Source organism: Ranitomeya imitator, chromosome 2 (genome assembly GCF_032444005.1).
Source record: "Ranitomeya imitator isolate aRanImi1 chromosome 2, aRanImi1.pri, whole genome shotgun sequence".
Lineage (NCBI taxonomy): Eukaryota > Metazoa > Chordata > Amphibia > Anura > Dendrobatidae > Ranitomeya > Ranitomeya imitator.
The window spans coordinates 442,030,796-442,102,884 of NC_091283.1; positions in this window are offsets into that span (position 1 = coordinate 442,030,796).

Below are 72,089 nucleotides of genomic sequence, written 5' to 3' on the forward strand. Positions count from 1 at the left end.
GGGGTGATACGCGAGAGAAATCTTGTATACGATTGTGGGAAGAGGAGATAAGAGGGGAGTAGAGTAGGAGATCTTGTGAGGATCGGAGGTTGCGGGTAGGTAAGTACCGGGAGACGAGGTCACAGATGTATGGAGGAGACAGGTTGTGGATGGCTTTGTACGTCATGGTTAGGGTTTTGTAGTGGAGTCTCTGGGCAATGGGGAGCCAGTGAAGGGATTGACAGAGGGGAGAGGCCGGGGAATAGCGGGGGGACAGGTGGATTAGTCGGGCAGCAGAGTTTAGAATAGATTGGAGAGGTGCGAGAGTGTTAGAGGGGAGGCCACAGAGCAGGAGGTTGCAGTAGTCAAGGCGAGAGATGATGAGGGCATGGACTAGGGTTTTTGCAGATTCATGGTTGAGGAATGAACGGATTCGTGAAATATTTTTGAGTTGAAGTCGGCAGGAAGTGGAAAGGGCTTGGATATGTGGTTTGAAGGAGAGATCAGCGTCAAGGATTACCCCGAGGCAGCGAGCTTGTGGGACTGGGGAGAGTGGGCAGCCATTTACTGAAATGGATAGGTTCGTTGGGGCGGTCGCGTGAGATGGGGGAAAGATGATGAATTCTGTTTTGTCCATGTTAAGTTTCAGAAATCTAGTGGAGAAGAAGGATGAAATAGTGGACAGACATTGAGGGATTCTGGTTAGAAGGGAGGCAATATCTGGTCCAGAGATGTAGATCTGTGTGTCGTCAGCATAGAGGTGATACTGAAAGCCATGAGATTCTATGAGCTGTCCCAGGCCAAAGGTGTAAATGGAGAAGAGCAAGGGCCCAAGGACTGAACCTTGTGGGACTCCGACAGATAGGGGGCGAGGTGAGGAGGTGGTGTGTGAGTGGGAGACGCTGAATGTCCGGTCTGTTAGGTATGATGAGATCCAGGATAGGGCCAAGTCTGCGATGCCAAGGGATGAGAGGGTTTGTAATAATAGGGAATGGTCCACTGTGTCAAAGGCAGCCGACAGGTCGAGGAGGACAGAGTAGTGTCGCTTGCTCTTGGCGGTTAAGAGGTCATTGGTGACTTTAGTTAGGGCAGTTTCGGTGGAATGGTGTGACCGGAAGCCAGATTGTAGGCGGTCAAAGAGGGAGCAAGAAGAGAGATGGGAGGACAGTTCAAGGTAGACGTGTTGTTCCAGTAGTTTTGAGGCATAGGGGAGAAGTGATATAGGGCGATAGCTAGATACAGAGGATGGGTCAAGAGAGGGCTTTTTGAGGATAGGTGTGATGGAGGCATGTTTAAAGCTTGAGGGGAAAACACCAGTTGTTAGTGATAGGTTGAAGAGATGGGTTAGGGTTGGGATGAAGATTGTGGTGAGGTTTGGGATGAGGTGGGATGGGAGTGGGTCAAGTGCACAGGTGGTGAGATGTGATCTTGAGAGTAGAGTGGAGAGTTGATCTTCTGTAATGGTGGAGAAGTTGGTTTTGGAGGTGGAGGGCTGGGAAATCGGGAGGAAGGGCTCTGGGGGTTGTTGACCAAAACTGTCTCTAATGCTATCAATCTTCTGCTTGAAAAATGAGGCAAAGTCTTCAGCAGAGATAAGTGGGGAGGGAGGAGGTGCTGGGGGACGGAGGAGAGAATTGAAGGTGTTGAATAACTGTTTAGGGTTGTGAGACAGGGAGGATATGAGAGATGAGAAGTAGGTTTGTTTAGCTGTGGCGAGTGTGGTCTTGAAAGTAGTGAGGGACTGTTTGAATGCGATGAAGTGCTCGTTAGAGTGGGATCTTTTCCATCTGCGCTCAGCAGCCCTGGAAGCTCGCCTCAGTTCTTTGGTCAGGCTGGTGTGCCAGGGCTGTCTGTTGATTTTGCGAGCTTTGGTATGTGTAAGTGGGGCAGCAGATTCCAAAGCTACAGCTATTGTGGTGTTATATAGAGCAGCAGCGTCATCCGCATTGTGTATGGAACTTATGCTTGTGAGGGGGAGGAGGGATTCAGAGAATGAATGTAGGTCAAGATGTTTAATATTTCTGCGAGGGTGTGAAAGTTTGTGGGGTTTGGATTGTAGACATGGAGTGGAGAAAGATGAGAATGTGAGAAAGTTGTGGTCAGAGAGTGGAAGAGGTGAGTTAGAGAGGTTAGATAGAGAGCAGAGGCGGGTGAAGATGAGGTCCAGTGTGTGACCGTCTTTGTGAGTGGCTGCAGAAGACCATTGAGTGAGGCCGAAGGAGGAAGTGAGAGTTAGATGTTTAGTGGCAGCTGAGAGGGAAGTGTCAATGGGTATGTTGAAGTCGCCCATGATGATAGTGGGGATGTCCGCAGAAAGGAAGTGAAGTAGCCAGGTGGTGAAGTGGTCAAAGAAGATGGTGGCTGGCCCTGGGGGGCGGTAAATGACAGCCAGTTGGAGGTTGGTGGGGGAATAGATGCGCACAGAGTGCACCTCAAAGGAAGGGAGGGTAACAGAGGGTGGCAGTGGGATTGGGGTGAAGGAGCAGTTATCTGACAGGAGAAAACCAACTCCTCCGCCATGTTTGCTGCTGGGGCGGGGTGTGTGGGAAAGGTGGAAGCCACCGTAAGAGAGTGCAGCAGGGGAGACTGAGTCAGAAGGGGTGAGCCAGGTTTCGGTGATGGCAAGGAAGGAAAGTTTGGTAGTAACAAAGAGATCATGGATGTAGGAGAGCTTGTTGCAGACAGAGCGGGCGTTCCACAGAGCTCCTGTTAGTGGGACTGGGGAGGCGGGGGCTGGGCAAATGGGTATAAGGTTAGAGAGGTTACGGAAGTTTGTGCTAGAGCGTGGATGGGAGGTAGAAATGATTGTGGGAATATGGTGAGGAGGACCAGGATTTGGAGAGATATCACCAGCAGTAAGAAGGAGCAGAGAAAGTGTTAGCAGGTGGGAGCAGGAGAGGGCATGAGGGGGCTGTCTGTGCTTGGAGACAGAGGATTGTATGTTAAGGAACAGTTTGGAGGAGGAGGTGAGGTGGATGGGGAGGATTGAAGAGGAGATGAATAGTTCCTTACTTGGTGTAGGGATCAGGGGAGTTAGCAGAAAGTGAAGGATTATAGGGGTGAGAGTGAAAACAAACAGAAACATTGTTTACAAAGACTGTGGCCAGTTACCTTCAGTTCCCTTCAGGTTCAATTCAGGTTTTAATTCTACTGTAATCCACACTTTTAAGGACACACTTCTAAGGGATCACACTGCAGACTGAAGTCCATGCAGACTTATACTATGCAATATATGGCAAACTAAGTGCGTTCAGGTGTGAAGCAGAGGGGAGTGATCTCTGCTCATCTTGGTCAGAGAATTAAGAGTGGACCAGATGCATACAATCAGGCCTGCGTAAACAAGCTCATAAATAACACAGGGTAAGCTGGGGTTAGCTGAAAAGCATACCATGAGAATGCTAGGAGCAGAGGAAAGTCTGTGTGGAAAGCTGGGTGATGTAATTATGTGCACTTCATAGACAGCAGCAGAGCTGGCTGGATAAACATACCATGAGAATGCTAGGAGCAGAGGAAAGTCTGTGTGGAAAGCTGGGTGATGTAATTATGTGCACTTCATAGACAGCAGCAGAGCTGGCTGGATAAACATACCTGTTGGAAGAATAGATATACTCCGTGGACTGTGCTATATACTATGTGGCTGTGTTAAATGCTACATGGCTGTGTTATATGCTACGTGGCTGTATTATATACTACATAGTAACATAGTAACATAGTTAGTAAGGCCGAAAAAAGACATTTGTCCATCCAGTTCAGCCTATATTCCATCATAATAAATCCCCAGATCTACGTCCTTCTACAGAACCTAATAATTGTATGATACAATATTGTTCTGCTCCAGGAAGACATCCAGGCCTCTCTTGAACCCCTCGACTGAGTTCGCCATCACCACCTCCTCAGGCAAGCAATTCCAGATTCTCACTGCCCTAACAGTAAAGAATCCTCTTCTATGTTGGTGGAAAAACCTTCTCTCCTCCAGACGCAAAGAATGCCCCCTTGTGCCCGTCACCTTCCTTGGTATAAACAGATCCTCAGCGAGATATTTGTATTGTCCCCTTATATACTTATACATGGTTATTAGATCGCCCCTCAGTCGTCTTTTTTCTAGACTAAATAATCCTAATTTCGCTAATCTATCTGGGTATTGTAGTTCTCCCATCCCCTTTATTAATTTTGTTGCCCTCCTTTGTACTCTCTCTAGTTCCATTATATCCTTCCTGAGCACCGGTGCCCAAAACTGGACACAGTACTCCATGTGCGGTCTAACTAGGGATTTGTACAGAGGCAGTATAATGCTCTCATCATGTGTATCCAGACCTCTTTTAATGCACCCCATGATCCTGTTTGCCTTGGCAGCTGCTGCCTGGCACTGGCTGCTCCAGGTAAGTTTATCATTAACTAGGATCCCCAAGTCCTTCTCCCTGTCAGATTTACCCAGTGGTTTCCCGTTCAGTGTGTAATGGTGATATTGATTCCCTCTTCCCATGTGTATAACCTTACATTTATCATTGTTAAACCTCATCTGCCACCTTTCAGCCCAAGTTTCCAACTTATCCAGATCCATCTGTAGCAGAATACTATCTTCTCTTGTATTAACTGCTTTACATAGTTTTGTATCATCTGCAAATATCGATATTTTACTGTGTAAACCTTCTACCAGATCATTAATGAATATGTTGAAGAGAACAGGTCCCAATACTGACCCCTGCGGTACTCCACTGGTCACAGCGACCCAGTTAGAGACTATACCATTTATAACCACCCTCTGCTTTCTATCACTAAGCCAGTTACTAACCCATTTACACACATTTTCCCCCAGACCAAGCATTCTCATTTTGTGTACCAACCTCTTGTGCGGCACGGTATCAAACGCTTTGGAAAAATCGAGATATACCACGTCCAATGACTCACCGTCGTCCAGCCTATAGCTTACCTCTTCATAAAAACTGATTAGATTGGTTTGACAGGAGCGATTTCTCATAAACCCATGCTGATATGGAGTTAAACAGTTATTCTCATTGAGATAATCCAGAATAACATCCCTCAGAAACCCTTCAAATATTTTACCAACAATAGAGGTTAGACTTACTGGCCTATAATTTCCAGGTTCACTTTTAGAGCCCTTTTTGAATATTGGCACCACATTTGCTATGCGCCAATCCTGCGGAACAGACCCCGTCGCTATAGAGTCCCTAAAAATAAGAAATAATGGTTTATCTATTACATTTTCTTAGTTCTCTTAGTACTCGTGGGTGTATGCCATCCGGACCCGGAGATTTATCTATTTTGATCTTATTTAGCCGGTTTCGCACCTCTTCTTGGGTTAGATTGGTGACTCTTAATATAGGGTTTTCATTGTTTCTTGGGATTTCACCTAGCATTTCATTTTCCACCGTGAATACCGTGGAGAAGAAGGTGTTTAATATGTTAGCTTTTTCCTCGTCATCTACAACCATTCTTTCCTCACTATTTTTTAAGGGGCCTACATTTTCAGTTTTTATTCTTTTACTATTGATATAGTTGAAGAACAGTTTGGGATTAGTTTTACTCTCCTTAGCAATGTGCTTCTCTGTTTCCTTTTTGGCAGCTTTAATTAGTTTTTTAGATAAAGTATTTTTCTCCCTATAGTTTTTTAGAGCTTCAATGGTGCCATCCTGCTTTAGTAGTGCAAATGCTTTCTTTTTACTGTTAATTGCCTGTCTTACTTCTTTGTTTAGCCACATTGGGTTTTTCCTATTTCTAGTCCTTTTATTCCCACAAGGTATAAACCGCTTACACTGCCTATTTAGGATGTTCTTAAACATTTCCCATTTATTATCTGTATTCTCATTTCTGAGGATATTGTCCCAGTCTACCAGATTAAGGGCATCTCTAAGCTGTTCAAACTTTGCCTTCCTAAAGTTCAATGTTTTTGTGACTCCCTGACAAGTCCCCCTAGTGAAAGACAGGTGAAACTGCACAATATTGTGGTCGCTATTTCCTAAATGCCCAACCACCTGCAGATTTGTTATTCTGTCAGGTCTATTAGATAGTATTAGGTCTAAAAGTGCTGCTCCTCTGGTTGGATTCTGCACCAATTGTGAAAGATAATTTTTCTTGGTTATTAGCAGAAACCTGTTGCCTTTATGGGTTTCACAGGTTTCTGTTTCCCAGTTAATATCCGGGTAGTTAAAGTCCCCCATAACCAGGACCTCATTATGGGTTGCAGCTTCATCTATCTGCTTTAGAAGTAGACTTTCCATGCTTTCTGTTATATTTGGGGGTTTGTAACAGACCCCAATGAGAATTTTGTTACCATTTTTCCCTCCATGAATTTCAACCCATATGGACTCGACATCCTCATTCCCTTCTCTAATATCCTCCCTTAAAGTGGACTTTAGACAAGACTTTACATAGAGACAAACCCCTCCTCCTCTCCGATTTTTACGATCCTTTCTAAACAGACTGTAACCCTGTAAGTTAACTGCCCAGTCATAGCTTTCATCTAACCATGTCTCGGTTATTCCCACTATGTCAAAGTTACCTGTAGATATTTCTGCTTCTAGTTCTTCCATCTTGTTTGTCAGGCTTCTGGCGTTTGCGAGCATGCAGTTTAGAGGATTTTGTTTTGTTCCAATCTCCTCACTGTGGATTGTTTTAGAAATGTTCTTACCTCCCTTCTGAGTATGTTTTCCTGGGTCGTCTTTGTTCGAGTCTAATGTTTTTCTTCCCGTCCCCTCTTCTTCTAGTTTAACGCCCTCCTGATGAGTGTAGCGAGTCTTCTGGCGAATGTGTGTTTCCCAGGTTTGTTGAGGTGTAGTCCGTCTCTGGCGAGGAGTCCATCATACCAGTAATTCACACCGTGGTCCAGGAATCCAAATCCTTGTTGTCTGCACCATCGTCTTAGCCAGTTGTTTGCATCAAGGATCCTGTTCCATCTCCTGGTGCCATGCCCATCTACTGGAAGGATAGAAGAAAAAACTACCTGTGCATCCAGTTCCTTTACTTTCTTCCCCAACTCTTCAAAGTCCTTGCAGATTGTCGGTAGGTCCTTCCTTGCCGTGTCATTGGTGCCAACATGTATCAGAAGAAATGGGTGGACGTCCTTGGAGCTGAAGAGCTTTGGTATCCTATCGGTCACATCCTTGATCATCGCACCTGGAAGGCAGCATACTTCTCTTGCAGTTATGTGGCTGTGTTATATACTATGTGGGCTGTGTTATATGCTACGTGGCTGTGCTATATACTAGGTGGGCTGTGTTATATGCTACGTGGGCTGTGCAATATACTATGTGGGCTGTGTTATATACTATGTGGGCTGTTATGTGCTACATGTCTGGGCTATATGCTACATGGGCTGTGTTATATACTACGTGGGCTGTGTTATATGCTACGTGGCTGTGCTATATTTCTCTGCTGTATCTGTGCATCATGAATCGTGGTATGTGTTAAAGGGAGGGGACCCACTGAGACTTTTTCTCCCGGGGCCCTCAAAAACCTGGAGACGGCCCTTGATAGATCGATCGATAGATAGATAGATAGATAGATAGATAGATAGATAGATATGAGATAGAGAGATAGATAGTTCTCCCTCAGTGGAAGTCTTCAAGCAGAGGCAGGACAGACACCTGTCTGGGATGATTTAGTGAATCCTGCTTTGAGCAGGGGGTTGGACCAGATGACCCAGGAGGTCACTTCCAACTCCAACATCCTATGGTTCTAGATATGTGATAGATTAATATGAGATAGATAGACAGATATGAGATAGATAGATCTATAGATAGATAGATATGAAATAGATAGATAGATAGATAGATCTATAGATAGATAGATAGATAGATAGATAGATAGATATAAGACAGATAGATAGATATGAGCTAGATAGATGTTAGATAGATAGATATGTGATAGATACTGTAGAGAGATAGATAGATAGATAGATAGATATGAGATAGGTATGAGATAGATAGATAGATAGATATGAGATAGATAGATATTAGATAGATAGATAGATATGAGATAGATACATTCCCAGTAGAGTTACCAGAGTGATAATATTATAATTGTCTCCATACATTTACATGTGAGTCGCTCCTGTCAGCTCAGTAATAGCAGAACACAGGTGACATCACTGAGCATGCAGCCTATCCATACACTAGAGATCAGCAGTGACATCACTGAGCATGCAGCCTATCCATACGCTAAAGATCAGGAGTGACTTAACTGAGCATGCAGCCTATCCATACGCTAAAGATCAGCAGTGACATCACTGAGCATGCAGCCTGTCCATACGCTAAAGATCAGCAGTGACATCACTGAGCATGCAGCCTATCCATACCTAAAGATCAGCAGTGACATCACTGAGCATGCAGCCTATCCATACGCTAGAGATCAGCAGAGACATCATTGAGCATGCAGCCTATCCATACGCTAGAGATCAGCAGACATCACTGAGCATGCAGCCTATCCATATGCTAGAGATCAGCAGTGACATCACTGAGCATGCAGCCTATCCATACACTAGACATCAGCAGTGACATCACTGAGCATGCAGCCTATCCATACACTACAGATCAGCAGTGACATCACTGAGCATGCAGCCTTTCCATACACTTCAGATCAGCAGTGACATCACTGAGCATGCAGCCTATCCATACGCTAGAGATCAGCAGTGACATCACTGAGCATGCAGCCGATCCATATGCTAGAGATCAGCTGAGACATCACTGAGCATGCAGCCTATCCATACGCTAAAGATCAGGAGTGACTTCACTGAGCATGCAGCCTATCCATACGCTAAAGATCAGGAGTGACTTCACTGAGCATGCAGCCTATCCATACGCTAAAGATCAGCAGTGACATCACTGAGCATGCAGCCTGTCCATACGCTAAAGATCAGCAGTGACATCACTGAGCATGCAGCCTATCTATACCTAAAGATCAGCAGTGACATCACTGAGCATGCAGCCTATCCATACACTAGAGATCAGCAGTGACATCACTGAGCATGCAGCCTATCCATACGCTAAAGATCAGGAGTGACTTCACTGAGCATGCAGCCTATCCATATGCTAAAGATCAGCAGTGACATCACTGAGCATGCAGCCTGTCCATACGCTAAAGATCAGCAGTGACATCACTGAGCATGCAGCCTATCCATACCTAAAGATCAGCAGTGACATCACTGAGCATGCAGCCTATCCATACGCTAGAGATCAGCAGAGACATCATTGAGCATGCAGCCTATCCATACGCTAGAGATCAGCAGACATCACTGAGCATGCAGCCTATCCATATGCTAGAGATCAGCAGTGACATCACTGAGCATGCAGCCTATCCATACACTACAGATCAGCAGTGACATCACTGAGCATGCAGCCTTTCCATACACTACAGATCAGCAGTGACCTCACTGAGCATGCAGCCTATCCATACGCTAGAGATCAGCAGTGACATCACTGAGCATGCAGCCTATCCATACACTACAGATCAGCAGTGACCTCACTGAGCATGCAGCCTATCCATACACTACAGATCAGCAGTGACATCACTGAGCATGCAGCCTTTCCATACACTACAGATCAGCAGTGACATCACTGAGCATGCAGCCTATCCATACGCTAGAGATCAGCAGTGACATCACTGAGCATGCAGCCGATCCATATGCTAGAGATCAGCTGAGACATCACTGAGCATGCAGCCTATCCATACGCTAAAGATCAGGAGTGACTTCACTGAGAATGCAGCCTATCCATACGCTAAAGATCAGCAGTGACATCACTGAGCATGCAGCCTGTCCATACGCTAAAGATCAGCAGTGACATCACTGAGCATGCAGCCTATCCATACCTAAAGATCAGCAGTGACATCACTGAGCATGCACCCTATCCATACGCTAGAGATCAGCAGAGACATCATTGAGCATGCAGCCTATCCATACGCTAGAGATCAGCAGACATCACTGAGCATGCAGCCTATCCATATGCTAGAGATCAGCAGTGACATCACTGAGCATGCAGCCTATCCATACACTAGACATCAGCAGTGACATCACTGAGCATGCAGCCTATCCATACACTACAGATCAGCAGTGACATCACTGAGCATGCAGCCTATCCATACGCTAGAGATCAGCAGTGACATCACTGAGCATGCAGCCGATCCATATGCTAGAGATCAGCTGAGACATCACTGAGCATGCAGCCTATCCATACACTAGAGATCAGCAGTGACATCACTGAGCATGCAGCCTATCCATACACTACAAATTAGACAGCGCATTTCCTGCGGGACTTCAAATGTTATATATTATGCCACCTGCCCGTGCCCGAGGATTTATGTGGGCCTTACCACACGTGAACTTAGGGTCCGTGTGCGAGAACATGTGCGGGACATTGGCGCGGCCAGGACAGTGTCCACAGTGTCAGATTTGAAAACAATCCCTCGACATTTTAGATCATATCATAATTGCAACCCTAAATTGCTCTCGGTTAGGGGGATTGATGTACTACACTTGGGTGTGAGAGGTGGTGATCATAAAAAACGGTTAGCTCAGATTGAGACGAAATGGATCGTCTTGTTGGATTGTATGACTCCTAGAGGCCTCAACGAATCCTTGAGCTTTGCTCCCTATCTCTAATTAATCATCTTGTTTACTTGAATGCCCATACGTATCCCTGCCGGATTTATTCTTTTGTTTTTAAATTGTTTTTAACTCGTGTTTTTTGCTTTTTTATTTATCAGTAATCGTTCTCATCTACGGGTTTTCTATGGACCGCTGTTTCCCTTCCCTTCTTCCCTGGTCATGTGGACTACACCTCAACATCTCTTAAGATCTACTATGAACTATGGACAGGAACGACTTTTTTCCTACACGTATACTATCAAAGGATTTATCCTACTGTTATATTTTTCAATTATCTCGCTTTGCGTCGGCCTGTGGTGGCACACATATATAATAATGTGATTTATTTGTATATTATTATTTCTGTTTATTTATATACTTTATTATTATTCTTTATTATTTGTATGTTCCACCGTATGTGTTAGCAGGTAAAGCTTTATCCGACATATGGCACAGCACATTGGTTAACTTCAGCTCCACCCTTTCTGCTTTATTGGCAGAATTTCTGAGGTTTTGTGGATATTTGTTATCTTCTCTTTATGTCCTCCTTTGTCCTCCCAATCCCCTTTTAGTGTCCCGCAGGCTCCTGGCTTTGATCTTTCTCTGTGCCAGGCAGAGCTATTGAGGTCTTAGTTTTGGACTTCATGTCTGTGCCACTAACCATTCCTGCCTGCCCCCCTCCCCTTTTCCTCCTATGGCCGCGCGCATCGCCCGGTGGATGGGCGGCTCCTCCATGTGGGCGGGCGTCTATGTGTTCTGTGCGATCGCCCCTGGTTAATCCCCGGGGCGCTCGCGCTGGGCCTGACGCCGCGCCCCCATGGAGGACCTTCCCATCGCCGGGCGCATGCGCCGCTATCGCCATTGGGATTGGCCGGTTAGGGTCATGTGACTGGGGTCGGGAGGGTTATCTGCAGGTCCTATCTGCTCCTTCCCATATCCCCTTGAGGAAGCGGCGTGGCAAGAGCCGCGAAACGCGCGTCGGGGTCTTTTTTCCGGCGGGATACCCTCTCCCCCCTCCTCGGTCCCCCCCTTGAGCTGGTAAGCTAGTTTATTACTTCCTATTTATGCTTATACATTGGGCTCAGTGTGATTAGTTCACACTGCGCCATTTACCGCTGATTAGCTTGCTATTCTACTTTGGGCACATGATACTATGTGCTCTTTGGGTTTGTACATTATAATTGCCTAGTGTGGGGTACCGTTAGGAGTGGGCTTTTACCGCTATCTTTGTTATCTGGTGGAACGTATATACCCTATTTATTATTGATATTACTGATACATCTTTTAATGTTTATATTAATAAAGAGTTGTTTATCCATATGCTCCGGTTTCTCCTATCTTCTTATAGATCAGCAGTGACATCACTGAGCATGCAGCCTATCCATACGCTAGAGATCAGCAGTGACATCACTGAGCATGCAGCCGATCCATATGCTAGAGATCAGCTGAGACATCACTGAGCATGCAGCCTATCCATACACTAGAGATCAGCAGTGACATCACTGAGCATGCAGCCTATCCATACACTACAGATCAGCAGTGACATCACTGAGCATGCAGCCTATCCATACGCTAGAGATCAGCAGTGACTAGTGTTGAACGATACCGTCCGATACTTGAAAGTATCGGTATCGCATAGTATCGGCCGATACCCGAAAAGTATCGGATATCGCCGATACCGATATCCGATACCAATAGAAGTCAATGGGACACCAAGTATCGGAAGGTATCCTGATGGTTCCCAGGGTCTGAAGGAGAGGAAACTCTCCTTCAGGCCCTGGGATCCATATTAATGTGTAAAATAAAGAATTAAAATAAAAAATATTGATATATTCACCTCTCCGGCGGCCCCTGGACATCACCGCGGGTAACCGGCAGGCTTCTTTGTTTAAAATGAGCGCGTTTAGGACCTGAGAATGACGTTGCGGCTTCTGATTGGTCACGTGCCGCTCATGTGACCGCCACGCGACCAATCAGAAGCTGCGACGTCATTCGCAGGTCCTAAATTCCTAGAATGAGGAGTTTAATGCCTGAGAATGACGTCGCGGCTTGTGATTGGTCACGTGGCGGTCACATGAGCGGCACGCGACCAATCAGAAGCCACGACGTCATTCTCAGGTCCTAAACGCACTCATTTTAAACAAAGAAGGCTGACGGTTACCAGCGGTGATGTCCAGGGGCCGCCGGAGAGGTGAATATATCAATATTTTTTATTTTAATTCTTTATTTTACACATCACTATGGATCCGATACCGATTCCCGATACCACAAAAGTATCGGAACTCGGTATCGGAATTCCGATACCGCAAGTATCGGCCGATACCCGATACTTGCGGTATCGGAATGCTCAACACTAGCAGTGACATCACGGAGCATGCAGCCGATCCATATGCTAGAGATCAGCAGTGACATCACTGAGGATGCAGCCTACAGTCATGGCCAAAAGTATTGACACCCCTGCAATTCTGTCAGATAATACTCAGTTTCTTCCTGAAAATGATTGCAAACACAAATTCTTTGGTATTATTATCTTCATTTAATTTGTCTTAAATGAAAAAAACACAAAAGAGAATGAAACAAAAAGCAAAACATTGATCATTTCACACAAAACTCCAAAAATGAGCCAGACAAAAGTATTGGCACCCTCAGCCTAATACTTGTTTGCTACCAACCGCTTCCAGTAACCATCAATGAGTTTCTTACAATGCTCTGCTGGAATTTTAGACCATTCTTCTTTGGCAAACTGCTCCATGTCCCTGATATTTGAAGGGTGCCTTCTCCAAACTGCCATTTTTAGATCTCTCCACAGGTGTTCTATGGGATTCAGGTCTGGACTCAGTGATGGCCACCTTAGAAGTCTCCAGTGCTTTCTCTCAAACCATTTTCTAGTGCTTTTTGAAGTGTGTTTTGGGTCATTGTCCTGCTGGAAGACCCATGACCTCTGAGGGAGACTCAGCTTTCCCACACTGGGTCCTACATTATGCTGCAAAATTTGTTGGTAGTCTTCAGACTTCACCATGCCATGCACATGGTCAAGCAGTCCAGTGCCAGAGGCAGCAAAGCAACCCAAAAACATCAGGGAACCTCCGCCATGTTTGACTGTAGGGACCATGTTCTTTTCTTTGAATGCCTTTTTTTTCTCCTGTAAACTCTATGTTGATGCCTTTGCCCAAAAAGCTCTACTTTTATCTCATCTGACCAGAGAACATTCTTCCAAAACGTTTTAGGCTTTTTCAGGTAAGTTTTAGCAAACTCCAGCCTGGCTTTTTTATGTCACGGGGTAAGAAGTGGGGTCTTCCTGAGTCTCCTACCATACAGTCCCTTTTCATTCAGACGCCGACGGATAGTACGGGTTGACACTGTTGTGCCCTCAGACTGCAGAGCAGCTTGAACTTGTTTAGATCTTTGTCGAGGTTCTTTATCCAACATCCGCACAATCTTTGCGTTGAAATCTCTTGTCAATTTTTCTTTTCCTTTCACATCTAGGGAGGTTAGCCACAGTGCCATGTGCTTTAAACTTCTTGATGACAGTGCGCACAATAGACACAGGAACATTCGGGTCTTTGGAGATGGACTTGTAGCCTTGAGATTGCTCATGCTTCCTCACAATTTGGTTTCTCAAGTCCTCAGACAGTTCTTTGGTCTTCTTTCTTTTCTCCATGCTCAACGTGGTACACACAAGGACACAGGACAGAGGTTGAGTCAACTTTAATCCATGTCAAGTGGCTGCAAGTGTGATTTAGTTATTGCCAACACCTGTTAGGTGCCACAGGTAAGTTACAGGTGCTGTTAATTACACAAATTAGAGAGGCATCACATGATTTTTCGAACAGTGTCAATACTTTTGTCCACCCCCTTTTTTATGTTTGGTGTGGCATTATATCCAATTTGGCTTTAGGACAATTCTTTTTGTGTTTTTTTATTTAAGACAAATTAAATGAAGATAATAATAATACCAAACAATTTATGTTTGCAATCATTTTCAGGAAGAAAATGAGTATTATCTGACAGAATTGCAGGGGTGTCAATACTTTTGGCCATGACTGTATCCATACATTAGAGATCAGCAGTGACATCACTGAGCATGCAGCGTAGCCATACACTAGAGATCAGCAGTGACATCACTGAGCATGCAGCCTATCTATACACTAGAGATCAGCAGTGACATCACTGAGCATGCAGCCTATCCATACACTAGAAATCAGCGGTGACATCACTGAATTCATCACCTTCTCGAAATGTTAAACATTGCTAAATTTTGTATCGCCTTGTCTTCACATATTATGGGAAATATAACCTCAGAGAACAACAAACAACTACAATTCCCATCATCTCATGTTACAACTCTGCAGATCTGATGGCCAGGTCAAAGGTCAAGTTATATTTTGAGAACTCAGGAGTTCACATTCTGAGGGTCATGTGACTAATCATGTGGCCACATGATCATGGAGTCAAGCTGTCTGCCTAGAGCATTCCAATATATAGGAACTCACAGATGACCTTTTTAGTTTTAGGTCAAGCTGAAAGGTCAGACAAGTAGTAACAAAACCCAGCACTCAACTTGTTGTGAGAAGAAGATTGGATACTTTATTTTATCCCAACGCACAAATTCAAACGTTTCGGTCACACATGTGACCTTCGTCAGTGACTGTAAAGGACATGTCAAAATAATACATCAAAATAAGGTACAAAGAATGGGATATAAAAAAATCATAAATAATAAATAAACAATAAATGAAGTATATACAACATAGACATGGACTACCGTACATGTTTATGGCAAAAGAGAGAAAGTTTCTATATCTGTGGAGCGTATGCGATAAATGAGAGCTATAAGACTATAATGGCACAGTGAGTGAGGAGGAAGATGTAGAGAGATACATACCAAAGATTGGGATAGTAGCTAAATACCAATGGCTATATGCGTTGCCTAAAATAGAGGTGAAAACATGGCAAAAACCGGTTAGCCCCGGTGAAGTGAGGGGAAAAGGTCGGTGGAAGGATGTAAAAAGATACATACCAAAGAATGGGATAGTAAATAAATACTGATGGCTATAGGCGCTGCCTAAAATAAAAGTGAAGATATGACAAGAACCGGTTAGCCCCGGTAAAGTGAGGAGTAAAAGTCAGTGGGAAGCATATCAATAAGGCCTACCGATGAAGTCCAGAGTACAGCGTCAATCTTAAATGAGAGTCTCTTAATGCAGCCTAGAGAGAGGGGGAGGGGGGGAAATAGAAAGGTCGGGGTATAGGTGCCCTGGTCGGTGCTAAGTGAGTGTGATGTCCCCAAAACAGTACCTTTAAGGAGAGCTGATTCCGCGGTGTCCACCGCTGTAGGGGTAAAGAGAACTGAGAGGATAGGGCATTTAAACCCAGAGGGCGGGATAACCGCCGGAAATGTCGGGACTGGGAAGCATCAGAGCCCAAACTAGGGCGGAAGTGACGCGCTGTAGCAGACAGTGCAAGCCGCACTGTGGAAAAATGCCGGGCGAGCGAGCAAGAGCCGGATGTGACGAACCGGAAGTGGGGCACCGGACGTCATATGGAGAACTTATGTCGCCATATTGGATGAGGCTATGCTATGTGTGATAGCAGGCAGGAGCCGGATATGACGAACCGGAAGTGGGGCACCGGACGTCATAAGAAAAAGTATGTCGCCATATTGGATGGGGCTATGCTATGTGTAATAGCAAGTACTATGTGTGGACCAGATATGGCGAACCGGACGCGGGGCACCGGCCAACACGTGGAGGTGTACCGTCGCCATATTGGATAGGGTAAAGCTGCTCTGTGTGTGATCGCTAGTACCATGAATAGGCAGGCTATGATGAACCGGAAGTGGGGCACCGGACGTCATATGAGGGAACACCGTCGCCATATTGGATGAGGCAGGGCTACCTAATGTGTGATAGTAACGGTATATGTATGTGAACCTAATATGGGATGGAAGCGCTGAACATGGCAAAAAAGCAATAAAAGGAGGGAAGGGAAGAATAGAAGCAGGGACTACAAATACATGATAATAGGTTATGTTGGTAGCAAATAGATAGAAATATACTGATGTTCCAGAGGTAGAGGAACGTGGCTATGGGTGACCAACTAGAGAAAGAGAACAAAAAAAGGAATAAAGGGAGAAAAAGAGGATGATGAGGGTGGGCGTGACCCATTCGGAGCACAGTGATAGCCAGTGGATAGGATGGTGCTCGTGATCCGTGGTGCCAATTAATCAGTATAGGCGACTCTAGAAAGATAGAAAAGAGCAAATTAGTGATCATATACAACAACAACTGTTAAACAAACGCCATAAGTTCATAGTCACGGTTGAGACCCTTGGGAGCTAACGTCTCCAAAGTATGAATCCAGAATGCCTCTTTTTTGTGTAGTGAAGTGACTCTATCACCACCCCTCCTAGGGGGTGGGACAGTATCAATGACCTGATATCGTAGCTGAGAAATGGAATGGCCCAGTGTATGAAAATGGTGTGGGATCGGCAGGAGGAGGTTCTTGCACCGTATTGTGGATTTGTGCTTTGAAATCCTATCTCTTACTGACTGTGTTGTCTCCCCCACATACAGTGGGGCAAAAAAGTATTTAGTCAGTCAGCAATAGTGCAAGTTCCACCACTTAAAAAGATGAGAGGCGTCTGTAATTTACATCATAGGTAGACCTCAACTATGGGAGACAAACTGAGAAAAAAAAATCCAGAAAATCACATTGTCTGTTTTTTTAACATTTTATTTGCATATTATGGTGGAAAATAAGTATTTGGTCAGAAACAAAATTTCATCTCAATACTTTGTAATATATCCTTTGTTGGCAATGACAGAGGTCAAACGTTTTCTGTAAGTCTTCACAAGGTTGCCACACACTGTTGTTGGTATGTTGGCCCATTCCTCCATGCAGATCTCCTCTAGAGCAGTGATGTTTTTGGCTTTTCGCTTGGCAACACGGACTTTCAACTCCCTCCAAAGGTTTTCTATAGGGTTGAGATCTGGAGACTGACTAGGCCACTCCAGGACCTTGAAATGCTTCTTATGAAGCCACTCCTTTGTTGCCCTGGCGGTGTGCTTTGGATCATTGTCATGTTGAAAGACCCAGCCACGTTTCATCTTCAATGCCCTTGCTGATGGAAGGAGGTTTGCACTCAAAATCTCACGATACATGGACCCATTCATTCCTTCATGTACCCGGATCAGTCGTTCTGGCCCCTTTGCAGAGAAACAGCCCCAAAACATGATGTTTCCACCACCATGCTTTACAGTAGGTATAGTGTTTGATGGATGCAACTCAGTATTCTTTTTCCTCCAAACACGACAAGTTGTGTTTCTACCAAACAGTTCCAGTTTGGTTTCATCAGACCATAGGACATTCTCCCAAAACTCCTCTGGATCATCCAAATGCTCTCTAGCAAACTTCAGACGGGCCCGGACATGTACTGGCTTAAGCAGTGGGACACGTCTGGCACTGCAGGATCTGAGTCCATGGTGGCGTAGTGTGTTACTTATGGTAGGCCTTGTTACATTGGTCCCAGCTCTCTGCAGTTCATTCACTAGGTCCCCCCGCGTGGTTCTGGGATTTTTGCTCACAGTTCTTGTGATCATTCTGACCCCACGGGGTGGGATTTTGCGTGGAGCCCCAGATCGAGGGAGATTATCAGTGGTCTTGTATGTCTTCCATTTTCCAATTATTGCTCCCACTGTTGATTTCTTCACTCCAAGCTGGTTGGCTATTGCAGATTCAGTCTTCCCAGCCTGGTGCAGGGGTACAATTTTGTTTCTGGTGTCCTTTGACAGCTCTTTGGTCTTCACCATAGTGGAGTTTGGAGTCAGACTGTTTGAGGGTGTGCACAGGTGTCTTTTTATACTGATAACAAGTTTAAACAGGTGCCATTAGTACAGGTAATGAGTGGAGGAAAGAGGAGACTCTTAAAGAAGAAGTTACAGGTCTGTGAGAGCCAGAAATCTTGATTGTTTGTTTCTGACCAAATACTTATTTTCCACCATAATATGCAAAAAAAATGATAAAAAAACAGACAATGTGATTTTCTGGATTTTTTTTTCTCAGTTTGTCTCCCATAGTTGAGGTCTACCTATGATGTAAATTACAGACGCCTCTCATCTTTTTAAGTGGTGGAACTTGCACTATTGCTGACTGACTAAATACTTTTTTGCCCCACTGTATAATAGCCCACATGGGCACTTGATGAGGTATACCACGTAAGATGACTCACACGTGAAAAAATGATTGATTTTAAAGGTTTTACCTGATCTAGGGTGTTGAAACGTATTTCCCTTAAGTACGTTGTGGCACTGTGCACAGTGAAGGCATGGAAAAGTGCCAGTTTTGGGGCGTGATAGAAATGTCTGTCTCCTCTGGTCCCCCGTCCCAATGTCGGCTCTGACCAAACTGTCCCTCAAATTGGGTGGCCGTCTAAAACATGGTAAGAACGGTTTTTGGACACCATGGTGATTAAGGATCCAACAGGCGTTCTGACTACAGACCTCTTCTCTAAACCGACTGATAGAAACAGCTTGCTACATTAGCGCAGCTTCCTTCCACCAGCAACCAATCGTTCCATACCAATTTCACAGTTCCAACGAGTGAAACGTATAGTTCCAGACAAAAATTTATGTGATGATCGACTCCAGAAGATGACCACTAAATTCTTATAGAGAGGGTATCCACCCACAGTCCTCGCACAATCTCGGGACCCTCCGTCTAGATCCCCTGCCAGAGATCAGGGCAAACGTATTCCCTTTGTACATTCATATCATCCCTTCTCCTCTATCCTCCATAAGGCCATAAGACGACACTGGCATCTCCTGTCCACAGCACATCCAGACATTCCCGAATTCAGGACACCGTTCTTACCATGTTTTAGACGGCCACCCAATTTGAGGGACAGTTTGGTCAGAGCCGACATTGGGACGGGGGACCAGAGGAGACAGACATTTCTATCACGCCCCAAAACTGGCACTTTTCCATGCCTTCACTGTGCACAGTGCCACAACGTACTTAAGGGAAATACGTTTCAACACCCTAGATCAGGTAAAACCTTTAAAATCAATCATTTTTTCACGTGTGAGTCATCTTACGTGGTATACCTCATCAAGTGCCCATGTGGGCTATTATATGTGGGGGAGACAACACAGTCAGTAAGAGATAGGATTTCAAAGCACAAATCCACAATACGGTGCAAGAACCTCCTCCTGCCGATCCCACACCATTTTCATACACTGGGCCATTCCATTTCTCAGCTACGATATCAGGTCATTGATACTGTCCCACCCCCTAGGAGGGGTGGTGATAGAGTCACTTCACTACACAAAAAAGAGGCATTCTGGATTCATACTTTGGAGACGTTAGCTCCCAAGGGTCTCAACCGTGACTATGAACTTATGGCGTTTGTTTAACAGTTGTTGTTGTATATGATCACTAATTTGCTCTTTTCTATCTTTCTAGAGTCGCCTATACTGATTAATTGGCACCACGGATCACGAGCACCATCCTATCCACTGGCTATCACTGTGCTCCGAATGGGTCACGCCCACCCTCATCATCCTCTTTTTCTCCCTTTATTCCATTTTTTGTTCTCTTTCTCTAGTTGGTCACCCATAGCCACGTTCCTCTACCTCTGGAACATCAGTATATTTCTATCTATTTGCTACCAACATAACCTATTATCATGTATTTGTAGTCCCTGCTTCTATTCTTCCCTTCCCTCCTTTTATTGCTTTTTTGCCATGTTCAGCGCTTCCATCCCATATTAGGTTCACCCACATATACCGTTACTATCACACATTAGGTAGCCCTGCCTCATCCAATATGGCGACGGTGTTCCCTCATATGACGTCCGGTGCCCCACTTCCGGTTCATCATAGCCTGCCTATTAATGGTACTAGCGATCACACACAGAGCAGCTTTACCCTATCCAATATGGCGACGGTACACCTCCACGTGTCGGCCGGTGCCCCACGTCCGGTTCGCCATATCTGGTCCACACTTAGTACTTGCTATCACACATAGCATAGCCTCATCCAATATGGCGACATACTTTTTCTTATGACGTCCGGTGCCCCACTTCCGGTTCGTCATATCCGGCTCCTGCCTGCTATCACACATAGCATAGCCTCATCCAATATGGCGACATAAGTTCTCCATATGACGTCCGGTGCCCCACTTCCGGTTTGTCACATCCGGCTCCTGCTCGCTCGCCCGGCATTTTTCCACAGTGCGGCTTGCACTGTCTGCTACAGCGCGTCACTTCCGCCCTAGTTTGGGCTCTGATGCTTCCCAGTCCCGACATTTCCGGCGGTTATCCCGCCCTCTGGGTTTAAATGCCCTATCCTCTCAGTTCTCTTTACCCCTACAGCGGTGGACACCGCGGAATCAGCTCTCCTTAAAGGTACTGTTTTGGGGACATCACACTCACTTAGCACCGACCAGGGCACCTATACCCCGACCTTTCTATTTCCCCCCCTCCCCCTCTCTCTAGGCTGCATTAAGAGACTCTCATTTAAGATTGACGCTGTACTCTGGACTTCATCGGTAGGCCTTATTGATATGCTTCCCACTGACTTTTACTCCTCACTTTACCGGGGCTAACCGGTTCTTGTCATATCTTCACTTTTATTTTAGGCAGCGCCTATAGCCATCAGTATTTATTTACTATCCCATTCTTTGGTATGTATCTTTTTACATCCTTCCACCGACCTTTTCCCCTCACTTCACCGGGGCTAACCGGTTTTTGCCATGTTTTCACCTCTATTTTAGGCAACGCATATAGCCATTGGTATTTATCTACTATCCCAATCTTTGGTATGTATCTCTCTACATCTTCCTCCTCACTCACTGTGCCATTATAGTCTTATAGCTCTCATTTATCGCATACGCTCCACAGATATAGAAAATTTCTCTCTTTTGCCATAAACATGTACGGTAGTCCATGTCTATGTTGTATATACTTCATTTATTGTTTATTTATTATTTATGATTTTTTTATATCCCATTCTTTGTACCTTATTTTGATGTATTATTTTGACATGTACTTTACAGTCACTGACGAAGGTCACATGTGTGACCGAAACGTTTGAATTTGTGCGTTGGGATAAAATAAAGTATCCAATCTTCTTCTCACAACAAGTTGAGTGCTGAGTTTTGTTACTAGTTATCCTATGGTTTGGGAACCTACCCATGCACCACTTTAAGGTTGTGCACACGTTGACCTTTCACTTGAAAGGTCAGACAAGGTCATCAAGATCCTCTTAACTCTTTGTATGCCATGTTTGCAACTAGGCTGCTGGGAATTTCTCTATTGTAAAAATATATTTCTGCGAATTATGATTAATAATATGTTACACCACCATATTATGTTAATATCTTACAATATATACAATATATCTTCGCTGCAGCTATGAGAGATTCCTATGAGATAGCACCCCTAGAAGACAAACCTAGACACTACATGCTGGAATACTAGACTCTTGAAACTTTGCATGTTTCTTTGATTGCTCCTGGGACAGAATGAGTTAATGATTTGGGAATTGTGACTCAGGAGATACCAGTTCCTCTAATTAATCTAAAACTAGCTCATATCCGGCAGGGCATACATGAGCTGTGGATCATGAGGCTTGTGCTGCAAACTGCAGAGGACAAGCAGTAATTACACAGCACGAATGGAACACATATGTGAAGGAGGCTGCATTGTAGGATTTTTCCATTTCTTTCGACCCCATAGAAAGTTTGTTGCCACTTAACCATTGAAAGATTGGAACTTACATGGGACTGCAGTAGTTGCATGAGTAGGTGTAATATGGAGCTCGTATTAAAGATATCAGTGTTTAATTTTTTTTAAATATTTAACTGTCAATTTTCTTTGTTAAATCTAATATATCTGAATGGTGACAGGGGAAAGATGTTAGATGTACCCCATGCAACCCTAGTCTTTGCGGCAAGGTATCAATATAAACATTTCCTTAAAGAGGTTGTCCACTATTTTAGGATTGATGACCTTTCCCTAGTATAGGGTAATATCTGACCTGTCCGCCGTCCGGAAATCCTCATTGTGGAGCTGGCCGTCTTCTGCTAGTGGCCGCCGCAGGGTACTGCACATCCTCTTCCTATTGACTTGAATAGGAGGAGGATGTGCAGCACCAAGCCTCGGTCACTATCAGAAGATGGCCAGCTCCACAAAAGAGGATTTCCAGACAGCACCATCGATAACAGCTGATTGGTGGAAGTGCCAGGCGTCAGACTCCGACCAATCAGACATTAATGAAATATCCCGTGGATAAGTCATTAGTGCTAAGGTAGTGAAAAACCTTTTTAATAATCAAACACTGACAATCTCTCTCCTGTCCTGGCTGCACGGCTGACAGCTCTTACTTCACCTGATACAGTGAAACAAACTGCAGCTCTGTGAGCAGGACTAAGGTGAGACAGGGATATGTTACCTTTGAATGTAAACATCTGTCAGCAGGTTTTTGCTATGTAATCTGAGAGCAGCATAGTATAGGAGCAGATATCCTGATTACAGCGATATATCACTTACTGGACTGCTTGGTGTAGTTTTCTCTGCTGCAGAGCTCAGAATGCTGAGCTGTATATAACCCCGCCCACACCACTGATTGGTGACTTCCTGTGTAGATTGTCAGCAAGCTGCCAATCAGTGGTAGAGGCGGAGTTACACAGATTAGCTGGACTCGACTGCACGTGAGACCTAGTTAGGCAGTGATGATCTCTTGCTAATAAAACACTGATTGCATTGAAACCACTAAGTGACACATTTTGGAATTGGGGTCTGTGCCCCTACATTATGCTGCTTTCAGATTAAATAGCAAAATCCAGCTTACAGGTTTCCTCTAAGGCCTCATTCAGTTGTCAGTTTTTCTCATATGAGTTCTTTCCTTGGCTTTCATGCATAGCACTCATACCTAGCATAGCCTATGGAACTGTTCACACGTCCATGTATCTTTGCGGACTGAGTGGTCCTCCAAAAATCACGGAGACATGTCCGATATTTAACTAATTCTGCCAGGAGTAATAAAGAAAATTTCCTTCCTGCAGCAGGGCTTTCAGTGCGGGTGGCGCATGGCTTTATAGCGCTATTAACCCCATATCTGCAGATTAATAGTGTATTTTGACATGACAGGTTCCCTTTAATGTTCCATTGACATCTATGAGAAGTAATAGGTTTTATAGGTTGTAAACAAATAGTCATTGAAAGCAAGCAGAGATATTGAAAGTAGGGAGAAATTGAGACATACAAATCCCTGATGCATCCTTCTTTTTGTGTCTTTTTTGGGAGTAAAAGGTTTTTTTTAAGCATTTTATACACTAATTGTCATCCACATCATTATTTAGGCTTTTCTTTTCCAGATGGTTTCATTTAATTCATCATTTGCAACTTTCAAGATGATACAAAAAAATTTGGCGCAGTGGTACTCCCATACCATAGTGGAGTGAAAAATCTGCCTCATTTTTTTCGAAATTGAAAACTAACTGTCAACATTTTAAAGCTTATTAAAAGGATAAAAAAAAGTGGCAACAAAATAAAACAAAAGCATTTTTTCATTCGACCCAAGGTCTTGAAACATCCTGTGCCATTTCAATTAATTTTTTTATGCAAAATAAACCAAGGAAAGGAGAAAAACAGGACAGAAAAAAATGACAGTAAAAATATAGAGGTCATGAATCAGGGCCAAAGTTTATAGGAAAGTTGCAGGACTTTCCATTCTGCAAGAATTTCTGCACACGGCTGGTGGATGTGGCGGTTATATTACAGGCCTGGGCGAGGCTTTTCTACTCTGATACAAGTAAATGAGTTATTTTATATTTGGTGGTGACCGGTTCATGTCTTTTCCTTTTATTTGACGCCTTTCTGTCCCCCGACGGTCACGCACTTAGCCTTTACTTGATAGTTTGGCATCTGGCTCAAATGTTTCATAGACATTTCAGCAATTATAAAGAAAAGCATTGCCCCCTCATCAAAACACGTTAATTACCCCCTTAAAGATCCGCCGATACATTCTGCTGACCAATTAACATGGATGTCACGCACTCTGCTGCTCTGTTCTCCCACTATTCTCCATCCCTTCCTAAACATCTCTCCCGGTAATGGCTTTCAAATGTCCCCATAATGGGCATCAGGAGGAGAGCCATAAAGACAGATGAGAACCAGATGCTTGCAGTCATTGTGATAGGGCATCTCCTCCTTCTCATCGTCATATTGTGTGAGCTGCACTGTTAGGAGAGCTTGGGTACCAGCTGCTGAAATACTCTGTGCTGCTGCGGACCTTGCTCTTTCACCTATCTAACACAGATCTGATATAAACTTGCCCTTCAGATGTTTGGTCAGATACAAGCGTGCAAATGTATGTACATGTGAACAAATACAAGAATAGCCGGTCAGATAATAGACGCGTGTGCTTTAACTATGTAATCAGATACGAGCATACATTTTAAACTTGTAATCATCCTATACAGTCTTACCCTTCAGTGTGATCAGACACAAGCTTGTGCAAACTATGATCAGATACAAGTGTGCACTTTATGTGATCGGATGCAAGTGTGCGCTTTATGTGATCGGATACAAGTCTGCGCTTTAAGAAAGGGCCGGAGCAGGGCCGTCCCCCCTCCCCCTACGGCCTGGACGGAGGCCAACATGACAACTCTGGAATCGTGGCACTCAACATGGCTGATGTTGACAGAGTTCTGGAGGGCCTTAGGGCTGCATCAGCTCTGCACCCTGATGGCTGGCTGGAAGCGCAGGTGTCCAATATTATGGGAGGAAGTGCGGGGACAGCGGCGCTTGCATCATTGCCAGAGCGGCGATCACGTCGGACCAGGCCCCCCAAACGATTGTCTCCGGACGTGGCTCCTCGGGCACCCCGCAGGGGCAGGAGCCCCTCTAGGGACCCTCCAGGCCGGGCGCCGGTAAGTTCCAGGGCAAGTAGGCCCTGGCCTGGGAGGAATCCTACAGCCAGGCGGGGCCTGTCGGCGGCTGCTAGGCCTCCGCCGCGTGTGAGCAAGGGGGCGGAGCCAGCACGCGTCGGGCAGCGTGCAGGGCCCAGCAGGTCAAGATGGTACCGGGCCGGTCCACTCTCCTATGGCAGGGTGTTCCCCTGCTCTCAGGAATCCAGGCAGTGGGGCGTCTTCGTCGCTCAGGCAAGCAGCTGATGCTCGTTGATGTGCTGCAGGATCATCTGGGCAGGCACTTACTCCTGTCAGAAACGAAGTGGCAGCTCCTTCTTCAGATGCCATTTTACAAGAGGAGCACCCCTCGTCCGACGTTCACAGTACTCGCCAGGTTTCACCAGGTCTGGATTTCGTGCTCCAGGGACGTCAGGATCCCGGTATTCCGGCTGGAGGGGTCACAGCCTCCTTGCAGCCTGGTGAGTATGTGTCCATGTCTGGTCTATGTCCTCAAAACGTTTCTGTACCGGTTGTTGGTGGTACTCGGAGTGGTGCATTTGGTGTGAATGTGGCTGGAGGGTCAGCTGTTGTAGAGAGTGCGGGTGTTCGGGAAGTGTTGGACAATGTGCGGGATTTGTTAGTCAGGTTGGACAGAGGTTTGACTGAGCAAAGGCATTTGGCTGCGTGGGTAGGCCCTCATGGGGCCCCTGTGGGTGCATTAGTGGCAGTGGCGTTGCCATTGGCTCCAGTTTCCGTTTCGATACAGACAGAAAAGGAGAAGGAATGCAGGGTGCATTTGGATGATAGGGCGCATGGGGAGGTCTATGTCTGTTTTGAAGGTCCTGTGGGGGCCCATCTTAAAAAGGAGATCATGGAGAAGATTTTCAAAGATGAATATGTTGAGATATTTTCGTTGCTTCCTTTGGAGAAATTTAATTTGGACAAGGGCAAAAAGGAGGATAGCAAAAAAGAGGATGAAGAAAAGCGGAGGTGGCGTTTGATTCCGCAGACGTTTAGCAATTGGCTTCAGGCGTTTGCTATTTTAGCTAATGTGATTGGGGAAAAAGCGCCGGAAAACTGTGCTGGGTTATTTTGTTATATGGATTCCATCGGCGAGGCCCACAGGGTTTATGGGGGGCAGGCGTGGCTCCGGTACGATGAGCAATTCAGACAGCGAAAAGCTATTCGGCCTGCTATTATATGGGATCAAAAAGACATTGGGCTATGGTTAAGGGTTATGGCGCAGTATAAGTTCGGTCATTCCTTTCACGGGGGATCCGGAACTTCCAATCAGGCTAATCAACCCAGTGGGTCAGGTTCCTTGGGTCAATCAGGAAATTCAGGAGGGCACAAACTGGGTTTATGCTGGCAGTTTAATGAGGGTCAATGCAAGTTTGGGGCCAACTGCAAATTTAAACATCTTTGCTCCCATTGCAGTGGCTCCTCGCATGGGGCTACAAAATGCTTCAAAAAAGCTAAATCTAAGACAGGGGCCGGTAATACCCATGGGGGAAACAGCGGTGAAGTTGGAAAAGATGGCCCCTTATTTAAGTAGATACCCTGATAGGGCAAAGGCGGAATTGCTGTTTTCTGGTTTTCCAGACGATTTTGTTATGCCGACCCCTAATTTTGTTGTTCCGCAAGTTGTTAAAAATTTGCGTTCGGCTGCGTTGTACAGTGGAGTGGTTACGGAAAAATTGGGCAAAGAAGTAGCGTTGGGTCGCATGGCTGGCCCATCTGTGGTGCCACCGTTTGATGATTTTGTGGTTTCACCGTTAGGGGTAGTGCCCAAAAAAGAGATGGGAAAATTTTGGTGGATTCATCATTTGTCCTATCCTCGGGGGTTGTCCGTTAATGACGGTATTGTTCCAGAGCTTTGTTCCGTGGTTTACGTATAATTTGATGAAGCTGTATCTTGGGTTAATAGGTCCGGCAAGGGGGCGCTTTTGGCTAAGGCGGATATTGAGTCAACGTTTCATTTGTTACCGGTTCATCCAACCAGTGTTAAACTTTTGGGTTGTTTTTGGAATGGGTTTTTTTTGTAGATAGGTGTTTGCCGATGGGTTGTTCGCTATCGTGTGCTCTATTTGAGGCTTTTAGTTTATTTTTCGAATGGGTGGTATGAGACGTGTCTGGTTGTGACTCTGTCATTCATTATTTGGATGATTTTTTGTGCGTTGGCCCAGCCGGGTCCGACCGTTGTCACAAGTTGTTGAGAGCTGTCCAGTGGGTGGCTAATCTTTTCGGTGTTCCTTTGGCTCCTGGTAAGACAGAAGGCCCTAATATATGTCTTTGCTTTTTGGGCATTGTTATTGACACGGTACAGTGGGAGTTCAGGTTGCCGGATGAGAAGGTGGTTGGTCTTCGGGCTGAAGTGGCCAGGGCTTGTCGCTTGAAGAAATTGTCTTTGCGGGAGCTACAGTCGTTGTTGGGGAAACTTAATTTTGCATGTCGAGTTATGCGTATGGGTAGGGTTTTTTCGAGAAGGTTGGCCAGTGCTACGGCTGGAGTTCGGGATCCTCATTATTTCGTCTTGTTGTCAGCTGAGCTATGAGAGGATTTGGCAGTCTGGAATACATTTTTGACAAACTATAATGGCTGCTCCTTGATTATGGAGGATGTGATTGACAGTGACATGCTGGAATTGTTTACGGCCGCCGCCGGTGGGATTGGTTTTGGAGCGTATTTTCGGGGCCAGTGGTGTACAGAAAAATGGCCCGAGGCTTGGGTTGCTTCAGGTTTGGTTAGGAATATCATGTTGTTAGAGATTTTTCCCATTCTGGTGGTGGTCCATTTGTGGAAAAAGGATTTTCGTGACAGTCGTGTTCATTTTAATTGTGATAATATGGGTGTGGTATGCGCAATCAATGGGCTGACGGCGTCCTCACCTCCAGTAGTAAGTGTGCTGAGACAGTTGGTTTTGGCATGTTTGGTGTTGAATGCACATGTGACGGCATCCCATGCACCTGGTTTATGGAATTCTATTGCTGACTCTCTTTCTCGTTTACAGTTCGACCGTTTTTGGTCGTTGGCCCCAGAAGCAGAGGTCGTAGGCTTGAAATGCCCTGCGGAGCTCTGGCAGGTGGTATTCGAGACGCTGAGGGATTGATAAGGTCGTCGCTGGCTCCTAGAACTTGGGAGGCTTATCAGGCAGTTTGGTTATCTTGGGAGGGCATACTGGCAAAAGTGCCATATGGGCCGGGCGTGCAGTAACAGGTGGGTTCTTTGCTATCCTGGTTGAGTATGGGGGCCTCTGAAGGGTGGTCGGTGGCAAAAGTGTCACGGGTTATGGCAGCTCTGGCTTTTTGTTTCAAATTACGAGGGCAGCAAGATTTGTCTAAAGTCTTTTTAGTGAAACAGGCTGTTAAAGGATTTCGCAGGAGATGTGTTCCTGGGGATGCTAGGTGGCCTATATCTTTTAGTTTGTTAGAAAAGTTGGGAGGGGTTTTGCCATCTGTATGTACATCGGATTTTGAATGTCGTTTGTTCAGATTGGCTTTTTCATTCGCGTTTTTTTGGGGGCTCTGCGGCTTGGTGAGCTGGTGTCGCCCAGCAAGAGCGTGATGGGGGTATTTTAGCGAAGGATGTCCTGCTATCATCTGATTGTTTTGAGTTTTGGTTGCGCTGGTCTAAAACCGATCAGGAAGGAAGAGGTAGGAAGGTCGTGCTGGGTAAGGTTTCCGGTTCGGCTATGTGTCCGGTGAGTTGTTTGGCGAGTTTTTGGATGCTGTGGCCTAATCGGGATGTGGCTTTATTATGTCACGCTGATGGTGCATTTTTGTCCAGGTATCAATTTACTGTGGTCTTCAAGAAGGCGGTTCATTTGCTGGGCCTGGATAATTCTTGTTTTGCGCCTCATTCGTTTAGGATTGGGGCGGCGACGGATGCCGCATTGGGTGGTTTGGGGGTTGATGTTATACAGTGTATTGGACGGTGGCAGTCTAATAGGTATCGCAGGTACGTTAGGTCGCAATGAGTGATCGCGGGACCTTAATTCTTCGTGATCTTATGGTGCTTTCATGTCCCGTGTTTAGGTGTTTTTTTCTGAGTTGTTGTGTTTCTGTTGTTTCAGGGTCTCTGCCGTTATTGGTTTGGATCTTCGGTCATTCGTTTGTCCATTGGGGAGCTTTGCGTGCCGACATGCGGAGGAGGGTAGACAGCTTGGTTTTGAACGAACAATGGCGGTGGTACGTTGGCTCGCTTTTAGAGGTATGCCCTGGAGCAGGGTATTGCGGGAGGTACATAACAGCGTTAGTTTGGATAGGGTCCCGGATATTTTGGTTTTGCACGTTGGTGGGAACGATTTGGGGGTGCGGCCGTTTCAGGAATTGGATAGAGATGTAAAACAGGATTTGTTGTGTTTGTGGGTTTTGTATCCCCGTCTAACTGTTGTTTGGTCGGAAATTGTGCCACGGAAACGTTGGCGGAACATGTGGTCTTGTGGCAAAATCAACAAAGCCAGGATAAAGGTGAACAGGACGGTGTTGCTTTCGTGTCCCGGAATGGAAGTGTAGCCGTGCGGCATTTTGAATTGGAAAAAGGGGAAGGTGGGTATTGGTTGGCTGACGGTGTTCATTTGAATGCGGTTGGCAGTGATTTTTTGGCTCTGGGTTTACAGGATGGTATTGAAAGGGCCATAACTTTTCGGTTTGGTGGGGTCTTGGGCCTTTGAGAGGTTCAATGGCCCTCGTTGTGGCGGCTGGGGGGAGTCCTTGGAGTTGGTGGAAATTGGTATGGGGGATCCATTGGCATATGGGTCCCCTGTTTTTCGGAGTTCAACAGGTTTCGGATCTGGTGAATTGTGGAGGGGATTTTCGGCTGTGGTGGTTGAATCCCCGAGAAGTTTATCGTGAACAGTGAAACCTTTGAGTTTGTTGGTGCTCCCGAGCAAGGGTGGTAACGGCTGGGAGTAAATCGGTGTTACTGTTATGTTCGCGATTATGTTTTGGGTAATCACCAGATTTTTTTGGAGCTTCAAGGACTCCTCCTAGTATAAGAGTTAATATATTGTGTGTAATTATTTTATTGGTATGTTAAAATAAAGGCTGCTGTGGCCAAGTTATTCCAAAGAAAATTGTGCCATGTGTTATTTGTGTAAATTTGAATATGGGTATTGGGCAATAGATGGGTTGAGGTGGATTAAAAAGGTGTGGGGGATGGGTGTTATGCTACCAAGGAGGCGGAGCAAGAGTGGACCCTCTGGACTATGGAAAGGACCTACCTCTGGGTGAGCTGGCCTAGTGAGACCGACCCCTATACAGGTTCCGTCAGGAGCAGGCCCAAAGGTCACCTGACCACAGTAGCAGATACCGAGAGGGACGGCTCAGAAGGAGGAAAGGAAAAAGGCCAGAAACAAAGGAAGACCAAGGAACGGAAAAACAGGAAACCTGGAAGACTGGAGCAACTGCAACGGAGTAACGAGCACAAAGGTACGGGAAAACAAGGAGGCAGGAACGAGGATGGATCTGCAGGGAGAAAGAGAGAGAGAGGAGGTTTAGAGAAACGAACGAAAGGAAAAGCAACCAGGAGCAGAGGAAGGCACGGACACAGGAAAACGCAGAATGACGCGAATAGAACGGAGATATCAGAGACCAGAGAACGAAGGAGCCAGAGGCATAAGCGAGAAGCAAATGACGATCAGGCGCCCCCATGCAGGGGAGACGGCCTGAAATACTTGATACCTCACCCGGATTGGCTGGAGGAAATCACCGGACCCAGGTATCCAACAGCAGGAGAACAGTAGCGCGTGCGCCCTCTACAGAAGCCAGAACGCCTGCGCAGGAGACAGATCCCAGAAGCAGAGGCCGAAACAGGAAGCTGAGACAGAGCACTGAGAAGTGGAGCATGCTGGGAACCGGAAGCAGGAAGAGCCGGCGCCACAGCAGAGGCACAGAGAACAGCGCGCCGGGACCCTGGAGCAGAGTGGCAGGAACGAGCAGGGAGAACAGCCGCAGAAGAAGCAGGAGGAGAGCGCCGGACCCTGGAGCAGAGCGACGGAGGTAAGTAGAAGCGGCGCCGCAACCAGCGGTGCCGCTAACAATGGGTAGGGCCCCTGTATGCCCCAATAACTCGACAATGCCAGGGTCATGTGATTGGACACAAGTGTGCGCTTTATGTGATCGGATACAAGTATGCGCTTTATTTGATCGGATACAAGTGTGCACTTTGTGATCGGATACAAGTGTGCACTTTATATGATCGAATACAAGTGTGCGCTTTATGTGATTGGATACAAGTGTGCGCTTTATGTGATCGGATACAAGTGTGCCCTTCATGTGATCAGATACAAGTGTGCACTTTATGTGATCAGATACAAGTGTGCACTTTATGTAATCGGATACAAGTCTGCGCTTTATGTGATCTGATACAACTGCGCTTTATGTGATTGGATACAAGTGGGCGCTTTATGTGATCGGATACAAGTCTGCGCTTTATGTGATCGGATACAAGTGCTCACGTTATGTGATCGGATACAAGTGCGCACGTTATGTGATCGGATACAAGTGCACACGTTATGTGATCGGATACAAGTGTGCACGTTATGTGATTGGATACAAGTGCACACGTTACGTGATTGGATACAAGTGCGCACGTTATGTGATCGGATACAAGTGCACACGTTATGTGATCGGATACAAGTGTGCACGTTATGTGATTGGATACAAGTGCACACGTTACGTGATCGGATACAAGTGCGCACGTTATGTGATCGGATACAAGTGTGCACTAAATATTGGATCATTTACATGCTTCAAGTCATGTGATTTGATACTAGTTTGCTTACCAATCGTGATCAGATAGAAGGGCACCCTTTAGTCATGTGATCAGATATAGTTTCAGCTTAAATGTCAACTATGTGATCTTATTTTGACATTCTTCATAGTAAAACTTTTCGTTTTGCTTAGTTTGGGAATAAATGACAGCGTAAACTGTTCCTCATCTAATATCTGGCATCCAGCCAGTGTCAGCGTGAAGAATTAGGGCTCGTTCACACTGGCGAGCAGCCAGCTTATAACATGGCCGAGCCGAGTGCTATGCAATGTTTCATCGGATAGCACTCGCTCCATTGTTATACTATGGGGCAGTGCCGACTAGTATTTATTTTCTCACGCTGAGTTGAGATAAAATCTGTGCATACTACAATTGGTAGCGTTTATCAGACGGTGAGCACTCGTACAAGATGATGGATGTGTGCAAAACATTGGAATGCACTCGGATTTCTTTCGAGTGCAGTCCGATATACTCTGACTCACAGAATAGAGAAGATGGGGAAATTGAGTTCTCTATCTCCTACGTACCTGTGGTTCGATTCTTGCATGCGAGAGGATCGGAGCACTGTAAAATGACGCTCGGCTATTGTTAGCAGCAAATTCTCACACATGAGAATATCATCTGAAACTACTCACCAGTAGTATTGAGCGATAACTTCCGATATCAAGAAGTATCGGATTGGATCGGCCGATATCCAAAAAATATCGGATATCGCCGATATCTCTACCCGATACCAATGCAAAGTCAATGGGACACAAATATTGGAATGTAAATAAGCCCTTTCTGTCCTTCTACATCCTGTTCCAGAGGGGGGAAGAGTGTGGGCGGTGCGTGGGCGGACACTGTGCGTGTCTGTGTGTGCGGGCGGGGTCTGTGCGGGTCTGCCGGGGATCTGTACGGGCGTCTTGGGGCTCTGTGCGGCCTGCCTGGGCTCTGTGCGGGCTTGCCGGGGCTCTGTGTGTGCTGCCGGGGCTCTGTGCGGCTTGCGGGGGCTCTGTGCGGCTTGCCGGGGCTCTGTGCGGGCTTGCCGGGGCTCTGTGCGGCCTGCCTGGGCTCTGCGCAGGATTGCCAGGGCTCTGTGCGGGCTTGCCGGGGCTCTGTGCGTGCCTGCCGGGGCTCTGTGCGGCTTGGGGGGCTCTGTGCGGGCTTGCCAGGGCTCTGTGCGGGCTTGCCGGGGCTCTGTGCGGCTTGCCGGGGCTCTGTGCGGGCTTGCCAGGGCTCTGTGCGGCTTGCAGGGGCTCTGTGCGGGCTTGCGGGGGATCTGTGCGGGCTTGCCGTGGCTCTGTGCGGGCTGCCTGGGGTCTGTGCAGGCATCATCCGATGGGACTACAAGTCCCATCGGATGATGCCTGCAACAGTGACAGTAATTGACACATTAGCCAATCATGGGAGAGTAAGAACAAGTACCACTTATACATAACTTAGAAAAGTAACGGGATATCATCCCATATATTCTGGACAATATACTAGTCACCAGGACACTCCAGACATATAGGTCATCGGTTTATTATGCCCCATGTGTTACCACAGTGTCTGTGATCTCTGTATTTTGCACCAGTTTCTGGACCTTGTATAGTCAGTCTGTATGTTGTATATTTGTTAAATAAAGATTGTTATACGTTCCTTTTATACCTGTGTATGGGATTTTTACTCCTTGTCTTTTGTAGGATTAATCATGGGAGAGTAGTAGTCACATCATCCGGCTAATGTGTTAAATGTAAAAAAAAAAAAAAAAAATACTACATGCATGCTACATACATACTGCATACATGCTACATACATACATACTACATACATGCTACATACATGCTGCATACATGCTGCATACATGCTGCATACATACTACATACTACATACATACTTACTACATACATACTACATACATGCTACATACATACTACATACATGCTACATACATACTACATACATGCTACATACATACGTACATACATACATACTACACACATACTACATACAGTCATGGCCAAAAGTATTGACACCCCTGCAATTCTGTCAGATAATACTCAGTTTCTTCCTGAAAATGATTGCAAACACAAATTCTTTGTTATTATTATCTTCATTTAATTTGTCTTAAAAATAAAAAACACAAAAAGAATTGTCCTAAAGCCAAATTGGATATAATTCCACACCAAACATAAAAAAGGGGGTGGACAAAAGTATTGGCACTGTTCGAAAAATCATGTGATGCTTCTCTAATTTGTGTAATTAACCGCACCTGTAACTTACCTGTGGCACCTAACAGGTGTTGGCAATAACTAAATCACACTTGCAGCCAGATGACATGGATTAAAGTTGACTCAACCTCTGTCCTATGTCCTTGTGTGTACCACATTGAGCATGGAGAAAAGAAAGAAGACCAAAGAACTGTCTGAGGACTTGAGAAACCAAATTGTGAGGAAGCATGAGCAATCTCAAGGCTACAAGACCATCTCCAAAGACCTGAATGTTCCTGTGTCTACCGTGCGCAGTGTCATCAAGAAGTTTAAAGCCCATGGCACTGTGGCTAACCTCCCTAGATGTGGACGGAAAAGAAAAATTGACAAGCGATTTCAACGCAAGATTGTGTGGATGTTGGATAAAGAACCTCGACTAACATCCAAACAAGTTCAAGCTGCCCTGCAGTCCGAGGGTACAACAGTGTCAACCCGTACTATCTGTCGGCGTCTGAATGAAAAGGGACTGTATGGTAGGAGACCCAAAAAGACCCCACTCCTTACCCCGAGACATAAAAAAGCCAGGCTGGAGTTTGCCAAAACTTACCTGAAAAAGCCTAAAACGTTTTGGAAGAATGTTCTCTGGTCAGATAAGACAAAAGTAGAGCTTTTTGGGCAAAGGCATCAACATAGAGTTTACAGGAGGAAAAAAAGAGGCATTCAAAGAAAAGAACACGGTCCCTACAGTCAAACATGGTGGAGGTTCCCTGATGTTTTGGGGTTGCTTTGCTGCCTCTAGCACTGGACTGCTTGACCGTGTGCATGGAATTATGAAGTCTGAAGACTACCAACAAATTTTGCAGCGTAATGTAGGGCCCAGTGTGAGAAAGCTGGGTCTCCCTCAGAGGTCATGGGTCTTTCTGCAGGACAATGACCCAAAACACACTTCAAAAAGCACTAGAAAATGGTTTGAGAGAAAGCACTGGAGACTTCTAAGGTGGCCAGCAATGAGTCCAGACCTGAATCCCATAGAACACCTGTGGAGAGATCTAAAAATGGCAGTTTGGAGAAGGCACCCTTCAAATATCAGGGACCTGGAGCAGTTTGCCAAAGAAGAAAGGTCTAAAATTCCAGGAGAGCATTGTAAGAAACTCATTGATGGTTACCGGAAGCGGTTGGTCGCAGTTATTTTGGCTAAAGGTTGTGCAACCAAGTAAATACTTTTGTCTGGCCCATTTTTGGAGTTTTGTGTGAAATGATCAATGTTTTGCTTTTTGCTTCATTCTCTTTTGTGTTTTTTCATTTAAGACAAATTAAATGAAGATAATAATACCAAAGAATTTGTGTTTGCAATCATTTTCAGGAAGAAAATGAGTATTATCTGACAGAATTGCAGGGGTGTCAATACTTTTGGCCATGACTGTACATGCTACATACATACAGTCATGTCGCAATCCGTCGTTTTGTGAAAAAAGCGGATCCTGCAAATGTGCTCGCAGGATGCGTTTTTTACCCCATAGACTTGTATTAGCGACGGATCACGACGGATGGCCACACGTTGCGTCCGTCATACAACGGATCCGTCGTGTTTTGGCGGACCGTCGGCACGAAGAAACGTTCAAGTGAGCGTTTTTTTGTCCGTTGCATCTGCCATTTTCTACCGCGCATGCGCAGCTGAAACTCCGCCCCCTCCTCCCCGGACTTCAGAATGGGCAGCGGATGCGTTGAAAAACTGCATCCGCTGCCAACGTCATGCACAAATTTCACAACGTGCGACGCATTGCGACGGACTCTTACCGACACAAGTGTGAAAGTAGCCTTAATGAGCGTTGAATTAAAAAAAATGGAACAAAATGGCGTGGGCTCCCGCCCAATTTTCTGCGCCAGAGAGGGAAAGCCGACGGCCGGGGGCCAATATTTGTAGTCTGCTATGAATATCAGCCCGCAGCTGTCTGCGTAGCCTTTACTGGCTATTAAAATAGGGGGACCCCCCAAAAAAATGACGTGGGGTCCCCCTATATTTTATAGCCAGAAAGGCTACGCAGACAGCTGCAAGCTAATATTCATAGCCTAAAGAGGGGCCATGATATTGGCCCCCCCGACTACAAATACCAGTCCGCAGCCGCCCCAGAAATGGCGCATCTGTAAGATGCGCCAATTCCGGCACTTAGCCCCTCTCTTCCCACTCCCGTGTAGTGGTGAGATATGGGGTAATAAGGGGTTATTGTCACCTTGCTATTGTAAGGTGACATTAAGCCGGGTTAATAACGGAGAGACGTCAAAAAGACGCCTATCCATTATTAATCCAATAGTAATAAAGGGTTAATAAGACACACACATATTAGGAAAAAAGTATTTTAATAACATTTAACCATACTTACCATACTTCAGCGCCTGCAAAAACGTAAAATAATAAACCGTATACTACCTGTCCGCCGTAGTCCAATTAATAACGAGTGTCCCACGACGATCTCCCCTATAGAACAGTGACATCGGGTGATGTCACTGCTCTATAGGACCCTCAGTGACACACTGACAGGAGACAATGGCTCCTGCAGTGCATCACTGAGGTTACCTTCGGACAAAGTCTCACTTTATGGCAATTGATGCGTGGGAAATTTTCTCATACAGCAATGCCAAAAGTGAGACTAGGTTCTATTTTTTTTACAGGATACCTTCCTCCCATAATTGTGTTACTGGGGCCCCTAGAGAGTGGTCGCAACAGCTGATGCTGCCGTTCTCCAAGGGAGATCGTCGTGGGACACTCGTGGATTTCTGCGGACAGGGAGTATATTGGTTGTTTGTTATTTTAATCTTTTTTACAGATGACACTGGCTTCAAAGTGACAAGTAATGGTGAGTATGAACTCTATGTTTAATGTACTGTATGTCTATATGTATGTATTGTATGTAATGTATGAATGTACTGTATGTAGTATGTATGTAGTACGTATGTAGTATGTATGTAGCATGTATGTAGCATGTATGTAGCATGTATGTAGTATGTATGTTGTATGTAGTATGTATGTAGCATGTATGTAGTATGTATGTAGTATGCATGTAGTATGTATGTAGCATGTATGTAGCATGTATCTAGTATGTATGTAGTATGTATGCATGTATGTAGCATGTATGTAGCATGTATGTAACATGTATGTAGTATGTATGTAGCATGTATGTAGCATGTATGTAGCATGTATGTAGTATGTATGTAGTATGTATGTAGTATGTATGTATGTAGTATGTATGCAGCATGTATGTAGTATGTATGTATGTAGCTAGCATGTATGTAATATGTAGTATGTATGTAGCATGTATGTAGCATGTATGTATGTATATAGTATGTATGTAGTTTTTTTTTTTTTTACATTCAACACATTAGCCGGATGATGGGACTACTACTCTCCCATCATTGGCTAATGTGTCAATCACTGTCACTGTTGCAGGCATCGTCCGATGGGACTTGTAGTCCCATCAGACGATGTCTAAACAGACCCCCGGCAGCCCGCAGAGAGCCCCGGCAAGCCCACACAGAGCCCCCCCGCATGCCGCACAGAGCCCCGACAGCCTGCAGAGAGCCCCGGCAAGCCCGCACAGAGCCCTCGCAAGCCGCACAGAGCCCTGGCAAGCCCACACAGAGCCCCGGCAAGCCGCACAGAGCCCCGGCAAGTCCGCACAGAGCCCCGGCAAGCCCGCACAGAGCCCCCGCAAGCCGCACAGAGCCCAGGCAAGCCTGCACACAGCCCCGGCAAGCCCGCACAGAGCCCACGCAAGCCACACAGAGCCCCGGCAAGCCCGCACAGAGCCCCCGCAAGCCGCACAGATCCCCGGCGAGCCCGCACAGAGCCCCATCAAGCCTGCACAGAGCCCCGCCAAGCCCGCACAGAGCCCCCGCAAGCCGCACAGAGCCCCGCAAGCATGCACACAGCCCCAGCAAGCCTGCACAGAGCCCCCGCAAGCCCGTACAGAGCGCCGGCAAGCCCGAACAGAGCCCCCGCAAAGGAACAGAGCCCTAGCATGCCCACACAGAGCCTCGGCAAGCCTGCACAGAGTCCCCGCAAGCCGCACAGAGCCCCGCAAGCTCGCACACAGCCCCGGCAAGCCTGCACAGATCCCCCGCAAGCCCGCACAGAGCCCCGGCAAGCCCGCACAGAGCCCCGGCAAGCCCACACAGAGCCCACGCAAGCCGCACAGAGCCCCGGCAAGCATGCACACAGCCCCGGCAAGCCTGCACAGAGCCCCCACAAGCCCGTACAGAGCCCGAGCAAGCCTGCACAGAGCCCCCGCAAGCCGAACAGAGCCCCAGCATGCCCACACAGAGCCTCGGCAAGCCCGCACAGAGTCCCCGCAAGCCGCACAGAGCCCCGCAAGCTCGCACACAGCCCTGGCAAGACTGCACAAAGCCCCCGCAAGCCCGCACAGAGCCCCGGCAAGCCCACACAGAGCCCCCGCAAGCCGAACAGAGCCCCAGCATGCCCACACAGAGCCCCGGCAAGCCCGCACAGAGCCCCGGCAAGCCCGCACAGAGTCCATGCAAGCCGCACAGAGCCCAGGCAAGCCTGCACACAGCCCCGGCAAGCCCGCACAGAGCCCACACAAGCCTGCACAGAGCCCGAGCAAGCCCGCACAGAGCCCCCGCAAGCTCGCACACAGCCCTGGCAAGACTGCACAGAGCCCCCGCAAGCCCGCACAGAGCCCCGGCAAGCCCGCACAGAGCCCCTGCAAGCCGAACAGAGCTCCAGCATGCCCACACAGAGCCCCGGCCAGCCCGCACAGAGCCCCCGCAAGCCGCACAGAGCCCCGGCAGGCATGCACAGACCCCCCACGGTCACGCACAGACCCCCCACGGTCACGCACACACATGCAGTCTCTGCCCACGCACCGCCAAAACTCCATTATAGTGCACCATTGCACTATGGGAACTTCCGATTCCGGTATCCGATATCGCAAAAATATCGGAACTCAGTATCGGAATTCCAATACAGCGAATATTGGCCGATACCCGATATTTGCAGTATCGGAATGCTCAACACTACTCACCAGTGTGCGTGAACCCTTAATTTCACAATTTGTATTAAAATAATTAAAACCTTATGCTCAGGTAGACTCAGGAGGATGTGATCACCACACTCACCTGGGATTGTTACATAATCAGAACATTTCACAACTCTCCCTGTCTCTTATGCTAATAAGATATTGTCCTTATGAAAAACAGAGGGAAAATTATTTCTGCAGATGATCTAATCGTCTATTGTGTCATTATAAAAGCGCAAATGGTAGAAAGAAAGGAGAGCACGACAAAAGGAACTGTGAAGGAAATTGGAGGAGTGCTGCAAATATAAGACCTGAGGAAGAGAAACAAGATGGGAAAAAGAGCGAAAAAAAACCCTGTGATCTGAAAGATAGAAGAATGGGTGTGACTAAAAGAAGAGCGCAAGGATGCAGAAGAAAAAACAGAACAAAAATAAAAGTGCGATAGAAAAAAATGTAAGACATAAGGAAGAGTGCAAAAAAATGGAAAAAGAAAGCAATAAAATAATGAGTGGAGAAAAAAGGGTGTAACAAGAGAAGAATGAGATGGAAGGATGAGACAAAACAGAAGAAAAAGTGCAACAAAAGAGAAAGCATGAGGAGACAGAAGAAAGACAAAATAAATAGTACTACAGAATGAAAGGAATGAGAAAATGAAGAGAGCAACAAGATAGAGAAAAAAGTGTGACCAAAATATGTGTGCAATAGATGAGTGTGACAAAACAGAAGAAAAAGTATGAAAAACTAAGAGAACATAGTAACTTAGTTAGTAAGGCCGAAAAAAGACATTTGTCCATCCAGTTCAGCCTATATTCCATCATAATAAATCCCCAGATCTACGTCCTTCTACAGAACCTAATAATTGTATGATACAATATTGTTCTGCTCCAGGAAGACATCCAGGCCTCTCTTGAACCCCTCGACTGAGTTCGCCATCACCACCTCCTCAGGCAAGCAATTCCAGATTCTCACTGCCCTAACAGTAAAGAATCCTCTTCTATGTTGGTGGAAAAACCTTCTCTCCTCCAGACGCAAAGAATGCCCCCTTGTGCCCGTCACCTTCCTTGGTATAAACAGATCCTCAGCGAGATATTTGTATTGTCCCCTTATATACTTATACATGGTTATTAGATCGCCCCTCAGTCGTCTTTTTTCTAGACTAAATAATCCTAATTTCGCTAATCTATCTGGGTATTGTAGTTCTCCCATCCCCATTATTAATTTTGTTGCCCTCCTTTGTACTCTCTCTAGTTCCATTATATCCTTCCTGAGCACCGGTGCCCAAAACTGGACACAGTACTCCATGTGCGGTCTAACTAGGGATTTGTACAGAGGCAGTATAATGCTCTCATCATGTGTATCCAGACCTCTCTTAATGCACCCCATGATCATGTTTGCCTTGGCAGCTGCTGCCTGGCACTGGCTGCTCCAGGTAAGTTTATCATTAACTAGGATCCCCAAGTCCTTCTCCCTGTCAGATTTACCCAGTGGTTTCCCGTTCAGTGTGTAATGGTGATATTGATTCCTTCTTCCCATGTGTATAACCTTACATTTATCATTGTTAAGCCTCATCTGCCACCTTTCAGCCCAAGTTTCCAACTTATCCAGATCCATCTGTAGCAGAATACTATCTTCTCTTGTATTAACTGCTTTACATAGTTTTGTATCATCTGCAAATAGCGATATTTTACTGTGTAAACCTTCTACCAGATCATTAATGAATATGTTGAAGAGAACAGGCCCCAATACCAACCCCTGCGGTACCCCACTGGTCACAGCGACCCAGTTAGAGACTATACCATTTATAACCACCCTCTGCTTTCTATCACTAAGCCAGTTACTAACCCATTTACACACATTTTCCCCCAGACCAAGCATTCTCATTTTGTGTACCAACCTCTTGTGCGGCACGGTATCAAACGCTTTGGAAAAATCGAGATATACCACGTCCAATGACTCACCGTGGTCCAGCCTATAGCTTACCTCTTCATAAAAACTGATTAGATTGGTTTGACAGGAGCGATTTCTCATAAACCCATGCTGATATGGAGTTAAACAGTTATTCTCATTGAGATAATACAGAATAACATCCCTCAGAAACACTTCAAATATTTTACCAACAATAGAGGTTAGACTTACTGGCCTATAATTTCCAGGTTCACTTTTAGAGCCCTTTTTGAATATTGGCACCACATTTGCTATGCGCCAGTCCTGCGGAACAGACCCCGTCACTATAGAGTCCCTAAAAATAAGAAATAATGGTTTATCTATTACATTACTTAGTTCTCTTAGTACTCGTGGGTGTATGCCATCCGGACCCGGAGATTTATCTATTTTAATCTTATTTAGCTGGTTTCGCACCTCTTCTTCGGTTAGATTGGTGACCCTTAATATAGGGTTTTCATTGTTTCTTGGGATTTCACCTAGCATTTCATTTTCCACCGTGAATACCGTGGAGAAGAAGGTGTTTAATATGTTAGCTTTTTCCTCGTCATCTACAACCATTCTTTCCTCACTATTTTTTGAGGGGCCTACATTTTCAGTTTTTATTCTTTTACTATTGATATAGTTGAAGTACAGTTTGGGATTAGTTTTACTCTCCTTAGCAATGTGCTTCTCTGTTTCCTTTTTGGCAGCTTTAATTAGTTTTTCAGATAAAGTATTTTTCTCCCTATAGTTTTTTAGAGCTTCAATGGTGCCATCCTGCTTTAGTAGTGCAAATGCTTTCTCTTTACTGTTAATTGCCTGTCTTACTTCTTTGTTTAGCCACATTGGGTTTTTCCTATTTCTAGTCCTTTTATTCCCACAAGGTATAAACCGCTTACAGTGCCTATTTAGGATGTTCTTAAACATTTTCCATTTATTATCTGTAATCTTATTTCTGAGGATATTGTCCCAGTCTACCAGATTAAGGGCATCTCTAAGCTCGTCAAACTTTGCCTTCCTAAAGTTCAGTGTTTTTGTGACTCTCTGACAAGTCCCCCTAGTGAAAGACAGGTGAAACTGTACAATATTGTGGTCGCTATTTCCTAGATGCCCGACCACCTGCAGATTTGTTATTCTGTCAGGTCTATTAGATACTATTAGGTCTAAAAGTGCTGCTCCTCTGGTTGGATTCTGCACCAATTGTGAAAGATAATTTTTCTTGGTTATTAGCAGAAACCTGTTGCCTTTATGGGTTTCACAGGTTTCTGTTTCCCAGTTAATATCCGGGTAGTTAAAGTCCCCCATAACCAGGACCTCATTATGGGTTGCAGCTTCATCTATCTGCTTTAGAAGTAGACTTTCCATGGTTTCTGTTATATTTGGGGGTTTGTAACAGACCCCAATGAGAATTTTGTTACCATTTTTCCCTCCATGAATTTCGACCCATATGGACTAATATCCTCCCTTAAAGTGGACTTTAGACAAGACTTTACATAGAGACAAACCCCTCCTCCTCTCCGATTTTTACGATCCTTTCTAAACAGACTGTAACCCTGTAAGTTAACTGCCCAGTCATAGCTTTCATCTAACCATGTCTCGGTTATTCCCACTATGTCAAAGTTACCTGTAGATATTTCTGCTTCTAGTTCTTCCATCTTGTTTGTCAGGCTTCTGGCGTTTGCGAGCATGCAGTTTAGAGGATTTTGTTTTGTTCCAATCTCTTCGCTGTGGATTGTTTTAGAAATGTTCTTACCTCCCTTCTGAGTATGTTTTCCTGGGTCTTTTTTGTTCGAGTCTAATGTTTTTCTTCCCGTCCCCTCTTCTTCTAGAACAAGCAGGTATTAGAATGATCACGACAAAAGAAAGAAGTGTGAGACAAGACAGAAAAAAGAGAGTGATTGAAAAAGCGTGAAAAGCAAGTTAGAGAAAAAAACGGAAGAAAGCTTGACAAAAAGAGGGAAAAAAGAACCAGCATGACGTAAGGAAAAGCGCAACAAGACAGAAAAAAAGTGAAATAAAATGAAACGTCTAACGACAGAAAAGTAAGACATAAAGGACAGTGTGATGGAAGTGAGAGAGGCAAAACAAAAGTATAAAAGCACGAAAAAAGCGCGAGGAGGCAGAAGAAAAAGATGCAACAGAAGGGAGAGTGTGTGGTGGCAGAAGAAATACAACATAAAGACTGCAACAAGAGGAAAAGAATGACAAAAGGAAGAGCTCAACATGACAGAAAAAAAAGAGTGTGATCAGTTAAAAATGTGATAGAAAATCAGGAGAAAAAGCAAGATGAAAATATGAGCACAAGAAGGCAAAAGAAAAGAATGCAGGAAAAGCAAATACAGTTAGGGCCAGAAATATTTGGACAGTGACACAAGTTTTGTTATTTTAGCTGTTTACAAAAACATGTTCAGAAATAAAATTATATATGTAATATGGGCTGAAAGTGCACACTCCCAGCTGCAATATGATAGTTTCCACATCCAAATCGGAGAAAGGGTTTAGGAATCATAGCTCTGTAATGCATAGCGTCCTCTTTTTCAAGGGACCAAAAGTAATTGGACAATGGACTCTAAGGGCTGCAATTAACTCTGAAGGCGTCTCCCTCGTTAACCTGTAATCAATGAAGTAGTTAAAAGGTCAGGGGTGGATTCCAGGTGTGTGGTTTTGCATTTGGAAGCTGTTGCTGTGAGCAGACAACATGCGGTCAAAGGAACTCTCAATTGAGGTGAAGCAGAACATCCTGAGGCTGAAAAAAAAGAAAAAATCCATCAGAGAGATAGCAGACATGCTTGGAGTAGCAAAATCAACAGTTGGGTACATTCTGAGAAAAAAGGAATTGACTGGTGAGCTTGGGAACTCAAAAAGGCCTGGGCGTCCACGGATGACAACAGTGGTGGATGATCGCCGCATACTTAATTTGGTGAAGAAGAACCCGTTCACAACATCAACTGAAGTCCAGAACACTCTCAGTGAAGTAGGTGTATCTGTCTCTAAGTCAACAGTAAAGAGAAAACTCCATGACAGTAAATACAAAGGGTTCACATCTAGATGCAAACCATTCATCAATACCAAAAATAGACAGGCCAGAGTTAAATTTGCAGAAAAACACCTCAAGAAGCCAGCTCAGTTCTGGAAAAGTATTCTATGGACAGATGAGACAAAGATCAACCTGTACCAGAATGATGGGAAGAAAAAAGTTTGGAGAAGAAAGGGAACGGCACATGATCCAAGGCGCACCACATCCTCTGTAAAACATGGTGGAGGCAACGTGATGGCATGGGCATGCATGGCTTTCAATGGCACTGGGTCACTTGTGTTTATTGATGACATAAGAGCAGACAAGAGTAGCCGGATGAATTCTGAAGTGTACCGGGATATACTTTCAGCCCAGATTCAGCCAAATGCTGCAAAGTTGATTGGACGGCGCTTCATAGTACAGATGGACAATGACCCCAAGCATACAGCCAAAGCTACCCAGGAGTTCATGAGTGCCAAAAAGTGGAACATTCTGCAATGGCCAAGTCAATCTCCAGATCTAAACCCAATTGAGCATGCATTTCACTTGCTCAAATCCAGACTTAAGACGGAAAGACCCACAAACAAGCAAGACCTGAAGGCTGCGGCTGTAAAGGCCTGGCAAAGCATTAAGAAGGAGGAAACCCAGCGTTTGGTGATGTCCATGGGTTCCAGACTTAAGGCAGTGATTGCCTCCAAAGGATTTGCAACAAAATATTGAAAATAAAAATATTTTGTTTGGGTTATGTTTATTTGTCCAATTACTTTTGACCTCCTAAAATGTGGAGTGTTTGTAAAGAAATGTGTACAATTCCTACATTTTCTATCAGATATTTTTGTTCAACCCTTCAAATTAAACGTTACAATCTGCACTTGAATTCTGTTGTAGAGGTTTCATTTCAAATCCAATGTGGTGGCATGCAGAGCCCAACTCGCGAAAATTGTGTCACTGTCCAAATATTTCTGGCCCTAACTGTATGTGACAGAGTAAATGGTGTGACATAAAGGGAGTATAACAATACAGAAAAATAGTGCAACAAAATCAGGAGTGCGACAAAACAAAAGAGTGACCAAAAAATGCAAAACAAAGAGCAACAAAACATGAGAAAGAGTGTGATGAAAAGAAAGAACACAAGGAGAGGGAAAAAGAACAAAACAAAAGAAAAAGTACTACAGAGGGAAAATTCTGACATGAGTTCAATAAGGCTGAAAAGAAGTGTACAAAAATGAAAAATGTGGCTAGACAGAAGAGTATGACAAAAAGTAGAGTGCAATGGAAGAGAGAGACAAAACAAAAATAAAAGCACAAATTAGAAGAGTGCAACATGATAAAATAATAAAGAAAGTGCAACAAAATGAAGAGTGCGACAAAAGAAAGACCATGACAAAAAGGAATGGTACAATAGGATAGAAAAAAATGCAGTAAATGAAAGTTATAGTACATTTCTACCAAGTGTCTGATTATTTTCTGAATATTACATGTAAACAATCATATTTCCACCACTGAAAGTGACAATAGATCTGAAGAAATTGATATAAAAATGATCAATATGATGTTCTGGACTTTTGACTTAATATATAAGTTATTCATTATGAGGGATGTAGGTGACCACCCTGGCTCTTCTGCAATACACCTGCTCCCTGCCCATAAGAAACCATTAATCTCATTATTAAAGGGCACAATGCTGAAAGAGAGGAAAACTGTCACTTGTGCAATTAAAGTTTCTGCTCAGGGTGTGACCTCTATTCACCTGTCCTTTATATCACACAGGAGCTGTGTACGTTCTGTCCACTTAATCTGTAGGATTAGCACAGTGCCTGTCTAAAGGTGATAATTACCCATCCCACCCACTTACCACAGGTGAGAAACCAATCGTTATGGTCGCTCAGCTCACACCAGGGACAAAGATCACTTTTGTTTCTGTTCTTAAATTCTGTAACTTGGCCCCAAATTATAGGTTTTCTCTTGGCTTTTGTGCTCACTAAGTGCCACATTCCCATACAAGGCAAGACATTACAATCCCCAAACCCCATTATGTTAAATTAGGGTGCAGCTATCACAATAGCATATCTAAAAATTCCTCACTAGGAGTTCCAATATTATGGGTAATGTTGGCAATATACTTGGATGCTACCATTGTTGAGATAAGAAAGATGCCATGGAGGGAGGCATGACAGTGTCCTTGGCTCCATAGGTACAGTGGAGCAATGAAATGTATCAGCTAGCAAGGGTCTAGATAAAAGAGGACACCAGTTCAGAGAAGCCTCTTTCTTTTATCCCATTGGGCCCATATGGATCTTTAAAGATCCACTACTTTCCAGACAAAGGTTGTATCTATACAAGGTGCAGAGTTAGAAGTTGTACGAAGGCTATGGTTCCCTTCTAGGAAGGGACCCTGTTACAGAGGTTGCATTGGGACCGAGGAGCTTCAAGTCACACCTCTGGTAGTAGAACTTGAAACTCGTTGGCCCCAAAATCTCATCAGAGCCAACAGTATTGGTGTTTCCATATGGGCAAAAGTTACCTTTTATCCCTCTCTAACCCCAAGAGACTGCAGCACCGTAATAACAACACAGGATTTTTTGGTCCCCACAAAAACTGGGCATGACTGCTCCTGATTGGACATTTTGCTCTTATGAAGCTCTAGATAGTGATCACCATCAAGATCCACCATAATTTACACGAGTTCATTTTTGACCTTTAGTGATATATCTGGAACTGGCCTGAATTCGCTGATGTGACAGGTGCCTGCAGGGTGTGAGTCACTCAAGATTTGGAGATGGTTTTGTGGTGAATCAGAGGCTCCTGAGAACAATTTTATTAGGTTCTGGGAGTAGATGTTATCAGTGCACAGGATCGTCATAGAACATCTGCCCTTTATCATCTTGTTATATTTGGGTTGATAATCCCTTTACGTGTGGTATTCTCTTTCTTTCAACAACTAGATTACATGACACATCAGGCTCCATATACACCTCATACACCCACAGAGATGTCTTTGATCAAGACCACAAACTGGTCAAAACTTTGGGCAATATCTAATTTTCCATTGGTGCCGAATCAAAATACAGTAAATCACATTTCCATCAAGTCCATCTATGTCTCTCTTTGTTGGTGCTGAAGGTATCATTATATGTCTATAGAATCATTGTCTTTTCCTCAGGCATAACCAATGCTACAGGCAGTGTTGCCGGGTTGACCTCACGTAGATTACATTTTATATCTGTGCTTATCACCACATGATAAAAGTATAATTTTACTCTTATCAGGTTGTGATTCTCCACGGAAACTCCAAAAAATCCATCACGGTAAATTACCATCAAAGAATTTGCTTGTTTCATCTTAACAAAGAGCTGTGCATTGTGGGAGATCACATGACAGTCACAAGTTTTAACCCCTTAGTGACATAGCTTATTTGGTGCTTAATGACCAAGCCAATTTTTAAAATTCTGACCACTGTCATTTTATGTGGTTATAACTCTGGAACACTTCAACGGATCCCACTGATTCTGAGAGTTTTTTGTGACATATTGTACTTCATGACAGTGGTAAAATTTCTTTGATATGACTTGCGTTTACTTATGAAAAAAACAGAAATATGGCGAAAATTTAGCAATTTTCAAACTTTCAATTTTTATGCCCTTAAATCAGAGAGATATGTCACACAAAATAGTTAATACATAACATTTTTCACATGTCTACTTTACATCAGCACAATTTTCAAAACAATTTTTTTTTTGTTAGGAAGTTATAAGGGTTAAAAGTTGATCAGCGGTTTTTCATTTTTCCAACAAAATTTACAAAACCATTTTTTTAGGGACCAACTCACATTTGAATTGATTTTGGGGGGACAATATAACAGAAAATACCCCAAAGTGACACTATTCTAAAAACTGCACACCTCAAGGTGCGCAAAACCACGTTCAATAAGTTTATTAAATCTTCAGGTGCTTCACGAGAACTAAAGCAATGTGGAAGGAAAAAATTAACATTTTACTTCCTTCACAAAAAAATGTATTTTCACAATTTTTTTTATTTTCACAAGGGTATCAGAAGAAAATGGGCCACAAAATCTGTTGTGCAATTTCTCCTGAGTACTCTGGTACCAAGTATGTGGGGAAAAGCCACTGTTTGAGTGCATGGCAGGGCTCAGAAGGGAGGGAGCTCCATTTGACTTTTTGAATGCAAAATTGGCTGGAATCAATGGTGGCGCCATGTTGCATTTGGAGACCCCTGATGTACCTAAACAGTGGAACGCCCCAATTCTAACTCCAACCCTAACCCTAAACCTAACCCTAATGCTAACCCTTACCCTAACCCTAACACTAGCCCTAACTTTAGTTTAAATTACTTTAGCCCAACTCACTTTAGTTCAACCCTTACCCTACCTTTAGCCCAACTCACTTTGGCCCAACTCACTTTAGCCCAACTCTAACCCTAATGGAAAAATGGAAATAGTGTATATCACAGTGATCAAAATGAACCAATAGGAACAATGTCCTATTGCTGCCGGGTGCCTTCCGGCAGATCTCAGTGGCCAACATTTTCTCCTAGAAGAACATCTGGAAGAAAGAATAGCAACTTTGAAACTCATCAAAGAGAATGAAGACTTTCTAGACAGAACAGAAGCATCTCTACTGGTCACAGAAGGTGAAAAAAGTGTCAGAGAACCTCCAAAAGCAGATGAGTGGAAGCATGTGACCAAAAGAAGCAAGAAGACCATGGAGAAATCGCCAACCACACAACTGAAGAACCGATATCAAATCTTTGTAGAGGATGAAGATGGCACACCTAAGGATGAAACAATACCAGCAAGCAAAAAAGAAAAGGGCACACAGCAACAAGTGACAGCAAAAAGTACAGCCAAGAAGCAACGAAGAGTGGTGGTGGTGGGAGACTCACTACTGAGAGGCACAGAAGCAGCCATCTGCAGACCGGACATAACTGCAAGAGAAGTATGCTGCCTTCCAGGTGCGATGATCAAAGATGTGACCGATAGGATACCAAAGCTCTTCAGCTCCAAGGACGTCCACCCATTTCTTCTGATACATGTTGGCACCAATGACACGGCAAGGAAGGACCTACCGACAATCTGCAAAGACTTTGAAGAGTTGGGGAAGAAAGTAAAGGAACTGGATGCACAGGTAGTTTTTTCTTCTATCCTTCCAGTAGACGGGCATGGCACCAGGAGATGGAACAGGATCCTTGATGCAAACAACTGGCTAAGACGATGGTGCAGACAACAAGGATTCGGATTCCTGGACCACGGTGTGAATTACTTGTACGATGGACTCCTCGCCAGAGACGGACTACACCTCAACAAACCTGGGAAACACACATTCGCCAGAAGACTCGCTACACTCATCAGGAGGGCGTTAAACTAGAAGAAGAGGGGACGGGAAGAAAAACATTAGACTTGAACAAAGAAGATCCAGGAAAACATACTCAGAAGGGAGGTAAGAACATTTCTAAAACAATCCACAGCGAGGAGATTGGAACAAAACAAAATCCTCTAAACTGCATGCTCGCAAACGCCAGAAGCCTGACAAACAAGATAGAAGAACTAGAAGCAGAAATATCTACAGGTAACTTTGACATAGTGGGAATAACCGAAACATGGTTAGATGAAAGCTATGACTGGGCAGTTAACTTACAGGGTTACAGTCTGTTTAGAAAGGATCGTAAGAATCGGAGAGGAGGAGGGGTTTGTCTCTATGTAAAGTCTTGTCTAAAGTCCACTTTAAGGGAGGATATTAGCGAAGGAAATGAGGATGTCGAGTCCATATGGGTCGAAATTCATGGAGGGAAAAATGGTAACAAAATTCTCATTGGGGTCTGTTACAAACCCCCAAATATAACAGAAACCATGGAAAGTCTACTTCTAAAGCAGATAGATGAAGCTGCAACCCATAATGAGGTCCTGGTTATGGGGGACTTTAACTACCCGGATATTAACTGGGAAACAGAAACCTGTGAAACCCATAAAGGCAACAGGTTTCTGTTAATAACCAAGAAAAATTATCTTTCACAATTGGTGCAGAATCCAACCAGAGGAGCAGCACTTTTAGACCTAATACTATCTAATAGACCTGACAGAATAACAAATCTGCAGGTGGTCGGGCATCTGGGAAATAGCGACCACAATATTGTACAGTTTCACCTGTCTTTCACTAGGGGGACTTGTCAGGGAGTCACAAAAACACTGAACTTTAGGAAGGCAAAGTTTGACCAGCTTAGAGATGCCCTTAATCTGGTAGACTGGGACAATATCCTCAGAAATAAGAATACAGATAATAAATGGGAAATGTTTAAGAACATCCTAAATAGGCAGTGTAAGCGGTTTATACCTTGTGGGAATAAAAGGACTAGAAATAGGAAAAACCCAATGTGGCTAAACAAAGAAGTAAGACAGGCAATTAACAGTAAAAAGAAAGCATTTGCACTACTAAAGCAGGATGGCACCATTGAAGCTCTAAAAAACTATAGGGAGAAAAATACTTTATCTAAAAAACTAATTAAAGCTGCCAAAAAGGAAACAGAGAAGCACATTGCTAAGGAGAGTAAAACTAATCCCAAACTGTTCTTCAACTATATCAATAGTAAAAGAATAAAAACTGAAAATGTAGGCCCCTTAAAAAATAGTGAGGAAAGAATGGTTGTAGATGACGAGGAAAAAGCTAACATATTAAACACCTTCTTCTCCACGGTATTCACGGTGGAAAATGAAATGCTAGGTGAAATCCCAAGAAACAATGAAAACCCTATATTAAGGGTCACCAATCTAACCCAAGAAGAGGTGCGAAACCGGCTAAATAATATTAAAATAGATAAATCTCCGGGTCCGGATGGCATACACCCACGAGTACTAAGAGAACTAAGTAATGTAATAGATAAACCATTATTTCTTATTTTTAGGGACTCTATAGCGACAGGGTCTGTTCCGCAGGATTGGCGCATAGCAAATGTGGTGCCAATATTCAAAAAGGGCTCTAAAAGTGAACCTGGAAATTATAGGCCAGTAAGTCTAACCTCTATTGTTGGTAAAATATTTGAAGGGTTTCTGAGGGATGTTATTCTGGATTATCTCAATGAGAATAACTGTTTAACTCCATATCAGCATGGGTTTATGAGAAATCGCTCCTGTCAAACCAATCTAATCAGTTTTTATGAAGAGGTAAGCTATAGGCTGGACAACGGTGAGTCATTGGACGTGGTATATCTCGATTTTTCCAAAGCGTTTGATACCGTGCCGCACAAGAGGTTGGTACACAAAATGAGAATGCTTGGTCTGGGGGAAAATGTGTGTAAATGGGTTAGTAACTGGCTTAGTGATAGAAAGCAGAGGGTGGTTATAAATGGTATAGTCTCTAACTGGGTCGCTGTGACCAGTGGGGTACCGCAGGGGTCAGTATTGGGACCTGTTCTCTTCAACATATTCATTAATGATCTGGTAGAAGGTTTACACAGTAAAATATCGATATTTGCAGATGATACAAAACTATGTAAAGCAGTTAATACAAGAGAAGATAGTATTCTGCTACAGATGGATCTGGATAAGTTGGAAACTTGGGCTGAAAGGTGGCAGATGAGGTTTAACAATGATAAATGTAAGGTTATACACATGGGAAGAGGGAATCAATATCACCATTACACACTGAACGGGAAACCACTGGGTAAATCTGACAGGGAGAAGGACTTGGGGATCCTAGTTAATGATAAACTTACCTGGAGCAGCCAGTGCCAGGCAGCAGCTGCCAAGGCAAACAGGATCATGGGGTGCATTAAAAGAGGTCTGGATACACATGATGAGAGCATTATACTGCCTCTGTACAAATCCCTAGTTAGACCGCACATGGAGTACTGTGTCCAGTTTTGGGCACCGGTGCTCAGGAAGGATATAATGGAACTAGAGAGAGTACAAAGGAGGGCAACAAAATTAATAAAGGGGATGGGAGAACTACAATACCCAGATAGATTAGCGAAATTAGGATTATTTAGTCTAGAAAAAAGACGACTGAGGGGCGATCTAATAACCATGTATAAGTATATAAGGGGACAATACAAATATCTCGCTGAGGATCTGTTTATACCAAGGAAGGTGACGGGCACAAGGGGGCATTCTTTGCGTCTGGAGGAGAGAAGGTTTTTCCACCAACATAGAAGAGGATTCTTTACTGTTAGGGCAGTGAGAATCTGGAATTGCTTGCCTGAGGAGGTGGTGATGGCGAACTCAGTCGAGGGGTTCAAGAGAGGCCTGGATGTCTTCCTGGAGCAGAACAATATTGTATCATACAATTATTAGGTTCTGTAGAAGGACGTAGATCTGGGGATTTATTATGATGGAATATAGGCTGAACTGGATGGACAAATGTCTTTTTTTGGCCTTACTAACTATGTTACTATGTTACTATGTTACATGCCGGAGACTTCACGGGGGCATGCAAGGACACCAGAGGTACCGGGATGTGATCAGGGGACCCCATTTCTCCTCTGATGTGCGATCACATCAGAAGAGAGGGAAATAAAATGGAAAATCAGGCTATTTTTTTTTTGCCGTTGCCGACCCGACCCAAATCATGTTCTCTGGGGTCTCAGCTACCCCCAGAAGCTGAGACCCCAGAGAAATTCAGACTGGGGGGCGCTATACTCTTAATCTTCAGGGCCATTAATTAACGGCGCTGTGGTTTAAGTACACTTAACTGCTGCCGTTAAAAGGCGTATCGGCAGTCGTTAAGGGGTTACATTTTTCAGGTCACATGACTGAAAGATGGAGTTGAACTTTTTTCTATTTCCATTGTGAATTGTGAAAGCAGCTCTGGTTGTGAATGTAGATAGATGCAATGAAACTTTACAAGAACAGTGAAGCAAAGTTAACCCCCTTTACACCTAAGGGTGATTTGCACGTTAATGACTGGGCCAATTTTTACAATTCTGACCACTGTCCCTTTATGAGGTAATAACTCTGGAATGTTTCAATGGATCCCGGTGATTCTGAGACTGTTTTCTCAAGACATATTGTACTTCATGATAGTGGTAAAATATCCTTCATATGACTTGCATGTATTTGTGAAAAAAAATGAAATTTTGCCAAAAGTTCATAATTTTCCTACTTTAAATTTTCATGCCCTTAAATCACAGAGATACAGTGGGTATGGAAAGTACACCCTTAAATTTTTCACTCTTTGTTTCATTGCAGCCATTTGGTAAATTCAAAAGAGTTCATTTTTTCTCATTAATCTACACTCTGCACCCCATCTTGACTGAAAAACAACAGAAATGTAGAAATTTTTGCAAATTTATAAAAAATAGAGCAACTGAAATATCACATGGTCATAAGTATTCAGCCCTTTTGCTCAGAATTGAGTAGAACCATTTTGAGCTAGTACAGCCATGAGTCTTCTTGGGAATGATGCAACAAGTTTTTCACACTTGGATTTGAAGATCCTCTGCTACTCTTCCTTGCAGATCCTCTCCAGTTCTGTCAGGTTGGATGGTGAATGTTGGTGGACAGCCATTTTCAGGTCTCTCCAGAGATGCTTAATTGGGTTTAGGTCCGGGCTCTGGCTGGGCCTGTCAAGAATGGTCACAGAGTGGTTCTGAAGCCACTCCTTTGTTATTTTAGCTGTATGCTTAGGGTCATTGTCTTGTGGGAAGGTGAACCTTCAGGCCAAGTCTGAGGTCCATAGCCAGTAGTCTAATAGTCCAAGATATCTCTGTACTTGGCCGCATTCATGTTTCCTTCAATGACAACAAGTCATCCTGTCCCTGCAGCTGAAAAACACCCCCATAGCATGATTCTGCCAACACCATGTTTCACTGTTGGGATTATATTTGGCAGGTGATGAGCAGTGCCTGGTTTTCTCCACACACACTGCTTAGAATTATCACTAAAAAGGTCTATCTTTGTCTCATCAGACATGAGAATCTTATTTCTCATAGTCTGGGAGTCCTTCATGTGTTTTTTAGCAAACTCTATGCAGGCTTTCATATGTCTTCCACTGAGGAGAGGTTTTCGTCGGGCCACTCTGCCATAAAGGCCCGACTGGTGGAGGGCTGCAGTGATAGTTGATTTTGTGGAACTTTCTCCCATCTCCATACTGCATGTCTGGAGCACAGCCACAGTGATCTTGGGGTTCTTCTTTACCTCTCTCACCAAGGCTCTTTCCCCACGATTGCCCAGTTTGACTGGATGGACAGGTCTAGGAATACTTCTGATGGTCCCAGTCTTCTTCCTTTTAAGGATTATGGAGGCCACTGAGCCCTTAGGAACCTTGAGTACTGTAGAAAGTCTGTTGTAACCTTGGCCAGATCTGTGCCTTGCCACAATTCTGCTGTCTCTGAGCTCCTTGGCCAGTTCTTTTTGACCTCATGATTCTCATTTGGTCTGACATGCACTGTGAGCTGTGAGGTCTTATATAGACAGGTGTGTGTGAGAGGGAGTGCCAGGGCCGTAATCGTGGCTGAAAGTATGTGCTTTAATGCGCCCTGGTCTCCCGTCACATGAATATAATGTCCTTTCTGCGGCACACCTTCCGCCTCACCTTCTGTACCGTCAGGGTCCCAACAGGCTGGCTGAATTTCTGCAGCTCGCATTGTTGCATATTAAGAGACAGAGTCCATTTCAAACTTATGATATAAAACTTTACTTTCCTTGGTTCGCAGCACATCCTTTTCGGATACAGCATCAGCATAGAGTTTCTTACAGTCCACATTCCCTGCTTTCCATGCACTTCCTCAGTACATGCCCGGGTCGTACCACCTCTTTCGGTAACGCAGCATCCTCCCTGTGCAGACTCACTGCTCTTGGGGTTTCCCCTCATCCGTTTCGCACTGGATCTGAGGGCATCAGCCCATGCGATGATCTGCCACATGATCAGTGACCTGCATCCCCGTACTGTATAGGATCTCTCTTCTTGCTTCTGCTCCACACTGCTGTCACACCCTGTACGTCTGGCCCTCCTGGGCCCTGGGCCCCTCTCTTATAACATTACGGAGCTACTGGGTACCGACTAACGGTACGGAGGTGCATCCTCTGCGTCCCAGAGCTTCCAGCAAGCAAAACAAACCAATATAGCAAGCTGGACAGAAAAAGTAGCAAACAAAAGTAACACAAGCAGAACTTAGCTTATGCAGGGCAGACAGGCCACAAGAACGATCCAGGAGAGAGCAAGACCAATACTGGAACATTGACTGGAGGCCAGGAACAAAGAACTAGGTGGAGTTAAATAGAGCAGCACCTAACGACTCAACCTCGTCACCTGAGGAAGGAAACTCAGAAGCCGCAGCCCCACTCACATCCACCAAAGGAAGCTCATGGACAGAACCAGCCGCAGTACCACTCATGACCACAGGAGGGAGCCTGACCACAGAATTCACAACAGTACCCCCCCTTGAGGAGGGGTCACCGAACCCTCACCTGAGCCCCCAGGCCGACCAGGACGAGCCAAATGAAAGGCACGAACCAGATCGGCAGCATGAACATCAGAGGCAAAGACCCAGGAATTATCCTCCTGACCATAACCCTTCCACTTAACCAGGTACTGGAGTTTCCGTCTCGAAATACGAGAATCCAAAATCTTCTCCACTATATACTCCAACTCCCCCTCAACCAAAACCGTGGCAGGAGGATCAATGGATGGAACCACAGGTGCCACGTATCTCCGCAACAATGACCTATGGAATACGTTATGGATGGAAAAAGAAGCTGGGAGGGTCAAACGAAAAGACACAGGATTAAGAACCTCAGAAATCCTATACGGACCAATGAAACGAGGCTTAAACTTAGGAGAGGAAACTTTCATAGGAATATAACGAGACGACAACCAAACCAAATCCCAAACACGAAATCGGGGACCCACACAGCGCCTGCGGTTAGCGAAACGCTGAGCCTTCTCCTGGGACAATGTCAAAATGTCCACTACATGAGTCCAAATCTGCTGCAACCTATCCACCACAGTATCCACACCAGGACAGTCCGAAGACTCAACCTGTCCTGAAGAGAAACGAGGATGGAAACCAGAATTGCAGAAAAACGGCGAAACCAAAGTAGCCGAGCTGGCCCGATTATTAAGGGCGAACTCAGCCAAAGGCAGAAAGGACACCCAATCATCCTGATCAGCAGAAACAAAACATCTCAGATATGTTTCCAAGGTCTGATTGGTTCGTTCAGTTTGGCCATTTGTCTGAGGATGGAAAGCCGAGGAAAAAGACAAATCAATGCCCATCCTAGCACAAAAGGCTCGCCAAAACCTCGAAACAAACTGGGAACCTCTGTCAGAAACGATGTTCTCCGGAATGCCATGTAAACGAACCACATGCTGGAAAAACAGTGGCACCAAATCAGAGGAGGAAGGCAATTTAGACAAGGGTACCAAATGGACCATCTTAGAGAAGCGATCACAAACCACCCAGATGACCGACATCTTTTGAGAGACGGGGAGATCTGAAATAAAATCCATAGAGATATGTGTCCAGGGCCTCTTCGGGACTGGCAAGGGCAAAAGCAAGCCACTGGCACGAGAACAGCAGGGCTTAGCCAGAGCACAAATCCCACAGGACTGCACAAACGAACGCACATCCCGCGACAGAGACGGCCACCAAAAGGATCTAGCCACCAAATCTCTGGTACCAAAGATTCCAGGATGACCAGCCAACACCGAACAATGAACCTCAGAGATAACTCTACTCGTCCATTTATCAGGGACAAACAGTTTCTCCGCTGGGCAACGGTCAGGTCTATCAGCCTGAAATTTTTGCAGCACCCGCCGCAAATCAGGGGAGATGGCAGACAAAATTACCCCCTCTTTGAGAATACCCGCCGGCTCAGGCAAACCCGGAGAGTTGGGCACAAAACTCCTAGACAGGGCATCCGCCTTCACATTCTTAGAGCCCGGAAGGTACGAAACCACAAAGTCAAAACGGGAGAAAAACAGCGACCAACGAGCCTGTCTAGGATTCAACCGTTTGGCAGACTCGAGATAAGTCAAGTTCTTGTGATCAGTCAAGACCACCACGCGATGCTTAGCTCCTTCAAGCCAATGACGCCACTCCTCGAATGCCCACTTCATGGCCAGCAACTCTCGATTGCCAACATCATAATTACGCTCAGCAGGTGAAAACTTCCTGGAAAAGAAGGCACATGGTTTCATCACCGAGCCATCAGAACTTCTCTGCGACAAAACAGCCCCTGCTCCAATCTCAGAAGCATCAACCTCGACCTGGAACGGGAGCGAAACATCTGGCTGGCACAACACAGGGGCAGAAGAAAAACGACGCTTCAACTCCTGAAAAGCTTCCACAGCAGCAGAAGACCAATTGACCACATCAGCACCCTTCTTGGTTAAATCAGTCAACGGTTTAGCAATACTAGAAAAATTACTGATGAAGCGACGATAAAAATTAGCAAAGCCCAGGAACTTTTGCAGACTCTTCAGAGATGTTGGCTGAGTCCAATCATAAATGACCTGAACTTTAACAGGGTCCATCTCGATAGTAGAAGGGGAAAAAATGAAACCCAAAAATGAAACCTTCTGAACACCAAAGAGACACTTTGACCCCTTCACAAACAAAGAATTCGCACGCAGGACCTGGAACACCATTCTAACCTGCTTCACGTGAGATTCCCAATCATCCGAGAAGACCAAAATATCATCCAAGTATACAATCAGGAATTTATCCAGGTACTCTCGGAAGATGTCATGCATAAAGGACTGAAATACTGATGGAGCATTGGAAAGCCCGAATGGCATAACCAGGTACTCAAAATGGCCCTCGGGCGTATTAAATGCTGTTTTCCATTCATCGCCCCGTTTAATATGCACAAGATTATACGCACCACGAAGATTTATCTTGGTGAACCAACTAGCCCCCTTAATCCGAGCAAACAAATCAGGCAGCAGCGGCAAGGGGTACTGAAATTTGACTGTGATTTTATTTAGAAGGCGGTAATCAATACAAGGTCTCAATGAACCATCCATCTTGGCCACAAAAAAGAACCCTGCTCCCAATGGCGACGACGACGGGCGAATATGACCCTTCTCCAAGGATTTCTTTACGTAACTCCACATAGCGGCGTGCTCAGGCACAGACAAATTAAACAGTCGACCTTTAGGAAATTTACTACCAGGAATCAAATCGATAGCACAATCGCAATCCCTATGCGGAGGTAGGGCACTGGACTTGGGCTCATCAAATACATCCCGGTAATCTGACAAGAACTCTGGGACCTCAGAAGGGGTGGATGATGAAATGGAACATCACCATGTACCCCCTGACAACCCCAGCTGGACACAGACATAGATTTCCAATCCAATACTGGGTTATGGACTTGTAGCCATGGCAACCCTAACACGACCACATCATGCAGATTATGCAACACCAAAAAGCGAATATCCTCCTGATGCGCAGGAGCCATACACATGGTCAGTTGGGTCCAGTACTGAAGCTTATTCTTGGCCAAAGGCGTAGCATCAATTCCTCTCAATGGAATAGGATACTGCAAAGGCTCCAAGAAAAACCCACAGCGCCTAGCATACTCCAAGTCCTTCAAATTCAGGGCAGCGCCTGAATCCACAAATGCCATGACAGAATAGGATGACAAAGAGCAGATCAAAGTAACGGACAAAAGAAATTTCGACTGTACCGTACCAATGGTGGCAGACCTAGCGAACCGCTTAGTGCGCTTAGGACAATCGGAGATAGCATGAGTGGAATCACCACAGTAAAAACACAGCCCATTCCGATGTCTGTGTTCTTGCCGTTCAGCTCTGGTCAAAGTCCTATCACATTGCATAGGCTCAGGTTTATGCTCAGATAATACCGCCAAATGGTGCACAGTCTTACGCTCACGTAAGCGTCGATCGATCTGAATGGCCAAAGACATAGACTCATTCAGACCAGCAGGCATAGGAAATCCCACCATGACATCCTTAAGGGCTTCAGAGAGACCCTTTCTGAAAATTGCTGCCAGTGCACATTCATTCCATTGAGTGAGCACAGACCACTTCCTAAACTTCTGACAATATATCTCTACCTCATCCTGACCCTGACACAGAGCCAGCAAATTTTTCTCTGCCTGATCCACCGAATTAGGTTCATCATACAGCAATCCGAGCGCCAGAAAAAACGCATCAATATCACATAATGCAGGATCTCCTGGCGCAAGGGAAAATGCCCAGTCTTGAGGGTCGCCACGTAATAAAGAAATAATGATCTTAACTTGTTGAACTGGGTCACCAGAGGAGCGGGGTTTCAAAGCCAGAAATAGTTTACAATTATTTTTAAAACTCAGAAACTTAGCTATATCTCCAGAAAACAAATCAGGAATAGGAATTCTAGGTTCTAACATAGAATTCTGAACCACAAAGTCTTGAATATTTTGTACTCTTGCAGTGAGATTATCCACACAAGAAGACAGGCCTTTAATGTCCATCACTACACCTGTGTCCTGAACCACCCAAATGTCTAGGGGAAAAGAAAGACAAAACACAGTGCAGAGAAAAAAAAATGGTCTCAGAACTTCTCTTTTCCCTCTATTGAAAAGCGTTAGTACTTTGGGCCTCCAGTACTGTTATGAACTGGTGATTTAGAACCACAATGGACCTGGTGGTTAAGAGCACTGAAAATTACCTGATAGTTACTAATAACATAGAACGAGCTCTGAGACGTGGGAACTCTGCTGACCGCAATCCCTAATCCTATCACAACACACTAGAGGTAGCTGTGGAGCGCTCCTGACCAGACCTAGGCGCCTCGGGCACAGCCTGAGAAACTAGCTAGCCCTGAAGATAGAAAAATAAGCCTGCCTTGCCTCAGAGAAATTCCCCAAAGGAAAAGGCAGCCCCCCACATATAATGACTGTGAGTAAAGATGAAAATACAAACACAGAGATGAAATAGATTTTAGCAAAGTGAGGCCCGACTTACTGAATAGACCGAGGATAGGAAAGATAGCTTTGCGGTCAGCACAAAAACCTACAAACAACCACGCAGAGGGCGCAAAAAGACTCTCCGCACCGACTAACGGTACGGAGGTGCTTCCTCTGCGTCCCAGAGCTTCCAGCAAGCAAAACAAACCAATATAGCAAGCTGGACAGAAAAAATAGCAAACAAAAGTAACACAAGCAGAACTTAGCTTATGCAGGGCAGACAGGCCACAAGAACGATCCAGGAGAGAGCAAGACCAATACTGGAACATTGACTGGAGGCCAGGAACAAAGAACTAGGTGGAGTTAAATAGAGCAGCACCTAACGACTCAACCTCGTCACCTGAGGAAGGAAACTCAGAAGCCGCAGCCCCACTCACATCCACCAAAGGAAGCTCATGGACAGAACCAGCCGCAGTACCACTCATGACCACAGGAGGGAGCCTGACCACAGAATTCACTACAAAGTCCTATCAGTTTAATTAAACACAGCTGGACTCCAATGAATGAGTAGAACCATCTCAAGGAGGATTACAAGGAAATGGACAGAATGTGACTTAAATATGAGTGTCTGAGCAAAGGGTCTGAATACTTATGACCATGTGATATTTCAGTTTTTCTTTTTTATAAAATTTGCTAAAATTTCTACATTTCTGTTTTTTTTTCGCTCAAGATGGGGTGCAGAGTGTACTTTAATGAGAACAAAATTTTACTTTTTTAATTTACCAAATGGCTGCAATGAAACAAAGAGTGAAAATTCTGAATACTTTCCATACCCACAGTATAACACTTAAAATACTTAATAAGTTACATTTCCCACATGTCTACTTTACATCAGCACAATTTTGGAACTAATTTTTTTTTTGTTAGGAAGTTATAAGGGTTAAAAGTTGAACAGCGATTTCTCATTTTTACAACACAATTTTTTTAGGGACCACATCACATTTGAAGTCACTTTGAGGGGTCAATATGATAGAAAATACCCAAAAGTGACACCATTCTAAAAACTGAACCCCTCAAGATGGTCTAAACCACATTCAAGAAGTGTATTAACCCTTCAGGTGCTTCGCAGTAATTTTTGGAATGTTTAAAAAAAGTGAACATTTAACTTTTTTCACGAAAAATTTACTTCATATCCAATTTTTTTTTATTTTACCAAGAGAAACAGGAGAAATTGGATCCCAAACGTTGTTGTGCAATTTGTCCTAAGTACGCTGATACCCCATATGAAGGGGTAAACCACTGTTTGGGCACATGGCAGAGCTTGGAAGGGAAGGAGCGCCGTTTGACCTTTTCAATGCAAAATTGACTGGAATTGAGATCGAATGCCATGTCGCGCTGGGAGAGCCCCCCCACAAGTGACACCATTTTGGAAACTAGACCCCCCAAGGAACTTATCTAGATGGGTGGTGAGCTCTTTGAACCCTCAAGTGCTTCACAGAAGTTTATAACGTAGAGTCGTGCAAATAAAAAATCATATTTTTTCCACAAAAATAATCTTTTTGTCCCCAATTTTTTATTTTACCAAGAATAACAGGATAAATTGAACCCCAAAAGTTGTTGTGCAATTTCTCTTGAGTATACCGATGCCCTGTATGTAGGGGAATACTACTTTTGAGGTACAGTGCAAAGCTCAGAAGTGAAGAGGAGCCATATTGGAGTTCAGATTTGAGGGCGCAATGTAACATTGGCAGAGCCCCTGCGGTGACAGAACAACAGAAGCCCCCGAAGTGTGAACTCATTTTACAAACTACACTCCCCAGTGAATTCACCTAGGGGTGCAGTGATCATATTGACACCACATATGCCTCACAGAATTTTATACCACTGAGTGGGGAAGAAAGAGTAAATTACATTTTACCGCTAAAATGTTGTTTTAGCCCCAAGTATTACATTTTTCTAAGGGCAATTAGAAAAATTTTTTTTACAACAAACTGAGGTCCATTTTTTTCTGAGAGTGCCAATACCCTACATATAGTCAGGAAATATTTTTCAGGCACAGTGCAAGGCTCAGAAGGCAAGGAGCACCAGATTTTACTGTTAAGGTACTGTCACACTAGACGATATCGCTAGCGATCCGTGACGTTGCAGCGTCCTGGCTAGCGATATCGTCCAGTGTGACACGCAGCAGCGATCAGGCCCCTGCTGTGCTGTCGCTGGTCGGGGAATAAAGTCCAGAACTTTGTTTCGTCGCTGGACTCCCCGCAGACATCGCTGAATCGGCGTGTGTGACACCGATTCAGCGATGTCTTCGCTGGTAACCAGGGTAAACATCGGGTTACTAAGCGCAGGGCCGCGCTTAGTAACCCGATGTTTACCCTGGTTACCATCGTTAAAGTAAAAAAACAAACACTACATACTTACCTACCGCTGTCTGTCCTCGGCGCTCTGCTTCTCTGCTCTGGCTGTGAGCGCGGGCAGCCGGAAAGCAGAGCGGTGACGTCACCGCTCTGCTTTCCGGCCGCTGGGCTCACAGCCAGACCAGAGAAGCAGAGCGCCGAGGACAGACAGCGGTAGGTAAGTATGTAGTGTTTGTTTTTTTACTTTAACGATGGTAACCAGGGTAAACATCGGGTTACTAAGCGCGGCCCTGCGCTTAGTAACCCGATGTTTACCCTGGTTACCGGCATAGTTGGTCGCTGGAGAGCTGTCTGTGTGACAGCTCTCCAGCGACCAAACAGCGACGCTGCAGCGATCCGGATCGTTGTCGGTATCGCTGCAGCGTCGCTTAGTGTGACGGTACCTTTATGGTTTGCAGGTGCCATGACCTACTGGGAGAGCCCATGAGCTGCTAGAACACCAGAACCCCCCATAAGTGACCCCATTTTATGAACTACACCTCTTAATGAATTCATCTAACGGTGCAGTGATCATATTAACACCATGAGTGCGTCACAGCATTTTATACCATTGGGCAGTGAAAACAAATAACTACATTTTTACTACCAAAATTTAGTTTTAGCCAAAGATTTTACATTTTCACACAATTGGGAAAAAATGTCACCAAAATTTGTCCCATAATTTCTACTGAACATGGCAATACCCTATATGTGGCTGCACAGTACTACACAGCCATACAGAGAGACTCGGAGGAATGGAGCATTATTTGCCTATTCAAGTGAATGGGTCTGTGCATATGTTAGTGTGTTTCCACGGGTCGTGTGTCCGTGGGCAAAACATGCTGACATGTCCGTTTTTTAATGTCAGCACGGGGCACAAAACGTCCCGCATATGTGCATACGCATAACACACATGGATGTCATCCATGTGACACGCATTGGTGCTGGGGAAGAGGAGTTACAGTAAGCGCTGTTCCTCGTCTCTGGGTGCTGAACATGGCTCTCATCATTCTGCCATGCTCTGCTGGCTATCGGCTTGAGCAGGGGAGAGGGATGTGAGTTACAATTAAGTGATAAAAGAGACAGCAGGCGTCAGCTGGTGGGACTATTACTCCCATCAGCCTACCCCTGCTGGTGTTAATAATAGTGACAGCAGGACCGGCTGATGGGGGTATACATCAGCCGCCGCCTACACTCTAAATAAATAGATGAAATAAATGGCGTGGGTTCCCCTGTATTTTCTATAACCAGCCAGGCTAAACTCACAGCTGGGGGCTGCAACCCTCGGCTGCTATCTTCAGCAAGGTTGGCTATCAAGAACAGAGGGGTCCTCATGCTGTTTTTTATTTTGCTTTTTATTATTTAAAAAAAACGTGTGGGTCCCCCCCTTTTTGACAACCAGGCTGGTAAGCACTTTGCCCGACTCTTCCCACTTGCCCTGTAGTGGTGGCAAGTGGGGGTTCTTATTTGTGGGGTTGATGTCACCTTTGTGCTGACAGGTGACATCAAGCCCATGGCTTAGTAATGTGGAAGCATTTATAAGACACCTATCCGTTACTAATCCTATAGTTACATGGTAAATAAATACACAGCCAGAATAAAGTCGTTTATTAAAAATAAAGCAAAACACAGTTTTACTTTTTTATTTAAAAATAACAAACACAGTTTTACTCACCTAATGCCTATTCCACCAAAGCCCTCGTTCTCCTGTAATAAAACAAAAATTAAAAAAAAAAACAATATCCCTCAACTTTCAGTTGTTCTGCCCACATCGTAGTCCATGCCCGGGGATAACTTGTTGTCAACCTGGATGGTGCCAAGATGCGACCATCCAGGCTGAGAACCACTGGTGAATGAGCTGCGGCGAGCATGGTGTCAGTGACCGTGGGGTGATGTCATAGAGGTTACCTCCTTTCACTGAGGCTCCATTCCCAGCCGGGCTGAGCTGTGGTGAGATCCGTGAGATCCCCGCTAGCATCTTGAGTGCTCATAAAATAACAGGCTAGTGCTAGTTATCCCAGCACAGCTTGACGATATCACCATTGGTGGGTTTTTTAATACTTGCCTACCTCAGACCTTCTTCATTGATATTAACCTTAACTCTAGTGTGCTATCCTACAGTTCTTCCTCCTTGGTTTTGAGCTAATATGTTCTTGGATTTTTATTGCATACTTGTCTGTCTGGTTGTCTTTTCAGTTCATCAACCTTCTGGATCCCACTCTTGACTTGACTGGACCACATCTCTGGTATTTCTTTACCTCTTCTCTGGTTGCCAATAGTTATGTTGCCAGCTCTGTTCCTCAAATATAGCCCTGATGGTAATTTTCAGTTTGAACCCACTTTTGCTTCATTTCTAGCAATGGTTTTTATCGGTTCCCACACTTGACTTGTCTTATCTCTGGTTGTTCTTCAGCTCTTCTGTGGTTGCCAATAGTTACGTTGCCAGCTCTGTTCAGCAAATATAGTCCCGAGGCCCGTATCCAGTTTTAACTCACTTCTGTTTTGCTAATAGCATTGGTTTTACTATAGCATTGGTTTTACTTTTTTACTTAATTCTGGCACTTGCCACCAGAGGTGGATTAGGTTTGATGTAGAAGCCTGGTAAAAATATTTGGTAGGGTTTCCATTCCTCAACTTGGAGCTAGACCCTGTTTGATCTGTATCAAATCCACATATCTGTTCATATGAGTGTCCATCTACAACTGAAGTTGCTGGAAACTATGGATACAGCTAGACTAGGGCCTCACAGGATCACACAATGGTCACTTACGTATGCCTTCATTATATTTCAACTGTGGTTGCTAGAAGTTAGAAACTCCTCTGATGGGTTTTGCTGTGCTTCTTCCGGGTGCCTCACTAAGACTAAAGGCCCCAATAGACATTAAAGTAACATTGACCGAAATCACCAATATTGGTAGAATCTAGTGTGTATGGGGGCCTCTTGACAACTATCCACCAACAAATGATGTTAGGAAATGATGTGGCACATCAAATTTCTAACTACCAGTCCTTGTTCTCCAAAAGCTATCCAACCAATAGAGAGGGCCTAGAGAACACAGGAGCATTTGGCTGTGTCGAGCACTCTTGTGCATAGAGGAATTGGCAGAGATAGCTGTTAACCAAACGATTGTTTGTCTAATAGCTATCTGTTAGGTATGTGGTGGCTTTATGTACTGCAGTTCAGGTAGCCCAGAGGTTCATTCATATACCACGTCTCAGTATTCATGGGGTTAAAGAGTAGCTTTGTCAATTAACAATCACACTTCTAATACTGACGAACAAGAGGACATTTTATTTTAACCAAACTGATTAATTAGGCGGAGTCCTTTGCCTCTAATTAGTCTAATTAATGGCGGCCAGGGTGCCGTCTGGAGTTGTTGTGACAAGTGAAATCACGTTGTCACGGAGATGTGGGCAAGGTGAGACTAAATGAGGCTTTTTCAGGTGGCAGGTAAAGCGGAGAAATGCTTCACACAACAGGCAAGGTGAAAATGGCCTTTTTTTAGCATCAGGAAATTAGTTTACTTTTCAAAACTTGTGACGTCTTCTCCAAACATATCGAAAATATGAATACATTTACGTTAATTTTTTTTCCATCCAAAAATTCTGTCATTTTGCTTTTTTATTTTTATTTAAAGCAAATTCCCCATGGATGCTCCTTACTTTTTTTTCCATTAACATGTATTTTTGGAGACTGTACATTAATTCCCAGGGATCTGGTAATTCACTTGAACCCCTTACCACTGCACTGCTTTTCCATGCTCCATGACATGTCCCGTATAATATTCTGTTTAAAATTTTACCTTTATCATTTGTAGTTCTCCTTTTCACCACTAGTGGCAGCAAAGCATTTCCAAGAACCTTAGTGTAATCTGTTACAGACAAAACATAATTCTTTAAACTGCTATAACTTTTTAATAAACATTAACAGACTCATAACAGGATAGACTGTTTATTCAGTACAAATAGCTCTATATGCTAACTACTTAAAAAAAAGTGATTGTGACCCTTTAAATTTTGCCCTATTACATTTCTTGCTTTACTGTCCAAATCTGTAAATTACCAAGAGAACAGAAGTGGTGTAATGACTTAATCAGGAGGTCAAGTGCCCCTATTATTTATTAGTCTCTAGCACGATTTTGCTTGTAAGCTTATTTTTTTTATTTCTATTGTTATTATTTGTATATTTTTTACATTTTTGTAATTTTAATTATATATAATTATGTATTGATTTTTCTAAGTATTTATTTATATGTATATTTATGAATACGCTTTTATTATCATTCTTATTTTTTTAATTTATTTATATATTCATTATTATACTTTTATTATCCTAATTTTATTTTGATTTATTTTTCATGCATTTGTGTATCATTTTTTATACTTTTATTATCATTATTAATTTACTTTATTATAACCCCCCATTCTTTTATTATAAATTATCATGAGTGTAATTCATCATTTATTCCTAATTCTTATTATTTTATTTACTCATTTTTTTAATTAAGATTTAGTATATTTGTATTATTTACTAGTTGGCATTTATTAATTTGATTACATCAATTTATTTCTATATTTAACTAGTTATTTATTTCTATTTTACAAAAATATTCCCGATCCTATAAAAAAAGTCCTTCAAAACTAAAAATATACAGTTTATTTTTATACCCGGCTCCCTCTGTGAAGTGATTAGCCGAATATTTCACCGTCTCACTTATTCGATGATCCAGACAATTAAATTCCTGTTATAGGGCCATTATTTTTAGGGACGGGTGAGCTTTTTCATTTTTTTTCCCCCTAAGATAACAGGGTGTATTGTGAGACCCTGGCCCACTTTCTAGTCATTTGGCAGATGCTTTGTTAGAGCGGAGTGTATAGCCACAAAACGGGAGACTGGAGTTAAAGACACAGAACAAGAGTTGAGTGTTTGCCAATAAAAATGATCGCAAATCTGCCTGCTGATGTCACAACCCCGCAGGTCAAAGGTCACCGAGGAATAAATGGCTTCTGAAAAGCAGGGCCTGTTTTGTGCACAAAGCTGTTGCTGGCTGGATAGACATCTTCCATGAGTGAATGGCTCATACAAAGGCATCCAGTCTGCCTCATTAACAGCCCAGGACAGGGGGAGAGAGAAGTGTTTGATGAGATCTTAGGATCCTACTGTGACTCTGTGCCATGTAAATGGAATAATTACTATGATCTAATGGTCTCTCCTCCAGCGAACAGCCTTCTTTTCAAAGGAACCACTCTTCATTGTATTCAGGGGCTGCATTATAAACCATGGGGTGCTGATTTGCACTGAGAGACTGACAGACTCATGGCAGGTTGCGTCTTGCCAGCTTTTGGCGCTGGCAGATTGGGAGTCCTGCTTCTACTGGAGCTCCTGGAGCCGACACATTGACATAGGTTGGGGTCACCAAACTCTTTTGCAAGAGATTTGTGGGCTCAGAGGAGAGTCAATATCTCAAAGAGCAATGCCTTTCGTTCTGAGGGTACTTATTTGCCCCTTCTATTAACAGCTACCCCTATTGTGAACACCAATTATCTATAATGGAATACTAGAATATTACTCATCTTCATGGGTTCTGTAGTACTTGTGACTAATTGTTAGCAGGAGTCTGTATATCTAAGCCTATTATGTGTGGTTCATTCTATCATGTCATATTCTCATATTCTAGCTTTCCGGCTTACTGAGGCAAAAATTGAAATGCACCCCCACTCCCCACAGTGAAAGATAAACCGGCAGTGAATAAATAAAATTGCATCATTGGTTTTTTGGGGCTTTTGCAGTATTCATTTCATGGTAAAATGACCCATGAACATGATTCTTCAGGTCAATTTCAATTACTGCGATAACAAACTTTCATAGACTTTTTTTTCTGTGAAGAAATAAATAAATTGGGGTTTCCTATGGCATTTTTTTGAGACCGGTACCAGTTTTATTTTTCTTTCCATGGAGCTGCGTGGGAGCTTGCTTTTGTGTTGTGGTGAGCTGATGTTTTTATCCATACCAATATGGGGTACATAAGTATATTTTATTTTAGATTTCATTTTTAAGAGAGGTAAAGAAGACCGCAGCATATGATTTCTCCTACTCCTGCAAGGATTAGAAGCACTTCACCTTCTTAGTAAAGGCTGTAAATTTCTTTGTGCAGTGCAGGGGTCAATCTGCTCTGCTGAGAGCTCCTGGAGCATTAAAGCTCAGCTGTGCACTGTTAGCCACTCCCATCTCCTATATAATCTGGGTCCTGGCTAGCACTCATTGTCAGATATAGCTTTTGCTGCATGGCTAGAGGTTGTTGGTGGTTGTTATTGGAGAAGGTGTTTGGTGGATTTATCTGTGACTGTTGCTAGGTTTTGAGTGTGTGATAACTCCCTTTCTTCTCTTACTTTGGTTTAACCCCGTCCTCCATTCCCTGGTGCATTCTTCAGTTGTTAATGTGTGCATATTTGTATGTTTGTTTTTTTTCATTATCCCTGTTCGTATTACCTGGCTAGTCTGGTTGGTGTATTACTGTAAACCAATTACTCCCCTCCTCCTTCGGTGGGGGAAGGATACAGACTGAGGGCGGATTCAGAAGCTAAGGCAAGGTCAGTGGACCCCAGCGTCTTCACCATCAAAAGTAATCCAGGAAACAGGATGATCTGGGGCGCCCCCTAGCGTTAGGGGCAGGGAAGGAGCCCCTGGAGTTGTGACAGTGCAAAACAAATTCAATTCTGGCATTTTTATTTTTATTTATCACTTAAGTCATTTTATACATTGATAAATTTGAGAGACCAAATTGTTATGGAAGCACAGTTGTCAAATATGTTTCTTTTTTTAAATTTCTTTATTTTTAATGAGGGAGAAAAGGAGCTGATTCGATTTTCTTTTTATATATTGACAATATTCATAGTAGATCCTTAATGGCAGTGACAGGGGGACTTCAAATACAAAGATTTAATGCTCCTAACATAAATACAGATGTAGTAATCTTTAACTTGTCACAGCACAATACTTTATTTACATGGACATGTAGCACATCATCTAACAAGTTATAGATTGTTGTATGAGTTCAAGATCAGAATTAATGTACATTACCAAAACCATCATCAATACATGCATACAGTGCCAGAATCAGTACAAGAATGCATCACCGAATGAATTATAAGGAGATATACTGGGTATAAGGAATGTAGAAAAACATATCCTAGTAAAAATGTTCATCTTCACACTTTAATGTTATACTTACAGGAAACTTACAGGATATACTACTACTTTCTAATAAACATCAGTTGCCTATAACTTGATTAGTGTCACATACTCAGAGTTTCTTGAGAGTCTATAGACAGACCCTCAAGATTTTGGAGCTGTCTTTGGGAATTTTTGCCAATCATTCCAAAACAGCATTTGTTAGATCAGACAATGATGTTGGACGAGAGGGCTCACAATTTCTGTTGGCTGTGGTTGAGGTCAAGGCTCAGTATGGTCAGTCATGTTCTTCCTACCAAATTCACCCAACCATGTCTTTATGGACCTTGTGCACTAGGGCACAGTCATGGAGAACAGAAAAGGACCTTCACCAAAGTGTTCCCCCAAAGTTTGAAACTGCAGTAATCCAAAAATGTCTTGTATGCTGAAGCATTAAGATTTCCCTGCACTGGAACTATGTGGCTGAGGATTACCCCTGAAAAATAAGTCCCAAGCCCATAACATTAGCCCTTCTCCACCAAGCTTTACAGATGGCACAATGCAGTTAGGCATGTAACGTTCTCCTGGCATTCACTAAACCCAGACTCGTCCATCAGGTGCAAGATACAAAACTGAGATCCGTCACTCCACAGAACACGCTTTCACTGTTTCAGAGTCCAGTGGTGGCTTCTTAGTACCACTCTATCCCATGTTTGGCATTTACAGTGGGGCAAAAAAGTATTTAGTCAGTCCGCAATAGTGCAAGTTCCACCACTTAAAAAGATGAGAGGCGTCTGTAATTTACATCATAGGTAGACCTCAACTATGGGAGACAAACTGAGAAAAAAAATCCAGAAAATCACATTGTCTGTTTTTTTAACAATTTATTTGCATATTATGGTGGAAAATAAGTATTTGGTCAGAAACAAACAATCAAGATTTCTGGCTCTCACAGACCTGTAACTTCTTCTTTAAGAGTCTCCTCTTTCCTCCACTCATTACCTGTAGTAATGGCACCTGTTTAAACTTGTTATCAGTGTAAAAAGACACCTGTGCACACCCTCAAACAGTCTGACTCCAAACTCCACTATGGTGAAGACCAAAGAGCTGTCAAAGGACACCAGAAACAAAATTGTAGCCCTGCACCAGGCTGGGAAGACTGAATCTGCAATAGCCAACCAGCTTGGAGTGAAGAAATCAACAGTGGGAGCAATAATTAGAATATGGAAGACATACAAGACCACTGATAATCTCCCTCGATCTGGGGCTCCACGAAAAATCCCGCCCCGTGGGGTCAGAATGATCACAAGAACGGTGAGCAAAAATCCCAGAACCACGCGGGGGGACCTAGTGAATGAACTGCAGAGAGCTGGGACCAATGTAACAAGGCCTACCATAAGTAACACACTACGCCACCATGGACTCAGATCCTGCAGTGCCAGACGTGTCCCACTGCTTAAGCCAGTACATGTCCGGGTCCGTCTGAAGTTTGCTAGAGAGCATTTGGATGATCCAGAGGAGTTTTGGGAGAATGTCCTATGGTCTGATGAAACCAAACTGGAACTGTTTGGTAGAAACACAACTTGTCGTGTTTGGAGGAAAAAGAATACTGAGTTGCATCCATCAAACACCATACCTACTGTAAAGCATGGTAGTGGAAACATCATGCTTTGGGGCTGTTTCTCTGCAAAGGGGCCAGGATGACTGATCCGGGTACATGAAAGAATGAATGGGGCTATGTATCGTGAGATTTTGAGTGCAAACCTCCTTCCATCAGCAAGGGCATTGAAGATGAAACGTGGCTGGGTCTTTCAACATGACAATGATCCAAAGCACACCGCCAGGGCAACGAAGGAGTGGCTTCGTAAGAAGCATTTCAAGGTCCTGGAGTGGCCTAGCCAGTCTCCAGATCTCAACCCTATAGAAAACCTTTGGAGGGAGTTGAAAGTCCGTGTTGCCAAGCGAAAAGCCAAAAACATCACTGCTCTAGAGGAGATCTGCATGGAGGAATGGGCCAACATACCAACAACAGTGTGTGGCAACCTTGTGAAGACTTACAGAAAACGTTTGACCTCTGTCATTGCCAACAAAGGATATATTACAAAGTATTGAGATGAAATTTTGTTTCTGACCAAATACTTATTTTCCACCATAATATGCAAATAAATTGTTAAAAAAACAGACAATGTGATTTTCTGGATTTTTTTTTCTCAGTTTGTCTCCCATAGTTGAGGTCTACCTATGATGT